Genomic DNA, 72,089 nt, shown 5'->3' with positions numbered 1-72,089 from the left:
TACATCAGGGAGACTCACACCAATGACTTGATAGAGCATTTCCTACACTTGACTCAGGGTGATCGCTCAGTGATGAAGTATGAGTGAGAGTTTATCAGGCTGAGCAAATATGTCGTGGAGTTAATTCTGATAGAGGAGCATCTCTGTCGCAGATTCAGAGATAGCCTTTATTGCGATATTTTGACTCACCTTGCAATCTATCCTCCCATGGTCTTCACTTGATTGACCCACGAGGCGAAGGCAATCGAGAGGGCTTTGGATAAGTAGGCTAGGCAGACCAGAGAGATTGTGGGACAAACTAGGAGAGCCCTTGAGCCAGCGAGGCCATCTCAGAATCTGAACAAGAGGGCCAAAGATAGTCAGGGTTCATTGAGGGCCCCAACAACATAGTCGAGGAGGACCGAGAAAAGTTCAAACTGAGGAGGTAGGTCTGACTCCAAGAGGAGACCACTGAACTTAACTTCTAGTGTTAGTGCTAGCAAGTCGACTTAGTTAAAGAAATAGAAAACCCAACAGAGGACCTAGAGGTGGGTGTTCGAGTCTCAACCTCTAGGTCTACACATGCTTGAGGATAAAATTTTCAGGTGATGCCCAGTGAGAATCTAGGATCAGACATTCCCCGCAGATTTGATGGAGTTACCCTTTAGAGAGTTCAACATGATATTGGGGATGGATTGGTTAATCGAGCACGAATGTTAGTTTGAGGTGCAAATCTAGGTGGTTTAAACTTAGAATAATTTATAAAACCAAATTAATAATGACCAGTGTGAGATACCAACAGACAAGGATAAAATCGACTTTGAAAACCCAAATGATGATTGACCATAAGTGTGAGGAGTTATTAGCTCACAAGGTCGACACCCAGATTTTAATCCCAACACTCAAGGATATCTGAGCAGTGCGAGAGTTTCCCAACATGTTTCGTAAAGAATTGTTGCTTTTGCCACCCAAGCTTGAGTTGGAGTTTGGAATTAACGTAATGCCAGGTTCAGCTTCGGTGTCCATTACTCCTTATTGTATAGAACCGACAGAACTAAAGGAGTTAAAGGCTCAAATTCAGGAGTTGGTAGAGAAGGGATTCATTCAACCGAGCATCTCTTCTTAGGTAGCGCTGGACTTTTTTGTTAAAAAGAAAGATGGGTCGCTAAGGCTGTGCATCAACTATAGGCAGTTAAACAAGTTAACCATCAAGAATTGTTATCTACTCCCTAGGATAATCGACCTCTTCGACCAGTTGAGAGGAGCATGCTTCTTCTCAAAAATTGATCTGTGGTCAGGTTACTATCATTTGAAAATAAAAAATGCGAACGTGGAAAAGATAACTTTTAGGATAAGTTCCAGTCATTATGAGTCCTTCGTGATGCCATTTGGACTCACCAACGCTTCAAAAATATTCATGGACCTAATGAACTAATCCTTCCACCCATATGTATATTAGTTTATGGTGGTATTTATAAATGACATTCTGGTGTACTCCTGATCAAAAGAGGAGCGTGATCAACATCTCCGTATCGTCTTACAGACCCTCAGAGACAGACAATTGTATGCCAAGTTTGGAAAGTCTGAATTTTTTCTATTAGAGGATTCTTTCTTGGATCATGTCGTGTAGCAGACGATATCATAATTGACCCCTAGAAAATTCAAACTATAGTAGAGTGAGAGCCACATAAGAATATGACAGAGGTGCGTAATTTCCTTGGTTTGGTTGGGTATTATCGTCGATTTATTTAGGGCTTCTCGATGATAGCTGCCCTGCTAACCAAAATGCTTCAGAAAGGAGTTCCCTTAATTTGTAATGAGAAGTGACAGGAGTGCTTCGAACAGTTGAAGGTCATCTTGACCCAAGCCCAGTGTTGACACAACTAGAGTCGGGTAAGGACTTCATAATTTTTAGGGATGCTTTATTGAATGGACTTGGATATGTTCTAATGCAAGAGGGTATTAATATAGCTTATACGTCCCATCAACTTAAGCCTCATGTGTGTAATTATCCTACCCATGACCTTGAGTTAGCAGTAGTGGTGTTCGCCTTAAAGATTTGGTGACACTACCCTTTTTATTAGAAATGCCACATCTTCACCAATCACAAAAGCTTAAGTATCTTCCCACTCAAAAGAAGTTAAACCTTGGACAGCGTAGCTGGGTTGAATTACTTAAGGATTACGACTACGTGATAGATTACCACCCATGAAAGGCTAATGTTGTGGCAGGCACCATGAGTCAAAAGTCGATGACAGAGTTGCGACCTCTTCTAGCACGGATGAGTTTATCTAGTGATAGTGGGTTGTTAGCTGAGTTACGAGTGGAGCCAAAGTTGGTAGGTGAAATCAAGAGGTTGAAGAGTTCAGATGACCGAAGGGCTCGAGTTAAGCAGGTTTGCAAAGACGAGGCCTCAAGCTTTGAGCTACGAGATGAAGATTCTCCATGAGGTGCATTACAATCCACTATCAATACACCCAGGTAGTAACAAGATGTACTAGGAGCTTTGTCAGTTGTTTTGGTGGTCGGGCATGAAAAGTGAAGTGTCAGATTTTGTCGCTAGATGTACAGTGTGTCAGTAGGTTAAAGCGAAACATCAGGTTCCCTCAGGTTTACTTTAGCCTATTCAGATTCCTCTGTGGAAATAGGATAGGGTAACCATAGACTTTTTGACGGGTTACCAATGACCAGGCAGAGACAATACATAGTTTGGGTCATAGTAGACCATCTAACCAAATCAACTCACTTCCTCCCAGTTAAATGGACTATACCTTGGAGAGGTTAGCTTAGTTGTATATCCGTGAGCTAGTGAGGTTGCACGATGTATCGACTTCTATCATTTTAGATAGAGACCCTCGATTTACATTCACTTTTGGAAAGCCCTTCACAAGTTCCTAGGTACCAGACTACACTTCAACACATCATTCCATCCTCATACCATTGGTCAGTCAAAGCGATTTATCCAGATTTTTTAGGACAAGCTTAGGTGTACTATTATTGATCTAGAGAGTAGTTGGAAGGACCACTTTACATTAGTGGATTTTATCTACAACAATAGTTTTCGATCGAGTATTCAAATGGCTCTATATGAGGCCTTATATGGGCATAATTGTAGAACTCCGCTATGTTGGACTAAGCTCTGTGAGGGTAAGATAGTATCCCAAATTTGATCAAAGAGATAGAGCAAAAGTTTGATTGATTCAAAGTCGGCTAAAGGGAGCTTCAAACAGGCAGAGGTTTTACATGAACTTTAAGCATAAGGACATCGAGTTTGTAGTTTGGGACAAAGTGTTCCTCAAGGTTTCCCCTTGAAAGAAAGTATTGCACTTTAGGTGCAAGGGAAAGTTGAATCCTTGCTTTATAGGACCTTACAAGGTACTTGAGAGAGTTGAACCAGTGGCTTACAAGTAGGGGTGTTCAAATTCAGGTACTCGGGTTTACATGTACCTAAAGTATCGGGTAGTAGATTGATCGATCCATGCCCCACTCAGTTGTTACGGGTACCCATAATTCGGGTAAATAAGAACCTAATTTTTTTATCATTTTTAAATTATTAATTTAAAATAAACATACACAAATTTAATTTAAATGTTCGAATTACATACTACAACATCCAAACCTAGAATTTAAAAGTTTGAAATACAAAATCCAATAGTCCATAATATACATAAAACATAAAAGTTCATGGTTACACTTCTTCATTTGCCATTCTTCTCGATCTGATCAGAAACTTGCCTTGCTTCTCGATCATTCAATATAACACTCAACCGAGATAAATTATCGAAAATGGTATACTAATCTAAAGATTCACACTACAAAATAATTATAAACCAAAAAAGGAAGCGTAAGTTTGATTCATGTTCATTAACTTTTATAGTAGACCATATCCATGGTTTGCGAACAAAATTCATCATAACAAATATCAAGTTAAATATTCCTCAATGAAAGTATAACTAAAATTAAATAGCTTACCAAAGTTTTGGACTTATGGCCTATGGGCATGGTTGTTCTGCTTGTTCATACGTGACATCCAGAATTTCATTTGTTTCATCAATGATAATTTTTAATTGCTCTGAAGTTAAATCTTGCATTTCTATATCAAGCATTTTAAGTATGCAATTGTTACAATGTATTAGATATGTTTTAAAATATAAACATTTAAATATCTAAATATGAAATTGAAAACTAACCTTATTCCATATCCTCCAATGCTTGCAAGCTCTCCTATATCATAATAGTATTATGAGAAGCATGAATCCAATCTTGAGTACAAATAAGAGCTTCCACCAACCTAAGAGTCAAAGAAGTGCAAAAAGAATCAAGCATATGTCCTCCCGTACTAAAAGAGAACTTTGAAGCAATAGTAGAATTAAGAATTGCAAGTACATTACATGTTATTCTCACAAGAATAAGATAGTTCATTGTTTGCATAGACCACTAAGACAAGATATCAAAATCATCAATCTCACGAACACATTTATCCCCCCAAATACTTATCTAGCTTAGTTGTTTCGGAAGTATCAAATAATTCTACCTTATTCACAAAATCCTTTCTCTAGTTTATTCCTTTCAACTTCCTTATTCCTTCATCACCATGGCCACTAGACTCCATAGAGCAAGATTTCACTTGTGTAGTTGCAGGTTGCGGAGAAGCATAAAAGCAAACAATGATGTCAAAGTGTCTTTAATTTGTTGACACAAGTAAAAAGAATTGCTAAGATCATAAGAATGATGAACAATCCACTCAACATAACTTAACTTATGCCTAGGATCAAGAACTAAAGAAATGGACATCAACACATTCACATTGTTAACATTTGCATAATATTTATCAAATTGCATCTTCATTTGGCGTGTCATGCGCTTAAGCCCAACATTCGAGTCTCATCAAGATAATGATTAATCTATACCCAATGTCAAATATTTATTCCACAAAATTATTATATGTCACATACCTTGGTCCAGAGAAGATCAATGTAGCCTCATAAAAGATCTCAAGAAAAGACAAAAAAATGGTAACTTTGTTCCAATCCTCATCATCAGGATGACCACCAACCTTCCTAAGCTCTTAAGTGTAAAGAATGCACTTCACATTCATATTTTTGAATGTTTTTCTAAACACCAAAGCACTATTGAGCATGCAATAGGTGGAACTCCACCTTTTTTCAATGTCCAAGCAAATAAGAGATTTGTTGTTTATATTTTATTTTTCAACACAAGATCGAAACTTTTGTAGCCTTGCAGGGGAAGACCTCACATATTTCACAGCAGCACGAACTTTCATAACTGAATCATCAACATCTTTCAACCCATCTTTAACAACCAAATTCAGAATATGTGCAACACATCTCATATGCAAGAATTGAACATTCAACATACTTCCATCCCACAAGTTGATAATTTTCTTCAAATACTTGATCGCTAGATCATTTAAACTAGAATTATCAATGGTTACCGTCAAGATTCTCTTAAGACCCCATTCTAGTAGACATTTTCAGCGGCTCTACCAATAAGTTTCCCAGAATGACCAGCAATTTGACAAAAGTTGATGGTCATCTTGTGCAATTTCCAAGTATCCTCTATGAAATGGGCAGTAAGACACATATAAGACAAATTCTGACCAGATCACCATGTATATGTAGAAAGACATACCCTAGAGGATAAATTCTTGAAAAAGTTCTTTAGCATGAAGGAGGAATAAAATCAGGAATGGTGATCTTGTAATATGAAATCAGGAATAAAACCAGGAATGGCGATCTTGCAGAAGATATGAAACCCTTCACGTTTAACAAAACTAAATGGTAACTCATTAACAATCACCATTTTAGTGAGTGCTTCTCTAATCTTCTCTTGATCAAAACACCATAGTTTAGGAACACTAACAGTTTCTATGGTCTCATCAGCGTTGCACTTTGTCTTGGACTTGAAATCTAAGATTGTTTGTGTTTTTTTTTCCAAGTTAAAAGGGGTTTTCTTGCACCGATCAATATGGTGATTCATTGCATTAGTTTCATTGGCACTTGCACAACTTATTTTTCGAGCACAATAAATGCATTCAGCATGTTCTTTATCACCATCAAGTGCTTTAAAATGATCCCAAGCATATATAGTTTTTTTCCTTTTGCCTCATTTAGCTTCAACAGTTTTAGCAATCTTTTTCCCCTTCCTTTTATTTTTCGTATTGCCTGTTAGAGTCTCAACTGCTTTAATCTTTTGGGGTTCCTTAGATGAATCAGTTGAGAAAGATAACATCTTTATATCATCAATATGTTTTCTTGTCATCGACATAATCTGAAAAAAAAGATTCGACGTAATAACATTAATACTAATAGTTAGCTAACTAGATATAAAGTTGAGAACAAGTACACATTTATTGTTTATGAAAATTCATGTATAAAATTTCACATTTAATTAAAATTAATGTGTAGTTGTCATATTTAACCTTACTTTAAAGTTTAAACATTCAACTCTATGCTCTAATGTAGAAAAATAAAAACAACACTTGATGCAGGAAACATGTGAGCATAATAGCAAAAGTGAAAAAGGATCAATCAGCTCAACATGTTTTATGAACCAAAAGGAAACACAGTAGAACCATGAAAAAAAAATTGAAATAAAAAAGGCATACTTAAGTGGGGAGGAGGCAACAACACTCCTTTCACTTATAATTCTTCAAAACTTGAAACAATTATCCACAAAACCTCCCAAATACACCAATCAGTCGTAAAAAGTGAAGGTATGGCTACCCCGGTAGACAACCATTCAGTAAACACAATCGAACTATTACTTTCTAATACATCTACTCCAGTTAGCTAAGTTTCACTTTCCAAGTCGATCAGAAAATACGTATTACAGCTTATAAATTCTGCCCTTGACAAAAGCTAGGAATCAATCGAAACTAGTTGAAGACTAAAAATCCAATCATATCAAACATGTAATTAAAGCTAAGAATCAAATGAAACTAGTTGAATTCTGTTTCTATCTCAATCTTAGCCAAATTTTTCAGCAAAGGGTGCATCTCCATATCATCACCAGCACATGTTAAAAGAGCAAGAAATTGATTAATGAAACGACCAACTTTTCTCACCTTTTATTTCAAGTTAGACAAAAGCTCCCTAGCATCAATAAAGCTCTCTTTTGTGGCTTTTATTTGGAGCAAAGGAAACCTGGAATTAGCTTAACGGACGAGGAAAATGGAGCCGAAGTGTTTTACTAGAAATGCAAAGAAGGAGGGGCAACAAGGCAGAACAGCGAGTGGCCGGTGGGTGCTTGCCTCCTTAGAAGAGCGACCGATGACTGCAGTGATGACCGACGACCGTTGACGAGACTGTTAGAGGTTGGAGCAGTGGAGTGTCGTGACTCGTGAGGAAGAAAAAAACTTTTTAGCTTTTATCATTTTTTTACTTTTATTAGTTTAATTTAATATATAAAACTAATAACAATTAAATATAATTATATAATTATATATTAAAAAATATAACCGAGTACTCAGGAAATCGGGTACCTGAAAAAATTAAATTTTATGACCTGGGCCCAACCCAGGAAATATCGGTCCGGGTACCCTACCCGATCGAGTATTCTTTTAGATAATTACTCTGTTTTTTAGTTCGGGTCAACCGGGTCGGGTATTTTTTAACACCCCTACTTACAGGTTAGCCTTACCACCAGAGCTGGAGCACATTCAAAATGTGTTTTATGTACCATGCTAAGGAGATATCGCTCCGATCCTTCGCATGTCATACCCTTAAAGTAGATTGAGGTCAGCCCAGATGTGACATATATAGAAGAACCAGTAAAAAAAATTCTAGCAAACGAAGTGAAGAAGTTAAAGAACAAGAGGATTCATTTGGTAAAGGTACTTTGGAGGAACCATGGGGTCGAAGAGATGACTTGGGAAACTGAGGAGGACATGTAGCTTCAGTATCCTCACATCTTCTATCCAAGTAAATTTTGAGGAAGAGATTTTAATTAGGATGAGAGAGTTGTAACGCCTCGGATCCTGGGTTAGGAGTTTTGGGCTAACCTAAGATGGGCCTTGGATTAATTTTTTAGCTTGTAGGAAGCCTTGACCAAAAAACAAGTGAAATTGAGCTTGGATTAAACCCAATAGAGAATAAAAATGGGTATTTTTAGTTTGCAACCAAAACCATGAGGAACAAGGAAGCAATTATACCATTGTTCAAAATAAAGGCTGAAAACCAATTATGATTTTTGTTCTCACGTCTGGAAACCTTGTTTTTTCTTCAACCTTATTTGTCTCTTCTTCTTCATTCTTCATCATTCATTCTTCATCATTCATTCTTCATTCCCTTGCAATCTTCAAAGGTGAAAACTTGGTGATCTTTTAAACCTCATTCAACAATTCAAAGGTAAGAAACAAAATTGACACCCTTTAAGCTTTCATTTGAGACCACAAGAGCAATGTTTGGTCATGGTTTTAGAAAATATGTTTGTGGGGGTTTATTGAGCTTGGAAGATTTAGCCCATTTTTAGTTATTTCTAGCCATAGGAAGTGTTTTTAAACCCTTCTTAACCTTTAAATTTACTTAGCAATCCTTTCCTTGTTTCATGCTTAGTGAGAGATATTGGAGAGAGATCCAAAGCTAAAAGGAATGAAAAACTTACCTTAGGTTGAGCCCTTGACACCTCTAGCAACATAAAAACTCAGGAAACTCACTCCTAACTCAATTACCATATGTAGCTCATTTAGATGAGATTTGGTAGGTTGCATAAGCTTGAAGCATATTCATGGTATATTCATTGTTTGGGAGTTTCAACATGTATTCGACCTCTTTATGACCCCTAATATAAGATAAAATAGTTAAACATCAATTGGGGACCTCAATAGGGATTTTAGGGTAAAAGATAGGATATTTCGTGCCAAATCAAGGCATTTCATAGTAGGGGGTATCAATTTTGTAAAACAATATTGATAGTGTTCATCAGTTAAGCTTAAAACTAGGTAATTTTTAAAAGGTAATATCGATGCTCATCCATATAGTATTAATACTGGAGTCTCAATTTTGATACTGATAAGGTTGGTATTGAAACTAACAATCTAGTGTACAATTTTGGTATCAATACTCACATAGAGTATTGATACCAAGGTAGGGGTACCGATACCCAAAGGGGGTGTCGCTATTATGGATATTTTTTTAGAAACATCGAACCTAAAATTGGTATCGATACTCATGTTAGAATCGATACCCTAGTGCCATTAATACTCAACCAGGAGTATCGATACTACTTTACCCAAATAGCCTATGGCAGTCAAAGGGTATCGATACCAACAGGTGGGTATCGATACCAAGGGTTCAATATCGATACTAAGGGTTCAATACCATTATTGATGGGTAGTTTTGGATAAAAAAACCAAAGAATATTATATCAGACCCAAGCTACCCCAAATACATTAGAACAACATCAAATAACACTTCAAGCGATAACAGTTTAATATCAGAACAGTAGAAACAGTAATAATTAGGTTTACATAAAACTAACCTTGTTTGACGCTCGAGAAATAACCAGGATGCCCAAGTTCCTCTTAGCGTAATACGACAGTCAATGGATATCTAAGTCAATGACAAGGTACTTCAATAGTTGACTAAGCGCAGATGCCCCAAGACTCGATGAAGTAAGTTAGCAGGGTGTATGTTTATAATGCAACTTCGAATCTCACCCCATATATCCAATTCGATGTACGTTTTCGATGTAGCTCTGGACCTCAATCAGGAACCCAAAGATATCCGAACATGCTAGAGGGGTGCGTGAGCTCCGAGATGTAGAACTCTTAATTGCATCATGATGCCAGCCACAACTCAGTAGATCATTATTTAGCATGTTTCAGACTTGTGCCATTTGTCATTTCATTAAATGAATGCATATAATGTAGAACAATTATTAGTAGGGCACTGAGCTCATAAGCTCAGTGTTTGGAATGTGTTTTCATGTGTAGGTTCTTAGGGGGAGAATTTGTAGGGAGTTATCATCGCCAGACATTCCAGTTCAATAGAACAAATTCTCAGAGACCTTCAGAGTATATCTTGAGTCATTCTTACAAGGCATGTATTATTATGGACCCTTATATGTATTCAGTCATACCTTTGTTTTGTACTCAGTATTTTTATTATTTGGAAATGTTTTGGGAGTTCCCCATATTTTGCAACTCAAATTATTATCATGTTTATTTTAATTGTTATGGATGAACTATTATATATATTGTTTTATAAAGTAGTTTTTAAAATTTTTTGGGTCATTATTTTGGTTCGTGTCGAACTAGATTAGGGTGTTACAAATATGATGCTAAAATCAAAGAGTCTTTCAAGGGTTGTTGTAACACCATACACCAGTACGACACACATTTGACCAATGAGTGTGCCACACAGAACCACCAAAGTGGCTAACCAATAAATTTCCTTTATCATACTCCCTTCTAATTAAAGTTTCATGTGTAAATACTTGTAATAAAATAGATAATAAAATGCATGTAAAAATTGTTTACAGTTGGAAGCTCCCACAATTACAAAATAAATCAAATTATACAAACCATGTATTTAAAACAATTCACGACTCAAAATTTACAAAATAGAAACTTTAAATATACATGCCCTCTAGAAATTTGAGACGTACTCTGCTTTGTTGTTTGGACTGTATTTCTTCTAGTCAAAAGGCTCCTCTACCAATCTTCACCTAATCTACGTAAGGAAACAAATTCCAAACGTTGAGTTAACTAGCCCAATATCACACTAACAACTAAAACGTACAAACAGGCGTACATTTAGAACATGCTTTAATAACTGAATATGAGATAAAATGAATATATCCAAACAATCAATCAAATCATTAGGATACTCACTCTCTACACTATGGTAGACATCATGGTGTGACAGAAGGGTTTATGCATCTAGGAGCTCACGCACCCCTCTAGTCTACCGAGGATATGGCCCCTATAATCTTTGCATCGGAACACCACACCCCCAACTAGCCCACCCCTTGCGAGTGTCAAAACTTGCACCCTAGCTAGTCTTTTTAAGGAACTTGCACCCTACCTAAGGATATCCAGACTGATTCTATACTTCGATATCCTGAACTAAAGGAACTCGAGTGTCCGAATCATTTTTCGAGCATCAAGTAAGGCTAGTTTTATTTTCCCTATTTTATCTTGTTTCTACGTTCGAATTAATCTTTATTGTTATTCCAATTGTAGTCTTATTTGATGTTATAATGAAGTGTTGGGGGTACCTCGACTCTAGTTCCCTTAAAATTGACTTTTTTGCCCAAAACAGACTGAAAGTATCAATATTAGCCCTTCAGTATTGATACTCCTAAAAAAGTTTCGATACTTTAAGTAAGTACCAATACTTTTAAGCGTTATGTGATGCCCAATTTCGATACTTCCTAGGAGTTTTGAAACTATGACCTAAAGTTTTGTTACTCTTGAAAGAGTATCGATACTCTTGCCCAGAAAACACGTTTTTAACCAGAAATGAAGAAGAAGTATCAATACTAACCCTATAGTATCGATACTCAACCTGCACGATACACAATTCACGTACAAAAATACTATATTTCACTTCCAAAGACCTTAGTGATGTCCCCAAACATTCTTTAAAGTCTTATGTGATTAAAAATGATCATAGATAAAGTTTTAGGCATACTTAAACTTTCAAAATATATAATCTACCATGGATATGCTAAATAAGCTTACTTTTTATCTTCATGTTATTCAATACATTAAAAATGACCCACTAAAAGTATGGAGAAGTTATAGGTGTGAATACATGTTATCCTTGGCTAAATACTAATCCTCAATCACTATTGATATGCTTTTTCCTTCCCTTTTGTATTTGAGGTTCCACCTACTTCTTTTTCTATACAAAAGTAAGAAAAAGGAAATTTCTAAGTTGTTTATGTATTGAAGATATTTTTTAACCCTTAAATCTAGCCAAACCACATTGGATCCTTAGATTTTACTATACTTCCCAAAAACCCATTTTTGGAAACCATGATAAAATCTTACAAAATGAGGCTTAATCTAAAGCTTGTATGATGAGAATTCATGCTCTAACCTTGGTTTAACAAAATGGAAAATGAAATGCTTGGAAAAACTTGAATTTGGGATGAAAGAGGAAAATAAATGAAAATTGCTAGAATGAAGAATGAGAAGAGTATTTGGTAAGACTGTTGGGTCTTTGATTCACGTGAAAAATATAAAAGCAATGGGGAAGATTTTCAGCTGAAATAAAAGGGTAAACTACACTTTAGGTCCCTATACTTTCAAGCCCATATGAATATCATCACCTTACATAAGTCTTTTGGGCCCAATACAACCCAAATCCACTTAGCCTTAGTCTAAGATATTTTTAATAATTATTTTGGGCTCTAAAATATGTATTGAGTTGACCCAAACTATTAACTCAGGTTTAAGGGAATTATAGTTGTAAAGGGGCATAGGTAAGGGTATGATAAAAGGTAAAAATGTAAGCTCAATAATCAAGTCAAGAGATGCTCATAAGATCAAATACACAAAATAACATCAAACAAAACTCAAAAAATCAAAAGAATTTCAACTTTCAACTAACAAACTTCAACCCCTTTTTGTATCCATTTTCTTCTTTTTTTGCATTGTTTTTATCACTTTTTTTTCTCTTTTCTTTCATGGAACATCTTATCCTCTTGTATCGATAAAGGTATTAAAAGAGGGATAAAATCAAAGGCTTTGAGTTTTAAGTATGGTAAAACAAAGAAAAATGGGAAATGGCTCAAAGTGACTAACTAAGGGAAAACAAATGGGTAGACATTTTTAAGATATGAAAAATGGGTAAATCCTAAGTTCCCCTATCATTTCAAAGAATCAAATCCAAAATGTAGTCTCAACATGTATTCACAAGCAAATTCTAGAATATATATACTAAGTTCTACACACTCAAGCCGAGGAAAATGAGAAAAAATATAAGAAATTGCTCTACATGGTCAAATTTACCAAAAGGTGTAGCTAGCATCAAGTCAAGTGCATTTTCAATCAACGAACTCATGAGATGTCATCATAATATTTCACTAACACTAATAACAATATCCACTTTCATGTATCTCAATCCAAACAAAAAAATGTGTTCAAAACTTTCATGGCATTATAGATGTTAAACAAAACTCAATATATTTAACAAAAAACTCATCATATTCAAACTAAAGCATACCAAATTCAAGCATATGAATAATAAGAGAAAAATTGATTCGATTCCACCCCTCAATTAAAGAGTATTGTCTCACTATGAAATAAATAAAGTAAATGAGAAGGGATAGAAAAATTCCCATGTCTAGCGTCGGTGGTTTGTTCGGAAGAGAAATCGTCGAAGGATGTACCAGCGTTAAAATTCTTTGTTTTGTGATAAAATTCTGAACAACCACCATGTCTTTAGTTCCGAACTCGATCAGAAAATACCCGGTGTACCTAAAAATATAAAGAAAAATAAATAACTAGAAATAAAATAAAATAGACAAAAAATAATAAAAATGGGTTGCCTCTTATTAAAGCGCTTTCGTTTAACATCATTAGCTAGATGAGTTGATTTAGACTACAGGTTTCATAAGAGATATCTCATACAGTTTTGACCAATCTAGAACTTCTTTATGCAAAAAAAAACTCTATGATCATTAAATTCTTCTTCTTCTTTTTTTAGATTCGAGCATTTTCATTAGCATTTCTTCGAATCTCTACCACCCATGAACGCTTGTCCAAAATAACAACTGACAATGAGCCTGATTCTCCCAAAACGCATACTTCAAGTGATCTGATAGCGTTTCAACTTAGTCTCATGTTCCTACAAAACAGAAGGTAAAATTTTAGTCTTTGAAAGTTCTAGGCCTAAATCTAAATCCAAATCAAATTTAGAAATATTTTTTTAACTTCATCGACACATTATCTTCATCATTCAAGTCCCTACATAATTCATCAGAAAAGTTATGCTCAATATATTCAACAACAAATCGTTCATAAATACCAACAAATCTAGCATTTTCCATAGAATTAGGATATTTCATGACTATATGAACATCAAACTTCACCTCTTTACCATCAGATTTCAATGTGAGTATTCCGCTTTGCACATCAATCTTCATTTACATCGTACTCAAGAATGGTCTTTTGAGTAGAACTTCGGAAGAAGTATTGGATCGATCAACCTCTATATTAATCACATAAAAGATTATTAGAAAAATTAATTCATTTACTTTTACAAAAACATTTTCCAAGTATGAACTTTGTATTTGATTTGGTTCCATTTGAAACATAAGTTTTCCTTGGGATTCTAAATGACTCGCAACTAATCTAAGTTAACGCATCTATTTTTCAATTTCTTAAAAATGTGTTTTCATCTTTTGTTGAAATTTTTCTTGGCTAATCGTCAGTCTCTCTACTACAACCTCCAAGGATGACTTCTAGGGTTGATATTGTTGAGGTATATGCGAACACGGTTGATAAAGGTTGATTATATATGAGATTCAATCCATAGCTAAGATTTGGATGGTCCCTCCAACCGACATTAAATGTATTTAAATGGGGATTATAATACCCTTAGGGAGGTCTTAGAAAATTCCTTATAGCATCTACAAATTTCACATAAGTTTGTTGAACTTGTTTTTCCTATAAGTAAATAGTGAACAACTTTAGTAAGTTCATCAATAGTATCTTCAATGTAATGAGTACTTATCTCGTGAACCCGTGGAGTGGGTTCATTATAGGGACAAAATTATTGAGCGTTAACGACCATAATCGAAATCAAATCCCTAATCGCATGGGGGTCATGTTTACAAGGGTTCCTCCACTTGTCGCATCAATTTTTTTCATCACCATTGGAAGTAACCCTTCGTAAAAATATCATATTATAGTTTTTTCTTACAAGTCATGTTTTAGACAGCTTGCATACAACTTTTTAAAACGTTCCAGTAATCGTATAATGATTTTCTATCCTTTAGTTGAATCCCTACAATACTCTTCGTTAGTTCACTTGCTTTATCTGCATGGAAAAACTTGTCAAGAAACAAGCGAGACATGTCATCCCAAGTATCAATAGAACCAGAAGGTAAATGAAATAATCAGACCTTTGCCGAATCGGCTAAGGAAAAAAGAAAAGCACATAGTTTTATTTGATCTTCAGAAGCTCCATGTGGCTTCATACTCAGGAAGACCATATGAAACTCTTTTAGATGTTTATGTGGGTTCCCATTTTGAAAACTGTAAAAGGTCGGCAAAAGATGTATTAAACCCGTCTTTAGCTCAAACAACGTTTCACCATTCGGTAACGTGATACAAAGTGGATGCTTTTCATCATTTGCCACATCTAGTTCTCAGACATTAGATCAATCATATGTATTGATTCTTTTCCATTGATTGTGAATAAAACTTTGTTATAAGAGATTTCTCCTGTGTTTGAATCAGATTTCAGACACAGAGTTGTTGTTGTTGTCTCCTTGGCATAAGAGTTTCTCTATATAATCTCCAAGCAAGGGCTTCAATTATAGGTTTGTAATTTATTAATTCTCCCAGAAGCAAATTGTTCATAGATCAAAACAATAAACAATATTAGTAACTTCGTCAAAACCTCCAGCAACAATGCCAATTTGACAAATGTCAAATTTGTTGTTTTTGTGCTAATTAATTTAATGAAGCTCCTGTCCAAAATAAACCCAAAAAAATAAATCAGTAATATTCAAGCGACAAATGAAGAATAAATAATATTAAAAATATACAATGTTCAACCATTATCCATTAGTTTTTAATAAATATTAAATATTATATACAATATAATTTTAAATGTCTAATACGATACACAATTATTATCCTGTCTATTATTAGAAATGGTTTTCATAGCTATTTTATATGTTTCTTAACAAGGCATCTAATGATGACCACGTTTAGCTATTGAAATATTTATTTAGAAATTATTAATTCGTCTTACTTCTATTATTATATTTTCTAATTATTTTTTTTTTTGGTTAACAGGATTCCTTCCTTTGTTTTATTCAATTACTCATTTCCTTGTCCATATAGACAACTGCTTTGGCAAAGTCCTACAAACCCATAAGCTTGCCTCATTAATTTAGGACTGCTTGTCTGCTGGTGAGAATCTTTTCTTTTTCTTTTTAATTAATAATAAACTTATTTTTATTTGTAATAATTTATTTAAATTATCTAATAATTATATTTCACGTAAAATTTATACATTATAATTGTATAGGTGAACTCTATCTCATATATATATATATATATATATATATATATATATATTACTTTGAATCAATCAACTTTAATTTGATCAAAAAAGTAAGCTTTATTTAACATATAGTGTAAAAAATATAAAATAAATGACAATAAATTTAAAGAGAAATTAAATAAGTTGTTGTGATATGCACAATCAATTAAGATAAAAGGAAATATCAATTTGTATAAGATATTCTCAAATTATTATTGGATTTTAAAATAAGATTTGTCTACTAATTTATTAAATTGAAAATTAAATTTTTATTAGTTTAATGTTTTAATTTATTTAATAAAAAATTCTAAAAGATATTTAGTCGATTTTTTTGTATAAAAATATTGTAAAAAAAGGCTTAAAAAACTCAAACTATGTCATTTTTTTTATTTTAAGTAACTAATCTATTTTTAGTCAAACTAAATCCTTAAACTATTATATGTGACCACTTTAATTATCTAAACTATTTTTTGATCAAAATAAGTCTCTAAATTACGACTCTTATTCTTTAAGCCCCTAAACTATTTTTTTGCCAAAATAAGTACCTAATTTAGTATGACATTTCAGCCTCTTATTGGTCGAAAAATATTTTTATAATTGAAAAATGATAAAACTTAAAATGATTAAATATAATAGTTTAAGGGTTTTTTTTGACAAAAAATAATTTAATTACTTAAAGTAAAAAAAATGCATAGTTTAAGTAGCTACTTTTTAAGCCTAAAAGAAGCAGAGTAGGGTTTTTCATCCATTAATAAGGAATAAATTCAACCACCCATTAATTTACTTCTGTTATCTTAACATTATATTAGTTTACATAGAATTAATTTTTAAAACTTAAAATTTATTTTTATCAAATAAATTTTTATATCCAACACTTAAACTTTAGTAAATACCAAACAAACTTTTGAAATTCAAATTCAGTATTTATTGAATTCAATATTGAAAATTCAGCGTTTAAAATTATAATTGATCAAACATCGCTCTAATTTCAAAGTTTAAAACGTTTTAATTTAGTTTAGGTGATGAATGCCGAATTGGATTTTATGTGAAACATATTTTAAACATGTGAATTAAATCTTAAACATCGTATAGTTATTACATGGACAACTTAAATTTAGGATATTAAAAATAAACAACCCTTGTGAATTTTAATGCCATTATCCTTTTTAGTAGGTTAAATTGAACTTATTCAGACAATAGGTACACACTTATTCAAAATTTGATCTATTTATTCTAAATATACTCCACATTTAACGGTTAAATTGTTGGTTAGGATAAAGGAAAGATCCGATAATATTAATGTTTTAAGAATTCAATTAACATATTTTAGAATTTAAGAATAGTTTTAAGATAGAGAAAGAATAAACCCTCCTACTTTTTTAGATGATGATAAAATGTAAATTAAACTTTTCATTTTTTTTTATAAATTTGGAGAGGAGAAGTACCATAACTTAAGGAAATACGAGGGAATAAAGATGAACAGTCTGATCAACCGATCAAATGTAATTGCTAGTAAACACAACAAAAATAACAATGGGGGCATAAAATTTCCATGCATCTATAAGTGACTTAAAAATATCTTTTCGGGAATGTGATGTGTATATATGCACCCTCAACCAATCCCATTACCTTCAAAAACTCTTTTTCTCATCTCTCTTATGTTCCTTTTAGATTTATTAACTTCCCTAGATCTTGACTTATTCCATGATCTTTTCCTTCTTCTTCCCCTTTTCTTGGCACTTCTTCTTGAACATTCTCTTTCCTCCCAAACTTTTCAAAAAATGTTCAAGCCTTCATTTATTTTTCAATTTCTTAACCATTTTTCCTTGATTTGTGCTTAGGGTTTCTCTTGGTTTGTGGAAGCCTTTTGTTTTCTACTTAATTTCCCTGCAAGTTTCAGATTTATCAGTCATTTTTTGCTGATGCAGCATCCTCAAGATTCACATGCAAAAACATACAGTACGGCCATGCCGTTTTTGTCATGAAACATGAGAATCTTGATGATGCTGCATCGGCCATTAATGACTTCACACAGCTCAAAACCTTGTGAAATCTTCATAGATCTTGATATTTTCACAGCTTTTCTGGCATCTATAAATGGTAAAAAAAAACTCTTCTCTTTATATATGTGTGTGTGTGTGTGTGGAAACATATGTATCTGGAAAAGCTGAATTAATATTCGAAGTGTTGTTCCATTTTGCAGTGACGTGAGATGTTTGCAATCATATCAAATAGAAGGGGGCTGTTTCGATTTGAAAAAGTTAAGATTAGATGAAATTTTAGGGATCTTTAAACCACTCCATTATTTTTATGTCCGTACAACACCAGTTCTAAAAAGCGTGTGCTTACCCAGAGACGACACAGATTTTAAGTTAGAGGGACTAACTTCAACTAATAAAATTTCAAGATACGAACTTGATTTTAGAAGAGGCGAAAACATATTTTCAATAGAAAGTACCTAGAAAAATTTAAAATAAATGATAATTTTATGTATTTAGGGAGACCGCCCCCACCTGCTCTCCTTGATCTATTCCTGTGCTTACTCCTTCTTAGGGTTTATGAATTTAGGGTTTTCTTTATCTGTTCATAATTTCTTTTTCAGGTTAGATTCTGAGATTTATTTATGGATTCTTTTATACATGTGTTTCAGATTAAGGGGTTTTCATGGAACAAGTTCCTCTCCAGCAGGTTAGGCTTTCTTCTAATCATTTAAAGGTTTTGCGATAAGAATTACTTTCTTGTACCTGTTCAAAATTTTTCTTAATCTATTAAAAATTATATATGTCTTGCAGACGGAATTAAACAAATTAGTATCTTTTAAAAGTAACTTAGGACATAAAAAAAAGATATTAATAAAATAACATAGTACTCATGTTTCTGAATCTGTCCCACATGCAAAACAAGAAGAAAAAAAACAAATTACTCATACAAGAATTAGCTGTAAGTCAGCGAATCTGCGGTTGCATTATCTTTCAATATAGCACATGATAATTCGACGGACTTTGGTGTTGTTGTTTGGTATATGAGAAAGTTTAACTTGAAAATTTTCCTTTTCGTTTTTCCTTGCCATGGGAAGAATCTTAAAGCTCCATGATGAAAAGTGGGGGTGGGCATTTAGAGACAAAAGCTATAATGCGGGTTTTGACGGTATGGAAAAAGGAAGTGTGATTTGAATCATTCCTTTCTTCAAAGAGCTCCACTCAATCTGGGGGAAAAAACAACCTCAGAGTGTACGATGATATCATAGCGTATCAACCTTAATCTTAACAGTACTCTATAAACTTTTGTTTTTGTCCATGTTCATTTTATGGCTTACGTTCGAGATTAATATCTTATTCTCTTCATTATATTTTTCCGATATTCAAATTTAAATTTTCCTCTTAAGAATATGATATACCTTACTATTACACTCATCGGTAGTTTTTTTAAATTTATATCTATACATTTGATTCTTTTTTGTATTATTTGTTTTGGTTTATTTCATACTTAACGTATACCAATTTGTATATTAATATCTCAAATATTTATACTTCAAATTATCCTTTCTTATGTAAGTTTTTTTTTATCTAGATTCTTCTTCGTATTATTTATTTTGATTTAATTCAGATCAAGTTATTTAATCCATCCTTCCATATACATAATACGTATATGTACAGTATCTTATGAGGTTTTTCGTTTCTTTGGAACTAAAAGTGATGATGGTTTACTTGTTATCACTGTTATAAAATTTCTAATATGATATTTATATTTTAAAAATATTTGATGTGATATTATTATTTTGATAAATATTTATATATTTTAATAAAATATTTAATTTAATACATGAACCTATCAAAACATAATACTTTTTTTTTGAAGAATCAAAAAAATAATACATGAATAAGCATTTCGTAGATTATTATGGTATTTAAGATTATCACCGCTAGTAAATATTAAACCGGTTGGTGAAAATTTAGTATGTAAAAATTTTTATTCCAAATCATTAAACATACGTAAATATTATAATATTATGTCAAAATATAAACAAAACAAAAGAGAAATATTTAAAAAATAATAAATTAATTTATTTGCGTATAATTAGAGTATTGAATGTGATTTTTCTTCAATGAGCTGAAGTGATAGATAACAAAGAGATTGAACATGTAAATAAATATGAAGAAATCAAGAATGAGATACTGATTTGATAAAAAAAATCATGTGTCGAATTAGAATAATCTGATTCGACACTTAGTAACATTGTTAATTTAATATTATATAATATATATATATATATATATATATATCATATTAAATATTAAATATTATGTCAAAATACACATATTATACTAACCATCTTAAAAGTACATATAGTATATTAAATATACATACATATATATATATATATATATATATCATATTAGATATTTTAACAATATGTATGTACCACATTAAACGTTTTAGATAATACGAATATCAAACACGGTGTTATTTCAAATTAAAACGAAAAATGTTTGGTATAGCTTGAATTGTATCTGTCACTATTCATTGAATATATTAGGCAGGCAGCTTAATTTCATGCCATGGATCCCTTCAAGGCTTATGCTATTCACACATCAAATTTAAGAAATACAGTACGAACCAGACGAATTCATGGTCCCCTTCTCATACATGACAATGGGTTTTGATCGAAAACGGAGTAAGATCAAATATCGAGAGAAGTTAAAATGATATTCAATATGTTTAAAGTTCGAAACCAAATATCTACGACTCTTCTTTTCTTTCGATTATAGAATACATGTAGGGCTGCAGTGGTCCCCCATTGCAGACTATGATGATAACAGGAGTACCACCACAACTTTTGAAAGAAAAATACAGTCGGAAATTGAAAGGAGATGATGATAAGAATTGAATGATCATAACCATTTTCATTGTACAACCCATAAAAAGTTTAAACTGATGACAAACAGCTTGATTTGTGGGGTTCATGACAACCATTAAGGTTTCATGTACTATACACATATACGACAAACACTAAGGTTTGATTAATTTAGGGTATCAGATTTACTTGGGTAGATATCCTGGTAAACCCTAAATCTCTGAAGGATGCCGGATCATGTGGGGACGTTCTCATAGATGGATCGAAGTGGGGTGGGTGGAGGCAATCGCTCTCCTTAAAATTTTTAAATTCTTTTATATTTTAGATTTTTTTTATAATTTTATTGATAATTTATTTTCGTCTTTCCTAAAATTTTATAAGTTTGTCTCGCAACATAAAATTTTATGTCCGTCCCTAGACGTTGTGTTTGAACTAAAATGAAAATGTTGTTAGTCACCCTAACGATGATAGCGTGTCACCTCCAATGAGAATGTATGAGAGAATAGTAAGAGTTAGAGACTACCCTACATTGTGATTGAAAATATTTCATTGAGATTCTATTATAATTTTAGTTATTAGAGAACACTTGATAACGAAATGTATATTCATTAATAAGTAGGAAATTTCAGAGAATAAAATTTCTCAACGATCAAGTAATAGATCCTATGAATAGAGATTAAGGTTTAACCTTCATAATAAAGAAGTTGATAGGTGATAATTAATGTGGGATAGATGTTGATGTGTGATGAGTAAAATAGGAATCGTGTAAAAACATGACATCAATACAAGATCTAAATTTTGTGTTGTTACCTCGAAAAATGAAAAAAAGATAAACAATGTTTTATTCATTAAAAACGGATTGGAGGGTTTGAAATCATCGAGTTGAGTTGTTAGTTTAAGAGGTTGATGGTTGAAGAACAAATAAAAACAAAAAGATGAGAGCACTAGATTTTCTTTTCAGATTCATCAAGAATGACGTTTTATGAGTGTTACGGGTTGCTAAACTCTTAATTTTTGTATTTTGGAAAGTATTCCTAAGATTATGAAGATCTTTAATATGTCTTGACATTAAGATCTATTAAAAATGTCACGAATCAAGTGTCCTCAGTGTTTAATGTCAAATGTTTAGAGTGATTTTTAAACATATATTATCTTATATTTATTCCCGGTTAATAAAAAATTATCAAAAATGAGATTTACAACCTAAAACATAAGTTTTCGACATTAAATCTGACTTAAGTATTGATACTTCAAATCGAATGGATCACATCTATATCTTAGCCTTGATGAATAATTGAAGCAAAACTCTAGAGGTCTTAAATCTAAAATAGAACATTGACCACATTAACAAGCATCAATCCACACATTAATTATTATTTATATCACATCATATTATTAAATAATATATTAATATTGATATGATAATTAATCATTTTTAGCCCTTTTATTTTGGTCACCATTGACCCTTGGGATTAAGTTGGTCGAATACCTAAAAATACATTTTAAAACAATTTTGAGAAAAATGATTTTAAAAGATAACATAATTTACGATTAATTAGAAATTCATTTCGAAAAGAGTTCGGGAGTCGATTACGTGTGGGGAAAGATTAGCACTCTCACTACGCCCGGAATCGATACCTAAGCAGTTATACATCATCTGGATGTCGAAATTGGCAAACTTGAATATAAATTTAAATTGTGATCCATTTAGAAAAATTAAAAGGATGTTATTTTGTACGAATAATTCTCGAAAATACCTTCCTTGTTAGTTAAAGGGGTATTTCATGGACTCTCAATACGAAATAAGATTGCCCTAATTTTAATAAATCATATATACATAATAATTTTTAAAACAGCTCGCATACAAAAAAGTATTCCTTAGTATGAAAAATCATTGAGAACATGATCATTGTCAGTTAAGGCATATTTCTATAGATTCCCCGTATAAAATAATATTGTCTTAGCTCATAGATAAGATACACATGTTAAAATTTAAAAGTTCATTCGAAAATAAAAGGTATTATTTATTCGAACAATCAACAAAAAACATTCGTTGTAAGTTTAGGTGTGTTTTCAGTGATAATCCTTACAAAAAATAAAATTATTTCAATAAATATTATATAAGCATGCATAAAATTAATGCGAAAAAAAGATTAAAATGTAAATAGCGTAAAAATAAGACAATAACATCGGAAACTTTTAAAACCCCAAAAACAGGAATCAAAATAAAAGCAATGTAAATTAACGACTAGGATCATAATAGGTAGATTATAAATAATTCAGTGACCAAAACATAACCAAACAAGAACAATATACCCATATTAGAAACAAAAATAAAATACAAAAACCACAAGAATATAAACAAATGAAAACAACATATGCCAATTAGAATAAAATAAACTGTAAAAGTGACCAAAATAAAATAAAACAAAACCAGCATATTAAAATCAAAATATAAAAAAGGATAAATGGTGACTAAAGTGGAAAAACACGGTAAACTATTGGGGACCAACAGGTGATTTACTCAGTTCTAAACTTAAGCGAATTCTAAATGAAATAAAAAGGAGAAACTTGTATACATAAGCCAATCATATTGAAATAAAACCAAATAGACTAAATCAGTGATCTAAATGTAAATACACGCTAAAATTAAGAGGATCGAAATATAATATTCCATTTTTGAAATATATCAGTACGCCAATGGTTAAATCACTAAATCAGGTCATCGAATTTGAATAATAAAGCAAACAGCCGTCCACAGTGGATTAAAATGTAAAACATGTCAATATTAGAGAGATCTAATAGCGAAATTCCCTGTTTGCTTTAAACTACTCAAAATATGGAATATCACGTAGCTAGGGTATACACATTTCAAGCAGTCTGTGGAATTAAAGGAAACATGGATCATTTTGTAAAAACACAATAAATCTGTAGGGGCATGAGCGAGAATAACCCCTAAAACCACGATATTTAAGCATCTTTTTTACCATTTCAGGTAACAACTCAAAACCCTGGCCTTATTTCTCTCATCTTTTCTCTTTTTGCTCACCCTCGACGCCTTTCCTCTTTTTCTCAACCGGGTAACCTCCCAAGGGTCTAAAAATGTTCGACTGGAGAAAAAACATTTTTACTCCAACCTAACAAGACAATAAGTTACTTTTAATCGGGTATATAACCCAAAGAAAATATGTATATAATCGGGTCTAAAAATGTAATTGAGTATATAACCCAAAGAAAATATGTATATAACCCAAAAAAATATGTATATAATTGTTCAAAAATATGTTTTACAAATTAGGATATTTTTCTCCGATTACATGGATGATAAAAAAAATGTTTTTTGATAGCACTCTTACCTTTGAACATTTTTTGCTCCAACCTAAGAGGACAATCAGTTACCAAACTAGGTTGACCTTTCATCTCGAACTCCAAGATTCCATGATCCAAAAGATGTTGGACTCGATGTTTAAAGGTGGTACAATTCTCAATGGGATTTCCTTGAGCTTCGATACGATATTCACAATGAATATTGACGTCGTACCAATTTGTATACGGAGGTTGCCAAGGTTTCTCATAATGTGGGGCCATCTCCCGAGCTTTTTATCATACAACTCCTTATATGATAAAGGGATAGGATCAAAATGAGAGCCACCTCAGCTTGGATTGAACTGGAGTATTCAGATTTGCTTCTCCTGATGCTGGAATAAACTCTCAAATGCCCACGAGTTCTGATTGCATGGCTTCTTTTCATCTTTCTAAACTTCTACATTTGTCATCATTTCCTTGGGGTCTCTAGACAACTTGTTGATGCGAATAATGATTGTGCGTGACTTTTCAGATTGATTAGGATCAGTAGTCCCTTGACATCACTGGATTGTTTTCACCGAGCTTTTTCTTTACTTTTGCATAAGTCTTTTTTCCTTTGGGAAATCAGTTATTCTATCCATCATCTTGGACATTGTCTCTCTTGTCTCTCTTATATTCTTTTGCTCTTCGTCGGACATTCGATCTTTGGGTGCATAGCTCTCCACTATTCTCGGAGTCTCCTCAAGGTGTCATTCCCTAGCTGTGTTATAATTTACTTGATCATAAAACCCTTGATTCATTATGAAAACCTTTTACTCTGATGACCACTCACAAATCAACACCTTGATTGTGTCATGATCATGCGATGCAACCAAAAAGAAAAGCAAATAGCAAAATTAATAAGCTAATGTAAAATGAGAATGCAAATGTAGATGCAAATGTAAAAGGTGTTAATTCCAAAAGCGGTCACCATAGAACAACCTTTATTAGACCATAAGTGCTTCTTACAGTAGATAAATAGGCTTCATTTTCTTCATTTACTCGATCTAGGCCTTTCTCATGATTTGATGTTGTCTTTTTAGTCGTTATTGGACTCCTCAAAGTGTTAACCTATTTTTTTTCGTTTTAACTCATCCATTGTGATTATGAGATCTCTAGACTTCCATTTTCATGGGATTCTCCAAGAGGAAAGCGACCTTGATATCTCACAAAGGATCTTCTCACTCTTGACTCAACTATCATCTAGTTATTTGATACCATCCCGATCTTAGTTCGTTTAATAGGAGTCTTCAATCAACTTTGTTTGTAAGTCATCGCTGTTACGAATTTGACTACCTAGTTATGGAACTCCTATGTCAATATGAAGACCTTCTAATTTAGTTCTTCACTTGAGAATTAACACCTTATTTGGCTATGATGTGAAAATGCAAATAAAAACATAAGACATATAAAAATAAGATAAAACAAAAGAAATTGTTAGTACCACTTAACCAAAAAACATAAGAATTATTTACGAAAGGAAAAGATCCTACCCAACATAGTATCTAACCTAACATGCTTTTATAGCAGTTTTACTCAAACATGTTTTCTACCCCCCATGCGTTGTTCAACATATAAATCCTAACCTCATGCCATCTAGTTCACAGGCTTGTTTGAAAAAATGACCTAAGCGCATACTCTTCTAATTCTCATGCTTTTTGCAAAATAAATAAATAAACTCGAGTAAAAGGTTTGAGTGGTTTTACCTTTTGTGACTTTTGAAGAACAACAGACAGAAAGTTAGTATGAAACGGGCAGAGTTTTGTTATTACTAACAGGGTCCTCAAATTGTCATTTACTAATGCCCCCTTGGGCCTTCCAGACCCTCGATTCTCACCCATTATATGCTTAAACTGGTCTATTCAATTCGTGAGGATGCATTTCTTCATGTCCATGCGAGGAAACTCAACGTTTCGCTTGTAAACACGAGACATATACACCCCAGAGGTTACTTGCTAAAGCTCATGCGGAGAAAAATAATTCTTCTCACCTAAGCGTAGCATTCACCCCTACCTAACGGGACAGAGCACAGTTAGAAGGCTCTAAATACTCGAACGATTATAGCGTGAGTGGGAGGAAACTCACAATCATTTGCCTCAATCCAAAAACCAACATACTAAAAAGTCAGAAATCTAAAACTTGTAAACCATAAATTAATACAACTAATAAATAAAAGATGTACGATGTGATGCACACAAAACATGAGGATCAAAATTTAAATATCATTCAAATTTACCATTTTCAACTAAAAAGATGACGTATAATTGATTATAACGTGACTCTCTGGATCACTGTATTGACATTTTAGAGGGTATCGTAAAACCAACTCAAAGCTCGGGTTTGAACTATAAAGAGCTTTCGGTTAGGTGGATGCTTCACAATGGCTACCCAGTGCCTCCTATCTGCAGCAAACTGCTGCACGGATAGCTACTCCCTCGGCAAGTCCAGCTCCTACAAATGGAACAAGTCCTCCTCATTCTGAAACAGAGGAAACATCTTTTTCTGGAGAGTTATGGCAAGATGTCATGAGTAAATTCGAGATACATCGGGATAGCATAAGTCTCAATTTATTAAAGTATAAGGACTTATCGAGGTGGAGGGCTCCAGGTGTAATCTGGCAATACAAATACTTTATGGGGAGGTAAGTACTATGATATCTTGAGTTAACCATCCCTGGTGAAAACTGCTCGATTTCTTCGTATTATTTATTTTTTACTCGACAATATAATCAACTTCTTAATTCTGCACCATCTCAGGCTTTGTAAGCAGCAAATGAGGGAAGCCAAAGTACAAGCAACCAGTTATCTTATCTTACTACTTGCTGGAGCGTGCTTAGGAACAATAACTAAAACGGGCGAAGAAAACTTTGAGGTCGTCGGTTATACTTATACCATAACTGTAGTCTGTGAGTCCGAGAACTGTTACTTATGATACAAGGATTTTGTTGAACATAAATAAATTGCTATATCGAATTGCTTACCATAAAATGTCTCAATGTTTTCAGCCCTTCTATGCAAAATAGCCACTTTGAGATTATTTTAGCACAATAAGTAACAATACTGGAGAGAGAGAGCATCATGAGCAGCTTGGCTTACTTTTTGGCCAAAGACACAATCGACCATTTCAATACCGTGATCAAGCCCGTGGTGTATCTTTCTATGTTATTTTTCTTCACAAATCCGAGAGATCTTCGTTCATGGAAAATTATAGATGTGCTTAGTTTACTGTGTGACCGGTATAGGTTATGCGCTTGTAAGCAAGATTTGACCATACTGAGTTGGAAATTGCTTTTACCGATTAATGATGTCGTATATCTTCTTTGTTGGAAGTCAAAATTGAGGGGCTTTGGAAGTCAAAAATTGAAGCTGAAAATTGTTGAAAAATTGGCAACATATGGGGCGGCTGCAAATGTTCAAAATTAGGCAACCATTTTAGTTGAAAAATTATATAGGGTTAATTATATTTTAGTCCCTATATACTTTAGGGTATTTACAAGATTAGTCCTTAGGCTTCAACTATAAATACCCTAACTAATTTAGCTTTAAAATCATCTCAAATTATTTCTTTCTCCCAATACTAGAGAGTTTTCTTGTGAGTTGTGAGTGTTTTGTAAACACCTGTAAATTTTCTCCCTTTAATAAAAGATCTGCAGCAGTCCGGAGACGTAGTAATAATTGGTTGAACTCCGTTATCAATTTTGGGTATTATTTTTCCGTTTTTATTTCGCATCCTCACTAATCTGGTTATAGGGAAATTATTCGTTTATTTCCCAACAACTGGTATCAATAGCTTTTGGTGGTTAATTTTGTCAATTTTTTCTGCGAGGTTACTATTCAAATGAATAGTGAATTTTATGAATAGTAAAATTTGGTCGGCGATACGAATTTGTCGACGGAGGTGTTCTAATACACGGTGGTTTGCAAGAATTGTAAAAAACGATCCAAAAGAATCCAGATTCGAGTGGGAGCGATGGCTTTGAGAAACAAAGTGGATGAGCTCAAAAGAGAGCTGCTCATATGCAAGGGAGAAATGAGTGAATGGGGTGCGCACAAGACCTTCTTGGAAGGACTTAGACTAGGGGCGATGCTCGGGGGAGAGCAAGGTGATGCCCAGCTGGAAAGCTGACTGAGCTTGCAAGTGACAAGCCAAGTAGCGATGTGTCATCTAGGCTCATGCCCAGAGATAGTGGCAATAGTAAGGGAGACCAGGAAAGGGTACAGCGGAGAGATGGTAGAGAAAGCTCTTCGAGTGGCCAAGGTGAGCCATCGACTGTTCGTAGCCAATGAATACCATCGGGAAAGAATGACAAGGCTAAGTCCGGTGTAAAGAAAAAGGGGAACAAGGAAAAATAGAAGTAGCGGTCACAAGTGTTAAAGCTACCAAGCCAAGAAAAAGAGTTGGCCCGATTGATAGGATCAATGCGACCAAGAAAGGATTGAGACGAGGCAAGGCTGTTGATGTTGAAGTAGCCGAACCCGGAAGAAAGCCCAAGATTGCAAGTATCCAAGCAATCAAGACAGGGGAAAGACTTGGTGAGGCTAAATGTTCTAAAGTAGCCGAATCAAAGAGAAAGAGTGGTGCGACTACAAGTTCTCAAGTAGTCAACCCATGATCGAAACGTGACGAGACTGCGAGTGTCAAAGCAGTCGAGCATAAGAAGGGACCTGGTGCGATAGCAAGAGATAAAGCCATCAAGTCGAGGGTGCAAAGTGAGCAAGTTCGTTCACAATATGCCAGGATGGAGGTGTGGTCCAAGTTGAGGTGTCTCAGGCATAAAGGGACACTTAAGGAGTATGTGAGCCGATTCAGAAGAATCATGCTCAAAGTACCAAGTTTGACAGAAGAAGATGGGTTTTTCACCTTCATGTTCGAATTAAAGCCGTGGGCGAAGAAAGTGTTGGAACAAACGGAAGTCAATGAGTTGCCTAAAGCCTTGACAACCACCGAGTCAATCAAAGAATTTGGAGTCAAGAAAAACAAGACTTTCAAAACAAATCCGAAAGCTTAGGGTAATGGCAAGCGAATCCATGATGATAGAAAGTCAAAAGATGATGAATGTTGTTCCTCGAGTGGCAGAGAAAGTCCACTCAATGATAAACCATATGGTGAGTCTGGAGAAGAGGTGTGCAATCTTGACACAAGTTCGAGTGTCAAATATGCTAAGCCGAGGGTAAGAGTCGAGCAAACAATGGGGCGCAAGCTTAAGATGCCAGAAGTGTTGCAAAATTACCCGAGGGGAGCCGAGTCATCCAATATGATGGATGAGCCCAGGATCGAGTTGTCCAGAGAAGAGGACGAACCCAGGATCGAGGGGGCGTTGAGAGTTGGCTCAATACAGTTCATTTCTGCCAAGGCAAGTAGAAGCCAAGTGCAAGAGGAGTTAGTCATGTCCAAGGAGTTTGCCGAGCATGTTCGAGTAGAGAACATGACTTTAGAGACCATCATAAGAGAAGGGTTGAAGCAAGGGCTTGCCGAGGATGTTCAAGTAAGGAACAATCCTTCAAAGACTAGTAGACAAGATTCGAAGGGAGCCAAGACGTTGAGGGACAAGGCAACCACGGAGAAAGCACTCCATAACAAGTGGGTTTACAAGACGGTGACTACGGACAAACTGAAGTTGTGTTTAGCTTCAGTTGGCATGCTAGAATAACATGACCAGAAATGTTGTTGCATCGATCGAGGTGTGAAGACAGATTAAAATCAGTCTTCAAGTGGGAGATTGTTGGAATTCAAAATTGAGGGGCTTTGGAAGTCAAAAATTGAAGCTGAAAATTGTTGAAAAATTGGCAACACATGGGGCGACTGCAAATGTTCAAAATTAGACAGCCATTTTAGTTGAAAAATTATATAGGGTTAATTACATTTTAGTCCCTATATACTTTAGGATATTTACAAGATTAGTCATTAAGCTTCAACTATAAATATCCTAACTCATTTAGCTTCAAAATCATCCCAAATCATTTCTTTCTCCCAATACTAGAGAGTTTTCTTGTGAGTTGTGAGTGTTTTGTAAACACCTGTAATTTTTCTCCCTTTAGTAAAAGATCTGCAGCAGTCCGGAGACGTAGGCATAATTGGCCGAACTCCGTTATCAATTTTGGGTATTATTTTTCCGCTTTTATTTCGCATCCTCACTAATCTGGTTATAGGGAAATTATTCGTTTATTTCTCAACATTCTTGTTTCCTTGCACTGATCGGTTCTTGTTCCTGTTGTCTTGACTCTCGTGGCCACTCGGACCCAAGATAATGAAGTTTTGAAAAGGATATCTAATCTGTGCTATCCCAAGTGGGCTTTGGAAGCTTTCGTGATATCAAACGCCGAAAGGTATTCCATTTGTTGTATCGAGTATCGACCCTTTCATCTATTAAGGCGATCACAGATAAATTTGTGTATGCATTACTCCTTGGTTTCAGATAAATGTGTATGCATTACTATCCCAAGTGAACTTGGGCAGCTTTTCAGTTTTCTTTGCTATGAAAGTCTCTTTTACAGACATAGTCGTGTTACGTTTTAGGTACTATGTGAGTGTGGTTAATTACTCAATGCGGAGCTCTTCTTAAAAGCGATTATAGTCTAGATGAATGAAATCTTTGAATAGTCATTCTCATTCTCACCGGTGTAATCAGCCGTTCAATCGCATATCTTGGTATGATCACATTTCAAAAGAAGTGAAAATCCAAACATTTCGTCGCGTTCTACTGCCATCCGAAGAAGTTCAGTCGCAAAGGCCAGTGGCACAATCGAACCTACAGCAATGCAAAAATCATGGGAACGATGACTGCAATATGTCGATAAATGGCGCCACATCTTTTCTTGTACATCTCGGAATCGATCGATTAAACTTAGGTTATAGTTATACTACCTTATCTCCCATTTTATTTTGTACATTAGTGAGTGTGGTTTCTTTGGTTTGTTTCGTTTCATAATCCATTTCTAGGCATATCATAACTGTAAAGAATAAAAATATTGTTTGTTATTGTATTTAATCATTCTTCTTTCGTGTGGTTGGATATCTCGTTCGTACGCATCTTCTCTCTGTTTTTCGAGTTTCTAAAATATATGCTAATTATAAAAAGGGAAAATAGGCTTAATATACTTTTAGGTGGTTAAATTATACCTCAAATTGATTTTTGATGCCTAAATAATTTTTTGTTAAAAATAGATGTCTAATGTTTCCAAAGTTACACTTTTAGGTACTTAGACCATAATGACCGTTAAATTTGACGGTTATCTAGCATATGTTAGCAGATAAAATTTCAAAAAATATATATTTTAAAAAAATTAATATTATAATTATAAAAACAAAACAAGGCTGAAATTTCACTACCGATCGATCATTATCGGTCCGTTGCCGACACTATTAACACCATCAGAATCGTCTTACTGTCGTAATCAAAACTCAATCTCCCATCCATCGTGAAATTATGTCGATCGTCGTCAAAAGCGCCGCGAAAAGTTGCCAGCTTTTTAAGTTTTATTCGTTGTTTTCTGACGATTCCCACGGTTGCAGCTGGTTGTACGTTACACGACCACCACCATTGAGTTCTATGCCTGCTCTGAAAAACCCAGCCGGTGGTGATCCTTCATCGTCATTGAAGGTGGGAGAATGGGAGGGAGAGGGACGATGAGGAGGTTTGATTTTTTTAAAATCATATTTTTATTATTAAAAAATAAAAGATATAAAGGTATACACACAAAAAATATAACAGGTAAAACATTAAACAATTATTTTTAAAGAAAATTTTTTTAAGCATAAAAAATCAATCTAAGGTATAATTTAAGCATCTAAAAGTGTATAAAGTCAAAAAATAACATTTGGTATCTTCTACATTTGTAAGTTTTATAAAAAAGACCTTAAAAACTATATTCTTCAACAAATGATAATTTTTATATACTTTTAAAGATCAAAAGTCAAATTGATAAAAGATTTAAATATAAGGGAATTAAAAAAAAGACTTAATATTAAACTGGAATTAAAAACTATCAGGTCAAAAGTTAACAAAACGGGAAAAGAACACGAGAATTTAATATTAAAAATTTAAGTACGAAGACTAGATTTTAAAAAGGATAAATCACATCATTCTTCGTTAAATTATACTCTCTCTTATTTTACTCGCTTTTATTTTTTTTAATTTACTCATTCAACTTTTGAATTGTTTCCGTTTTGATTACTCTAAATTATTTTATTATTATTTTAGTATGACATGATATTTTTATTATTATTTAATATAAAATAATTGAAAATATAAAACAAAAATATAATGTGGCCGTACACCACTGTCGGCCACCGTCGACCGCTATAGATGGTAGTCTTTCGGTCCCAAATCTCATGGGTCAATTTGTCTCGACCCCTTAAGTTCAAATCTAGTGATTATTTCACAAGAAAATGTCATAAAACCCATGAATCATGACGAAAACGTTTTGGCTTCCTCACTTTCAATCTCTAATGGCCACTGTCGACCGCTGTAGATGGTGGTCTTTCGGTCCCAAATCTCATTGGTCAATTTGTCTCGACCCCTTAAGTTCAAATCTAGTGATTGTTTCACAAGAAAATGTCATAAAACCCATGAATCATGACGAAAACATTTTGGCTTCCTCACTTTCAATCTCTAATTCGTGAACTTCGAAGCAAGTTCCCAAAAAATGGAGGTCATATTGTGCCGAGGTGAAGCGACCCATGAAATTGAAGACCGAACGACCACCATTTACGATGGTTGATGGCGTCAGTAGTGTCCGGCCACCTTCTGTTTTTATTTTATATTTTAAATTATTTTATATTAAATAATAATAATGTCATATCATATGAAAATAATAATAAAAAAATAATTCAGAATGATCAAAACAATAACAATTAGAAAGTTCAGTAAGTAAATTAGAAAAATTGAAAGTACGGTAAATAAAATAGGATAATAGAGTATAGCTCAGTGATGAATGATATAATTTTAAAATTTGAAGTAGTATGAGTTCTCGGCATGTTTAAATCTATTTTTTTTCTTTAGGGATATATAAATATAACTTACTAATTCTGTTTAGGTTGATTAAGTGAGATCAGAAATTAGAATATTGATATCGTGAATGAAAAAAAAAGTTGTTTTTTGAAAAGTTATTTTATAATAAACATTTACGATATATGATATAAAGTAATTAATTAATAAACTGAATACAGGTTATTATAAAGAAAACAGAATTTGTACGTTGATTGCAGTTCGTTTGATGAAGTTGATGATACAAAATACATTTGAATAATAAAAGTAAAAATATAAATAAACAATAACTTTAAACGTCAATCGGTTCTTGTTTTTTCACAAACTTTCCATAGGGAAATAACACAAACTATGAGCACAAATTAAATCACTTATAAAACGGTGAAATTTGTCACGGTTTATCAAACTTTGAGAAGGGGGGGGGGGGGACACATTCCCTTGTTTAGCATATATGCAAAGGTGCACCGTTCCAGTCTTTCAAGCAATCCAGCAATGTATCTATCAACTTCCCTTCACACATCGCCGTGAAAACCTTGTCACATTCTTCTCCTGGCGAGATCTTCTCGCCGGTCAACAAACTAGTCCCCAGAACATCTCTCACGAGCTTGTACAATGGGTACGACCTGCATTCTTCGATCTTGTTCGGGATGGCGTGATTCCCGTTTTCGAATCCGGTCCTAGCGTTCTCTACTTCTTTAGGCAGATGTGTCTTCAGCTCTTCTTCGAATGAGCCGATCTTTTGGAAGATCGAAGTGATCGAGTCCAGTTCTTTCTCGCCGTTCATCAATGCATGGTCTACTAGTATTTGTCTCAGCTTTTGAATTAATGTGTAATTCGGACTGCAGGGGTAATCGACGTAGGCGTAGAGATACTCACGATCCACGACTCGTAGAAGATCCTTTTCCCATAATCTGGACGGGTGAAGTTCGCTGTTGGATCCCATTGTTAGGACTCGTTTAGCCACTTGGCTAACTGTGTTCTTCACAGTGTTCTTCAAATTCTCTTCCAAGTGCCTCAAGTCTATGGCTTGGCGGAGGGCGACCAAGAAAGTTGATGACATGAGCTTCAATATGTCAATAGCTTCGGCTGTTTTTCTTGCTGAGATTAACCCTAAAGAGTTCACATCTTGGTTATGTTGCTCGGCACTTTGCACATGGTTGGTAACAGGGTTGCTGAGGAATTGAAGCTCAGAACAGTATGAAGCCATCGCGATTTCGGCTCCCTTGAAACCGTAGTCCAGGCTGGGGTTCCGACCTCCCGATAAGTTTGAAGGCAACACGTTGTTGTAGTAATCGTTAACAAGCTCCGAGAATTGAGCGAACATGAGTTTGCCTATAGCAGCAATGGCCAAACGAGTGTTGTCCATCGATACACCGATCGGGGTACCCTGGAAGTTCCCTCCATGTAATGCCTTATCTCTAGAGACATCGATCAAGGGATTGTCGTTCACAGAGTTGATCTCCCGTTCGAACATTTTGGTGGCGAACCTGATTGTTTCAATCTGAGGACTGAGCCATTGAGGTGACGTTTGAAGAGCGTATCGGTCTTTTTTTGGCTTCTGAAGAGGATCCATTTCATGCAATTTCTGAGCTGGTTTAATGTAAGAGCTGCCATCCAGAATGTGTTCTATAATGGCAGCAGCCTCAATTTGTCCCGGATGGTGCTTGAGTTTATGTGTCAAATGGTCTGTAAACTCAGGTTTCCCTTGCATAACTTCAGCAAAAACGGCTGACATAACTTGAGTTTATGTGTCATAGAGGACCAAGGAAGCTAACCCGGACCCGACAGTGGTTCCGTTAACCATAGCCAGACGCTCTTTAGGCTGCAACTCAAAGAACCCACCATTGATTCCAGCTTTGGAAAAGGCCTCAGTTGGAATCAAGGTCTCATCATTGGGTCCCAAAGCTTTAGAGTTTGGCCTGCCGGTCAAAAGGCCAGCTATGTGCCAGCTATGTAGGAGAGTGGAACCAGGTCACCTGATGCACTTATTGAGCCCCTCAGTGGCACACATGGTGTGATGTTGACGTTGAGGAGCTTAGTAACGGCTTCTAGGATCTCGAATCGGATGCCGGAATACCTTGCAACAGCGTGTTGATCCGTACAAGCATGGCGGCCCTCGTCGTAGTGTGGGGCAAAGTGTGGCATGACTCGGTCCCTTGGCCGAAAACTCCAGCATTCAAGAACCTGTTTGAAATTATGTTTAGTCACGTAAATTTAAATAATATTAAACGTTTAAACATATCCGATAATAATCGATACTAAAATGTAGCAGATAAAATCTATGACTTAGTCAAGTTAATAAAAATTTTCAACAAGAATTTTACCATTTCTTGACCCGGCTAGTGAGAAATTGCCGGCTTTGTTCATCTTTTCTAAGGTTTCTTGAATTTTACTTCAACACCAAACAAATGAAAGAAAACAAGATTGGTTTTCCCTGTTTTCATTAGTAAAAACATTTGGCAGTCTTTCAATTTGTCCCTGCGTGAAGATTTATGTAACCCTCAGACCGATACAGGTAACCCGATCCGATCTGGAGTGTTACATTAGGGCCACCGGAGCGATCCACTATAAAAATAGCGGAAAATTTAAAACTTTTTATCAAAATGTAAACTTATAAAATCATTTATCAGTATTCAGAAATAAGATAGATTTTCAGACTCGTATATAAAACAAAATACAATTACATGCCCCCTAATTACATGTATCATACTATGCAAGAAACGCCGGAAAAATTCCTTTACTGATGCTGATAGATGCACTGATTTAATCCTTTTAACCTACAATGGTGAGTAATAGAGTGAGCTTCGGGATTGTCTCAGGAAAGACAGGTTAATATACGGCTAATATACGGCGGTACCGGATACATTAAAATGTATTTAATAAATTCGATTTAGCAGTACGTATTATGTTGACAACTAATAATGTTTTAGGTAGAAAATATGAAAAACTATTAAAAAATTTTGTAACATGTAAACTTTGGTTATCGGTAAGTATCTATCATTTTTATAAAAGTGTCCATACTTTTAACATATCAAGTAAATTTTACCGGTTTTGTCATAATGAATCTGGTTTTGTCATATTTTTACCTGTTATATTGTAAAGTATCTATCCTTTTTATAAAAGTGTCCATACTTATTTCACTGTGAAAATATATTTATTATTATCTTTGGTTAATATTGTTAAATTTAAATTCTAAATAATATTTTATAAAATATCAATACAATCAAATAATTTTTTGTGTAAATGAAATTATTAAATTAATATTGTAGGTGGAAAACATGAAACACTATTAAAAGAAATTGAAACATAAATTACATAACTTTAAAAAAAGTATATATCATTTTTATAAAAGTGTCCATACTTATAAAAGTATGTCTAAGTCATGAAGAAATATTAAAAAATTGTGCTACCGGTTCGTGTCTATCCAAATTAAAAATGTATCGATCCAAAACGATATAACAGGTAAAACTATGACAAAACCGGTATAGAAATGATAAAACCGGTAAAGCGTTACCGGATACATTTAAAGTGTCGGTACTTTAATATAAGGATCGACACTTCGTGAATTTAAAAGAGAAGCAGTTTTAAATCCTATAAAGTGTCGATACTTTTAAAAAATGTATCGATCCAAAACTATATACCATGTAAAAATATGATAAAATCGGTATCAAAATGATAAAACCGGTAAAACGTTACCGGATATATTAAAAGTGTCGATACTTTATATAAGGATCGACACTTTGTGAATTTAAAAGAGAAACAGTTTTAGCGCCTATAATGTGTCGATACTTTTAAAAAATATATCGATCCACAACGATATAACAGGTAAAAATATGATAAAATCGGTATCAAAATGATAAAACCGGTAAAATGATACCAGATATATTGAAAGTGTCGATACTTTCGTAAGTACGTGTAATAAATTATCGACACTTTCAAAGAAATAGGTAATTATCCTTTCGAAAGTATCGACACCTGACATAAAAGTATCGACACTTTTGTATTTGTATCGATTAAATATAAATAACATATCCGATGAAAATATAAGCTAAATATCCTCTGAAAATAGATAGAACGGACGAGTTTTTGAAATCGAAGCGTAATTGTTGCTGCATTTCAGAAGGCGTTTCTAAAGCGAAGTTTGTTTGTTTGTTGCTGCAGTCGAATTGAAAGTATGTTGTCGAAACCCTAATTTTTTATTATTACAGTAATCGCGATGGGGTTTTTATGTGTTGTTTGGGGTTTTGGAGTAAAGAAGCATTTGGGACCGATTGCAGGTAGAAAGTGATATTCAAGGAAAAATATAAATGTCGATACTTTTATTAAATATTATAGGTAGAAAATGATATTATAGGTTGTATAAATGTGCCGACACATTTTGGTGTGGCCATTCAAATTCTTTTGAAGAAAACCATTTTACCACAAGAGTAGTTATCTATATTTGTATATTGAATAAAGTGTATGTAACAAAATAATTTGATTTGCGTAAACTGATATATGAAGGAAAAATGGAGTTAATGGGTTGGAAAATTATTGGTGGAGCAGATGACTTTTAAATTGAGGCCGAGACTCGAAAGCAACCAAAGGGTGGATATATGTACTTCTAGTAAGTATCAATGTCTTTTTGTTATTATTTGTTGAAATGGTAATTGAATTAAAGTATCGATAAACTTTAAATTGATTACAAATTTTAAATGTTGACAGTATGGCCGAATGCAAAAGGATGAAGGAAGATGGCACACAGAGCGGTTCGGTATGTAAAATGAAATTGACATTGAGTAGTATTTAGTGTTAATGTATTGATTAAGAAACGTTTATGTTTTATATTAGGTGACAAAAGATGTGAGGTCCAAATGGAATTCAATGAGTAATGCTGAAAAGGAACCTTACATCACACAGTCAAGGAATGATAGTAAAGAATACAAAGAACGGAGGAAAACACATGAAAATAAGGTATTCATTAAACTTGTAAATACGTTGATACAAAATATATAAGAACTATAACATTATATATTGTTAAAAAATGTAGGAAGTGTCGACAAGATGCAGCATTAAAAGGGTGAATTTATTAATTAAACACCTTAAGGAGAAGGGTCAGTTGAATGTGCTGGGAGAAATAGGTTTTGGATCGTTGGTAGGAGTAAGGGATCGACCTATTCGGAGGGAATTGTGTCGATCCTTGATGGCGCAATTTGATGTCAGACAATGTATTGCTAAATATGGTGATTTTTCATTTCCTCTCGGGATCCCATGTGCTGCAGCCGTATTGGGGGTAGAAAATGAAGGCAAAAGTATTGTAGAAGTCTGTAAGAGTAAGGACTGGAAAGCACTTGCCTCCAAATATGGTTTGAAGCATAAGATGACATATGCTGAAATTGAAGAGGAAATAAAAAGTGGATCTTACGTTGGGGATGAGCTGAAGGCCAGAGTTCTATTATACCTTGTCGGTATCTTTCTTTGTCCAACGGGTAATACGTCAACAAACAAAGAACATATGAAGCTCATTTGTGATGAAGGCTTGAAGGGTGAATTCAATTGGGCTGAATATATCCATTCGAGATTGATTGAATCAATAATCACCTTTAAAAAGGGCAACCAGAGATACCTCAAAGGGTGCACAGCAATCTTAGAGGTAAATGAGTTGAAGAACTTTTTTGTGTTTTTATATAAAAATATAAATTTTATTATAAATGCAGGTTGCACTGTTCGATTTTTGGTCGGGATGTGAGGCAGTGCCGGCTTATGAAAGAACCGGAGTGGCACGCATCCGTGCATGGGGGAAGGAAGAGGTGGTTAGAGTGATGGTGAAGTTGAAGTTAGATAGAGTGATGAAGCAAGAAAGGGTAATAAATGTAATTAAATAATATTAAGAATATAATCAATGTCTTAATATTGTAATTTAATTTTGAAGGTTATTGGCAAGGATGTAGAGGAGGCAGTGGAGGTAGAGGAGAAGAAAGGAGGGATGGTTGTATTGGGGGATGACGGTGAGTGGGACGACGGTGAGGGAAAACAGAGTAACTTCGACATTTTGATGTCTGAATTGGCTGATATCAAAAAAATCCAATTTGAAATCATGCAAAGACAATCAAGAGTCGAAGAGAAACTTGAGAGAGTCGAAGATACACTTGAGAGGCATAAGGGGGTAGTGGAAGGAAAAATAGATGGAGTGGTGAAAGAAGTAGATGTGTTGAGGGGTGAAGTGGTGAAAGAAGTTGGGGTGTTAAGGGGTGATATTAAGATGGTGACGGGTGAAAAATTTGAGGGAGTGGTGAAGGAGGTTGTGGAATTGAGGAGTGAACTTACGGGGGTGAAGGGGGTGGTTGATAAATACTTGGATGAAGGAGATCAATTGAAGGGTGAAATAAAATAGATGAAGAGCTATGTAGAAAAAAAATATGATGAACTGAAAAAATATGAAGAAGAAAAGAGGGAGGAGGAAGAAGAAGAGATGGAAGAAATGAGGAGGAAGGAAGTCGATGTCATTTATACACCGGAGAGTGTTATAGCAGCAGATTTGGATTCGGAATGTCCTGCACCCCAGAAGAAGAAGCAGAAGGTAAGTTGAATAAAAGAAAACTTAACTTGATTTTTATTATATTGTTGTGACAAAAATTTGTATGCAAAATTGTAGGTTGAAAAAGCGGAATTGATGACATCGAAGTTGCAATTTGTGATTATTTATGGAATAGCGAGTTAGAATCGGAGTAAGTGAAATATATTGCTTTGTGAGTTATATTTAAATATTTCATGACAACATATTAATCCTAATGATTCATACAGATATTCTGTAATATCAATGGGAAATCAATTCGCTAGTGTATACGACGTTGCAACGTTGAAGCCTACGGAATGGGTTGGCGGTGTGGTAAGTAGAAAGTAGAAAATGTTTAAACTTATTGAATATGTTCTGATTGTGTAATTAATTTTGTTAGGTTATTGATGTGCTCGCCTGGACAGTATGCTACGATTCTTTGAAGTCACTCCGGAGGATTGGCTACCTTCCATACCACTTAGCGGTGAGTTAAATTAATAAATGGAGATAAGTAGTGTTATAGACAGTAAATTAATAATGTTTGTTGCGTAATTACAGCAGTAGGCGTTGGATGCCAACAGCAAAGAAAGTGTTGAGGGTATTGCTAGCTTCTGGGGTCCCATACTGAATAACTATGTGAAATTCACCGACTGTGAGAAGGTAAGACACCATACAAATTGCAAATGATGTTTTCGGATATAGAATGTTGAATTTTGTCAAATTGGGTGTGAAATTTGTTGCAGATCATGATCACAATAAACTACCATAATTCACATTGGTATCTGTTGGTGTTGGATATGGTAGATCGTGTTCCAACAATATATGATAGTATGTTTACAACTGAAGCAGCTAAACAGAGAGTGAAGGATGCTAAGAGATTGGTATGTATGTATGTATGAAAGGACATTATGTAAATTATAATGCATAATTTTTTTGGTGCATAACTTCTTCTATTTTAATGCAGATTAAAATATTAGATTCTTATAATAAGAAACGCATTTGGGTTGAATCCTGTGGATCTCTATGAAAGTATCCCTTGAAAAATTTCAAATTTGTGGAGCATAAGAAGAATAAGCAATTGAATGGGTATGAGATGTTATCACAAATAGAAAGCTTAATTTATGCAATATTCATCATAATTGACATGTGTGGTTTTCAAATTTTGTAACAGACATGATTGCGGCATGTATGTGATGATGTAGATGGAATCGATCGGTTCTACAGGGGCAACTGGTGATTTTGTAAGTGGATAGAAAAATTCGTTTGTGGTAAAATTGTTAAAAGTCGTAGATTGAATGTTGTAGTTGACAATACTTAACGTTCTGACAATTTGAATATAGGTTGTTGGAGACTGGGATCGATCGCGAATATTAAACGATCTCGTAAGCCACAATCAAAATGAACGAAGATAGGAGATAACAAAAGCTGCCATATTACATAAGAATAACAAAAGGATGCAATGATGTAAATGTAGGGTTAATTTTGTATAAGATTTATAATTTTGTATACGATTTATATTTTTGTATGTGAATATAATTATGAATGAGATGAGAAAAGTTAGCAGTATGTTGTTGTACATGTTTCTTATACACATTAAGGGTCATGTTGATACTTTGAAGTAAAAGGCAAATTTACAATATGACCAACAAGGTGCAACTATAAAGTGTCGAACCATATATAAAAAGTGTCGATCCCAAAAACATCGAAACCCAAAAGTATAATGTAATATGTAATTTTTCAATCTAACCGGTACAAGTATACCAGTTTTATGAGAGAATATGTCTAAATAATGTGTCGACACTTTTTTAGTTTGTATCGATATTTTTGGTCCAGAATGAATGGAAAACAGGGTGCAACCATAAAGTGTCGATCCATATATAAAGAGTGTCGATCCCAAAAACATCGAAACCCAAAAGTATAATGTAATATGTAATTTTTCAATCTAACCGGTACAAGTATACCGGTTTTATGAGAGAATATGTCTAAATAATGTGTCGACACTTTTTTAGTTTGTGTCGATATTTTTGGTCCAGAATGAATGGAAAGCAGGGTGCAACCATAAAGTGTCGATCCATATATAAAAAGTGGCGATCCCAAAAACATCGAACCCAAAAGTATAATGTAATATGTAATTTTTCAATCTAACCGGTACAAGTATACCGGTTTTATGAGAGAATATGTCTAAATAATATGTCGACACTTTTTTAGTTTGTGTCGATATTTTTGGTCCAGAATGAATGGAAAACAGGGTGCAACCATAAAGTGTCGATCCATATATAAAAAGTGTCGATCCCAAAAAGATCGAACCCAAAAGTATAATGTAATATGTAATTTTTCAATCTAACCGGTACAAGTATACCGGTTTTATGAGAGAATATGTCTAAATAATGTGTCGACACCATTTAAAAAAGTGTCGATATTTTTGGTCCAGAATAAATGGAAAACAGGGTGCAACCATAAAGTGTCGATCCATATATAAAAAGTGTCGATCCCAAAAAGATCGAACCCAAAAGTATAATGTAATATGTAATTTTTCAATCTAACCGGTACAAGTATACTGGTTTTATGAGAGAATATGTCTAAATAATGTGTCGACACCATTTAAAAAAGTGTCGATATTTTTGGTCCAGAATGAATGGAAAACAGTGTGCAACCATAAGGTGTCGATCCATATATAAAAAGTGTCGATCCCAAAAACATCGAACCCAAAAGTATAATGTAATATGTAATTTTTCAATCTAACCGGTACAAGTATACCGGTTTTATGAGAGAATATGTCTAAATAATGTGTCGACACTTTTTATTTTGTGTCAATACTAATTTAAATATCAAGTGTTTTTCCACCGTTCACTATATATAGTACTCTTAATCGAGAAACCCTAAACATAAAGGCAAGCAGGCAGAAAATAACTCTTCCTCTTTCTTCTAGCGTTATCATAAGTGACGATCAGATATTCAGGTAAATTTATCGATATTTTATGGGTTTGATTGATTTCTATATTGGAGTTTTTTTTCTGAATGTGTTTGTGTTCCATTGTAATAGCATCCAACCAAAATGGCTCCAAAACGTCAGCGTCATAAGCGAGGTCTTTCTCAAAGCTCTTCTCAACCAAGTTCTTCTCAACCACAACCTCCTTCTGTAACAAACGATTCTTCTGAGGAAATCAGATCCTTCGAAACTCTGAACTTTAGATCCGATATAGAGAAACAAAGATGGCATACGAGTTTTAAAGTAAGGAAGATTCATCCCAAACGTGTCATTGACCTGGGTTTCTTGTTTGATGATAAATATGCATTTAGTTTTAAATCCACATTTACATCTTGGGGTTGGCTTGAATTCCTTGGTGTAGAACCAAGATATTATCCCAACCTAGTTAGAGTCTTCTACAACAATGCTTCCTTACAGCACGAGCCTAATAAGACTAATATAATAGGAATTAATACACATGTCATGGGGAAGGATATATATATATCTCCAGAAACTATTGCGGAGGGTTTAGGTGTAGCGAATACAGGGGATTCAGATGTAAATGGTGTAGATTGGTCTACAATTAAACGGGTTGCTAGAAATAGCCCAATTCACCTCGATGTAGAGTCAAGAGTGTTTCACAAAATGCTCACATGGTATATCCGGCCTAGTGAGGGAAAACATTCAACGCTTCGAGACAGCGATTATTGGTGGATAGCAAAGTATAAATCCAAAACGGCTCCAAACATTGCAAGACTCATATTTAATATAATTGTATATATGGTCACAAAGGGAGCAACAATTTCAACTACACTACCATATAGATGTGTCATCACCCATCTGTTGAAGAAGAAGGAAGTTGATTTTTCGCATAACGCCCCTGTTCGATTAACCAGCAAGATTGACATGGTATTTATTAAAAAAGCGGGATATGATTTTGTTGAAAAACTCGGTTAGAAGCGTGTCAAGGAGGTCGGATTAGATCAAGAGAGGGAGGAAATGGACCCCGTTGGCCATAAAGAAGAGCAACCAAGTGGAGACGCAATGATGGAAGAAGCTCCAGTTGCAGAGGATGTCACAATTAAGACCGTGATGGAATACATGGTCAATTTTCGGGAGTATATTGATTCCCTTGTGAGTGGAATGTGATCCGATATTTCATCATTGCAACATGAAGTCTCCATGTTGCGTAACGAATTACATCAATGACATCAAACGAGTTAGGTAATTCATTATCTATGTTTCTTAACATTTACACGTTCTGAACTTTATTTTCTTTTCTTTTAACAGATGTGGACAACCAAGCGGTCAATGAAGATGAAGCTGACGATGAAGATGACGATGATGATGACGATGAAGCTGACGATGAAGATGATGATGATGATGACGATGAAGCTGACGATGAAGATGATGACGATGATGAAGATGATGATGATGATCCAAACAAGTATATCGTGTCTGCAACGCCGCCTTCAAGAAAACTTTTAATTTTTGATCTCAATGGTGTCCTTGCCTACATCCCAAGACTGCCTGCAGGTTTTAATTCTATTCTTTTGTATCCATTATTTTAACATATAAGCGTAGAACTTTAATCTCATTTTCTTCATGTTGTAGATGTTGTCCTCAGAAGAGGATTATTTGAATTTATGCAATTTTGTGTCGACAATTTTGTTGTTGCCCTTTGGTCTTCAAAGATGAGGTTAGAACATGTTTGAAGCAATTGAATTACTGTAGTCAAAATCGTTAATATACATTTGAATGTTAACATTCAAACTTGATTACAATCTCAGGCATAACGTCGACCGTGTACTTGAGAAACTACCTGTATTTTCCGAGCATTTTCTATTCGTGTGGGTAATATGAATGTCATTACAGTTTGCTGACTTTTCGTTGTCTATGATTCCTACATATTTATGTTCGACTGTTTGTGAACAGGATCAAAAAAAATGCAAAACATACGATTCTGTTACCTACTATAAAGATCTCAATGATGTTTGGAACGCGTGTCCAGATTTTAACGAGCTAAATACACTTTTGGTCGATGATTCAACGGAAAAAATGATTTATAATCCGGTAAGTTGCATTTATGCAATATGTTTTTCCAGTTGAACAGGTGTTCGGACATTGATTATTTTAACAACTTATGTGTTTATATAGAAATACAATTACATATGTCCACATACCTTTGACGCTGCTTCCCATTCGAACGACAATGCTCTAGGTATGACACAAATTTATTCATGCTTATGCGAATTTAGTTTATTGTTAGTAAAATTGCACCTCATTAGTTTGATAATTGAAATTATTTATGTATGTCCTCAAAAAAAGGAGGAAACATACGAGAGTATTTGGAAAATTTGCTGAAGGCCTCTAATGTTCCGGACTTCGTTAGAAATAACCCTTTTTCATCGGATTAATTTTGTTTGTCGGTACATTATTTGAACATTCTTGTGTATTTATATTTTGGTGTGATTATATTGTGTGTATATTTTCATTAATTATTCCATATTTGCTTCTATGTGTACATATACATTTGAGGATTGTTGAAATATCAATACTAATGTATTTTATATCTGCTTGCAAATGTATCGAAACACATGACTATAGCATTGTTTTCGATGATATCCACAACAAAGTGTCGATTTAAAAAGTTTCGATTGAAAAATGTAATAGATAATTTTGTAATATAACCGGTATAAATATACCGGTTTACTTATAAAATAGGTAAATATAAGCGCTACCTATTACATAACTTACATATTATTAAATTAAAAACAATAAACATATATATTACATATTTATTATTATCTTTGGTTAATATTGTTAAATTTAAATTCTAAATATTATTTCATAAAATATCAAAACAATCAAATAATTTTTTGTGTAAATGAAATTATTAAATTAATATTGTAGGTGGAAACATGAAACACTATTAAAAAAATTGAAACATAAATTACATAACTTTAAAAGAAGTATCGATCATTTTTATAAAAAGTATGGACACTTTCAATATAATAGGTAAAAATATGATGTAATAGGTAGCGCTTATATAATGTAATAGGTATCGTTTATAAAATGTAATAGGTAGTGGTTATATTGTAAAGTATCTATCCTTTTTATAAAAGTGTCTATACTTTTTTCACTGTGAAAAACATTAATTTAAGGTTATTTTTTGAGTGAGTTTTAAGATATTAATTTAGTAATTATAGGCGTCTAATGATTTATTTTTTACGTTACGATATATATTATTATTAAATTAAAAATTCTAAATATTATTTTATAAAATATCAAAACAATCAAATAATTTTTTGTGCAAATGAAATTATTAAATTAATATTGTAGGTGGAAAACATGAAACATACTTAAAACAAATTGAAACATAAATTACATAACTTTAAAAGAAGTATCGATCCTTTTTATAAAAAGTATGGACACTTTCAATATAATAGGTAAAAATATGATGTAATAGGTAGCGCTTATATAATGTAATAGGTATCGTTTATATAATGTAATAGGTAGTAGTTATATTGTAAAGTATCTATCCTTTTTATAAAAGTGTCTACTTTTTTCACTGTGGAAAACATTAATTTAAGGTTATCTTTTGAGTGAGTTTTAAGATATTAATTTAGTAATTATAGGCGTCTAATGATTTTTTTTTACGTTACGATATATATTATTATTAAATTAAAAATTCTAAATATTATTTTATAAAATATCAAAATAATCAAATAATTTTTTGTGCAAATGAAATTATTAAATTAATATTGTAGGTGGAAAACATGAAACACTATTAAAAAAATTAAAACATAAATTACATAACTTTAAAAGAAGTATCGATCCTTTTTATAAAAAGTATGGACACTTTCAATATAATAGGTAAAAATATGATGTAATAGGTAGCGCTTATATAATGTAATAGGTATGGTTTATATAATGTAATAGGTAGTGGTTATATTGTAAAGTATCTATCCTTTTTATAAAAGTGTCTATACTTTTTTCACTGTGGAAAACATTAATTTAAGGTTATCTTTTGAGTGAGTTTTAAGATATTAATTTAGTAATTATAGGCGTCTAATGATTTATTTTTTACGTTACGATATATATTATTATTAAATTAAAAATTCTAAATATTATTTTATAAAATATCAAAACAATCAAATAATTTTTTGTGCAAATGAAATTATTAAATTAATATTGTAGGTGGAAAACATGAAACATACTTAAAAAAAATTGAAACATAACTTTAAAAGAAGTATCGATCCTTTTTATAAAAAGTATGGACACTTTCAACATATTATAATGTAATAGATAATTTTGTAATATAACCGGTATAAATATTCCGGTTTTATGAGTGAATAGGTCTACAACCTATATCGATACTTTCTAATATTGTGTCGGTACTTTATGTCCAGATTGGAAGAAAAATGTGTCGATACCATTTAAAAAAGTGTCGGTAATTTTAAGTAACGCGGTTTTTCTTCCTTCATTCAAAATATTTATATGTACATACAATAGGAGTCATATTGATACTTATGATATATGGAGATCGTTGTCATTCCATTCCGTCTTCGAAAAAATCAGTTGATGTAGGCTGTGTGCTTGTACTCAAACTAAGCTTGACTTGAGGACATGTTAGTTTGTTATGTCCCTCACCGTTGCAGTACCACATCGCCTAATTTTCTTCTCGACCTTGTTCTTCGGCACTTCTTTTCGCTTGCGTTGTTTTCGTTGAGGGTCACGAACATTGTTTACTACAATGCTCTGGTTGACTGAATGATTCAAACCAAACGAGTTTTCTAATTCTTCTATTAGTATTTTCATCTCATCTCTTGCGGTTTTGAAAGACTCGTCTGTCTTTGATGCAATGTAGCATAACCTACTTGACGTTGAACGTAGAGCAGCGAACTTTGCCATTTGCATCACTTCTGGAGACACATTCAAATCAACATAGCTGGGTGCAGAAGCCTTCGCATCATTAGTCCACCTACGTTGAATCAAAGTCCCGGGCAAATATGTGTAGTCCAATTGCTTCAAAATGTGAAGTTGATGGCGACACGGAAGTCCAACGGTCTCGAATTTTTTGCAGGAGCAAATTAGAGTTTTCGTACGAGAATCAAAACTAATTTCAAATTTCCTATTTTTTTCTGCGTACTTTGACAAAATATAATGTTGACATTCATCTGATAAGGACTTAATCTCTGCCTCAATCCGGTACAATGTCTCCCGTATAAGTTTATCTTGGAATACACGAAAAGATTCGCATGTAAAAATCGCAACGGCATGGCTTTCATGGTCGACCAGTTTTGTGATCTGGAAGGGCTTCGTATGGGAACTTAAGTAATCCGCTTTCAACTCGTTCATACGCATTCTACTAATTCCATCTTCAATTGCACGAACAACATCTAAATATGTCTTCTTGTGTTTCAGTGCAATAGCTAGTGAAGCATTCATAGACTCGCACCTTTGTGTTGAGCGAATATTGGCAAAGAAATGACCGGTTAGATATGCTTGTGCCCATAAGTGTCATGTATTTCCCTTCTCAATCACCCATGGATGCTTTTGGACGTTGAATTCTGAAACAACCGAACGCCATTGAATATCAAATTCCTTGGTTATCCACCAGGAAGCCATGCATTTTGAGAATGCTACTGTAAACTTTGGGTCACCAATGTTAGCTTGTGCATTGCAAGAAAGATGCCAAGAACATAATCTGTGCTTAGCATAAGGGATAACAGATTTGATAGCCCTCTACATTGCCCTATCCCCATCGGTTACAACGGAAATAGGTGATTTATTCATCATGGCTTCTAAAAAATTTTGTAGCACCCACTCGAAAGATTGAGACGTCTCGTCAGCGATTATGGCAGTGGCAAACACAATTGTGTTATGGTGATGATTGACACCAACAATAGGCATAATTGGTCGACCATACAAATTATCTTTGAACGTTGTATCGAACGCAATTACATCACCGAAGCATGTGTAATCCGATCTCGATGTAGAATCCGACCAAATAAGATTATACAATGCCCCCGATTCGTCTACCGAGTATGTCATAAAAAACCCGGGATCATCATGTTTCTTATAATCAAAGTAGCAATAAGCGCATTCACATCCCCATCGATGATTTCCTTTGCTTTACCTCTTTGAAGTGCATTGTAGAGGTCTTTATATGTAAATCCAACATTATGATAGCCCCCTGCCTGCTGCGTTAAATAGTTCATTACTTGTGACGTGCCAACACCGACCTCTTTCAATGTTGTTGCCTCATCGATATCAGCCTTACTTACAGCTCTATTAGAACACATAAATGGTGTCATAGAAGGAGTGCACAATGCATGATTATGTTTCTGATCAGACTTACTTATAACCCACTGATCGTTTGTATTTGTTGCTGTAACTACGACTCTAGCCTTACATCTTGTTCTTGTGACTGGCGTATGAGCACGTTGACGATCAACAGTATTGACTTTTGATACTCGAAACCCTTCTTTGGAACAACAAAATTCTTGTGTCTTCACATTCCCTTCCACGTCAAGCCGTGTTGTTCCCTTACGTGCACTAAACCCATGTTCCCGTGCGAATCCCTTGTAAAAGTACCAAGCTTGATCACGTGAACAGAAAAGCTGACCAACCAATCTGTCAGATTCATCAACATTATGTACTTCATGGCATTCCTCGGTTGTCTTAACATTGTCTACATCAGTATTATCCATGGCAAAAATTTTGTTGTGCAAGTTCAGTGCTCCAGGAGTTGATGGAGATGTAAGCAAAGGTTCATTTTGAACATGTTTCAGTCGTGCTGCTTTCAATAGGATGTGGCATTGGTAGTGATAGTTAAAGGGTGGGTACAACATTAAATTCGCAGTACATATTTAGGTATGTACAATAACTACAAGTATATATTATCATTAAATTTAGGTATGTACAATAACTACATATTTAGGTATGTACAATAACTACATATTTAGGTATATACATCTTTTGAGTGAGTTTTAAGATATTAATTTAGTAATTATAGGCGTCTAATGATTTCTTTTTTACGTTACGATATATATTATTATTAAATTAAAAATTCTAAATATTATTTTATAAAATATCAAAACAATCAAATAATTTTTTTGTGTAAATGAAATTATTAAATTAATATTGTAGGTGGAAAACATGAAACACTATTAAAAAAAATTGAAACATAAATTACATAACTTTAAACAAAGTATCGATCTTTTTTATAAAAAGTATGGACACTTTCAATATAATAGGTAAAAATATGATGTAATAGGTAGCGCTTATATAATGTAATAGGTATGGTTTATATAATGTAATAGGTAGTGGTTATATTGTAAAGTATCTATCCTTTTTATAAAAGTGTCTATACTTTTTTCACTGTGATTTAAGGTTATCTTTTGAGTGAGTTTTAAGATATTAATTTAGTAATTATAGGCGTCTAATGATTTCTTTTTTACGTTACGATATATATTATTATTAAATTAAAAATTCTAAATATTATTTTATAAAATATCAAAACAATCAAATAATTTTTTGTGTAAATAAAATTATTAAATTAATATTGTAGGTGGAAAACATGAAACACTATTAAAAAAAATTGAAACATAAATTACATAACTTTAAAAGAAGTATCGATCCTTTTTATAAAAGTATGGACACCTTCAATATAATAGGTAAAAATATGATGTAATAGGTAGCGCTTATATAATGTAATAGGTATCGTTTATATAATGTAATAGGTAGTGGTTATATTGTAAAGTATCTATCATTTTTATAAAAGTGTCTATACTTTTTTTCCTGTGGAAAACATTAATTTAAGGTTATCTTTTGAGTGAGTTTTAAGATATTAATTTAGTAATTATAGGCGTCTAATGATTTATTTTTTACGTTACGATATATATTATTATTAAATTAAAAATTCTAAATATTATTTTATAAAATATCAAACAATCAAATAATTTTTGTGCAAATGAAATTATTAAATTAATATTGTAGGTGGAAAACATGAAACATACTTAAAACAAATTGAAACATAAATTACATAACTTTAAAAGAAGTATCGATCCTTTTTATAAAAAGTATGGACACTTTCAATATAATAGGTAAAAATATGATGTAATAGGTAGCGCTTATATAATGTAATAGGTATCGTTTATATAATGTAATAGGTAGTTGTTATATTGTAAAGTATCTATCCTTTTTATAAAAGTGTCTATACTTTTTTCACTGTGATTTAAGGTTATCTTTTGAGTGAGTTTTAAGATATTAATTTAGTAATTATAGGCGTCTAATGATTTATTTTTTACGTTACGATATATATTATTATTAAATTAAAAATTCTAAATATTATTTTATAAAATATCAAAATAATAAAATAATTTTTTGTGCAAATGAAATTATTAAATTAATATTGTAGGTGGAAAACATGAAACACTATTAAAAAAAATTAAAACATAAATTACATAACTTTAAAAGAAGTATCGATCCTTTTTATAAAAGTATGGACACTTTCAATATAATAGGTAAAAATATGATGTAATAGGTAGCGCTTATATAATGTAATAGGTATGGTTTATAATGTAATAGGTAGTGGTTATATTGTAAAGTATCTATCCTTTTTATAAAAGTGTCTATACTTTTTTCACTGTGGAAAACATTAATTTAAGGTTATCTTTTGAGTGAGTTTTAAGATATTAATTTAGTAATTATAGGCGTCTAATGATTTATTTTTTACGTTACGATATATATTATATTAAATTAAAATTCTAAATATTATTTTATAAAATATCAAAACAATCAAATAATTTTTTGTGCAAATGAAATTATTAAATTAATATTGTAGGTGGAAAACATGAAACATACTTAAAAAAAATTGAAACATAACTTTAAAAGAAGTATCAATCCTTTTTATAAAAAGTATGGACACTTTCAACATATTATAATATAATAGATAATTTTGTAATATAACCGGTATAAATATACCGGTTTTATGAGTGAATAGGTCTACAACCTATATCGATACTTTCTAATATTGTGTCGGTACTTTATGTCCAGATTGGAAGAAAAATGTGTCGATACCATTTAAAAAAGTGTCGGTAATTTTAAGTAACGCGGTTTTTTCTTCCTTCATTCAAAATATTTATATGTACATACAATAGGAGTCATGTTGATACTTATGATATATGGAGATCGTTGTCATTCCATTCCGTCTTCGAAAAAATCAGTTGATGTAGGCTGTGTGCTTGTACTCAAACTAAGCTTGACTTGAGGACATGTTAGTTTGTTATGTCCCTCACCGTTGCAGTACCCACATCGCCTAATTTTCTTCTCGACCTTGTTCTTCGGCACTTCTTTTCGCTTGCGTTGTTTTCGTTGAGGGTCACGAACATTGTTTACTACAATGCTCTGGTTGACTGAATGATTCAAACCAAACGAGTTTTCTAATTCTTCTATTAGTATTTTCATCTCATCTCTTGCGGTTTTGAAAGACTCGTCTGTCTTTGATGCAATGTAGCATAACCTACTTGACGTTGAACGTAGAGCAGCGAACCTTGCCATTTGCATCACTTCTGGAGACACATTCAAATCAACATAGCTGGGTGCAGAAGCCTTCGCATCATTAGTCCACCTACGTTGAATCAAAGTCCCGGGCAAATATGTGTAGTCCAATTGCTTCAAAATGTGAAGTTGATGGCGACACGGAAGTCCAACGGTCTCGAATTTTTTGCAGGAGCAAATTAGAGTTTTCGTACGAGAATCAAAACTAATTTCAAATTTCCTATTTTTTTCTGCGTACTTTGACAAAATATAATGTTGACATTCATCTGATAAGGACTTAATCTCTGCCTCAATCCGGTACAATGTCTCCCGTATAAGTTTATCTTGGAATACACGAAAAGATTCGCATGTAAAAATCGCAGCGGCATGGCTTTCAAGGTCAACCAGTTTTGTGATCTGGAAGGGCTTCGTATGGGAACTTAAGTAATCCGCTTTCAACTCGTTCATACGCATTCTACTAATTCCATCTTCAATTGCACGAACAACATCTAAATATGTCTTCTTGTGTTTCAGTGCAATAGCTAGTGAAGCATTCATAGACTCGCACCTTTGTGTTGAGCGAATATTGGCAAAGAAATGACCGGTTAGATATGCTTGTGCCCATAAGTGTCATGTATTTCCCTTCTCAATCACCCATGGATGCTTTTGGACGTTGAATTCTGAAACAACCGAACGCCATTGAATATCAAATTCCTTGGTTATCCACCAGGAAGCCATGCATTTTGAGAATGCTGCTGTAACTTTGGGTCACCAATGTTAGCTTGTGCATTGCGAGAAAGATGCCAAGAACATAATCTGTGCTTAGCATAAGGGATAACAGATTTGATAGCCCTCTACATTGCCCTATCCCCATCGGTTACAACGGAAATAGGTGATTTATTCATCATGGCTTCTAAAAAATTCTGTAGCACCCACTCGAAAGATTGAGACGTCTCGTCAGCGATTATGGCAGTGGCAAACACAATTGTGTTATGGTGATGATTGACACCAACAATAGGCATAATTGGTCGACCATACAAATTATCTTTGAACGTTGTATCGAACGCAATTACATCACCGAAGCATGTGTAATTCGATCTCGATGTAGAATCCGACCAAATAAGATTATACAATGCCCCCGATTCGTCTACCGAGTATGTCATAAAAAACCCGGGATCATCATGTTTCTTATAATCAAAGTAGGCAATAAGCGCATTCACATCCCCATCGACGATTTCCTTTGCTTTACCTCTTTGAAGTGCATTGTAGAGGTCTTTATATGTAAATCCAACATTATGATAGCCCCCTGCCTGCTGCGTTAAATAGTTCATTACTTGTGACGTGCCAACACCGACCTCTTTCAATGTTGTTGCCTCATCGATATCAGCCTTACTTACAGCTCTATTAGAACGCATAAATGGTGTCATAGAAGGAGTGCACAATGCATGATTATGTTTCTGATCAGACTTACTTATAACCCACTGATCGTTTGTATTTGTTGCTGTAACTACGACTCTAGCCTTACATCTTGTTCTTGTGACTGGCGTATGAGCACATTGACGATCAACAGTATTGACTTTTGATACTCGAAACCCTTCTTTGGAACAACAAAATTCTTGTGTCTTCACATTCCCTTCCACGTCAAGCCGTGTTGTTCCCTTACGTGCACTAAACCCATGTTCCCGTGCGAATCCCTTGTAAAAGTACCAAGCTTGATCACGTGAACAGAAAAGCTGACCAACCAATCTGTCAGATTCATCAACATTATGTACTTCATGGCATTCCTCGGTTGTCTTAACATTGTCTACATCAGTATTATCCATGGCAAAAATTTTGTTGTGCAAGTTCAGTGCTCCAGGAGTTGATGGAAATGTAAGCAAATGTTCATTTTGAACATGTTTCAGTCGTGCTGCTTTCAATAGGATGTGGCATTGGTAGTGATAGTTAAAGGTGGGTACAACATTAAATTCGCAGTACATATTTAGGTATGTACAATAACTACAAGTATATTATCATTAAATTTAGGTATGTACATAACTACATATTTAGTATGTACAATAACTACATATTTAGGTATATACATCTTTGAGTGAGTTTTAAGATATTAATTTAGTAATTATAGGCGTCTAATGATTTCTTTTTTACGTTACGATATATTATTATTAAATTAAAATTCTAAATATTATTTTATAAAATATCAAAACATCAAATAATTTTTTTGTGTAAATGAAATTATTAAATTAATAGTGTAGGTGGAAAACATGAAACACTATTAAAAAAAATTGAAACATAAATTACATACTTTAAACAAAGTATCGATCTTTTTTATAAAAAGTATGGACACTTTCAATATAATAGGTAAAAATATGATGTAATAGGTAGCGCTTATATAATGTAATAGGTATGGTTTATAATGTAATAGGTAGTGGTTATTGTAAAGTATCTATCCTTTTTATAAAGTGTCTATACTTTTTTCACTGTGATTTAAGGTTATCTTTTGAGTGAGTTTTTAAGATATTAATTTAGTAATTATAGGCGTCTAATGATTTCTTTTTTACGTTACGATATATATTATTATAAAAAAATTCTAATATTATTTTATAAATATCAAAACAATCAATAATTTTTGTGTAAATAAAATTATTAAATTAATATTGTAGGTGGAAAACATGAAACACTATTAAAAAAAATTGAAACATAAATTACATAACTTTAAAAGAAGTATCGATCCTTTTTATAAAAGTATGGACACCTTCAATATAATAGGTAAAATATGATGTAATAGGTAGCCTTATATAATGTAATAGGTATCGTTTATATAATGTAATAGTAGTGGTTATATTGTAAAGTATCTATCATTTTTATAAAAGTGTCTATACTTTTTTTCCTGTGGAAAACATTAATTTAAGGTTATCTTTTGAGTGAGTTTTAAGATATAATTTAGTAATTATAGGCGTCTAATGATTTATTTTTTACGTTACGTATATATTATTATTAAATTAAAAATTCTAAATATTATTTATAAAATATCAAAACAATCAAATATTTTTTGTGCAAATGAAATTATTAAATTAATATTGTAGGTGGAAAACATGAAACATACTTAAAACAATTGAAACATAAATTACATAACTTTAAAAGAAGTATCGATCCTTTTTATAAAAAGTATGGACACTTTCAATATAATAGGTAAAAATATGATGTAATAGGTAGCGCTTATATAATGTAATAGGTATCGTTTATATAATGTAATAGGTAGTTGTTATAGTAAAGTATCTATCCTTTTATAAAAGTGTCTATACTTTTTTTCACTGTGGAAAACATTAATTTAAGGTTATCTTTTGAGTGAGTTTTAAGATATTAATTTAGTAATTATAGGCGTCTAATGATTTATTTTTTACGTTACGATATATATTATTATTAATTAAAATTCTAAATATTATTTTATAAAATATCAAAATAATAAAATAATTTTTTGTGCAAATGAATTATTAAATTATATTGTAGGTGGAAAACATGAAACACTATTAAAAAAAATTAAAACATAAATTACATAACTTTAAAAGAAGTATCGATCCTTTTTATAAAAAGTATGGACACTTTCAATATAATAGGTAAAATATGATGTAATAGGTAGCGCTTATATAATGTAATAGGTATCGTTTATATAATGTAATAGTAGTGTTATATTGTAAAGTATCTATCCTTTTTATAAAAGTGTCTATACTTTTTTCAGTGTGGAAAACATTAATTTAAGGTTATCTTTTGAGTGAGTTTTTAAGATATTAATTTAGTAATTATAGGCGTCTAATGATTCTTTTTTACGTTACGATATATATTATTATTAAATTAAAAATTCTAATATTATTTTTATAAATATCAAAACAATCAAATAATTTTTTGTGTAAATAAAATTATTAAATTAATATTGTAGGTGGAAAACATGAAACACTATTAAAAAAAATTGAAACATAAATTACATAACTTTAAAAGAAGTATCGATCCTTTTTATAAAAGTATGGACACCTTCAATATAATAGGTAAAAATATGATGTAATAGGTAGCGCTTATATAATGTAATAGTATCGTTTATATAATGTAATAGTAGTGGTTATATGTAAAGTATCTATCATTTTTATAAAAGTGTCTATACTTTTTTTCCTGTGGAAACATTAATTTAAGGTTATCTTTGAGTGAGTTTTAAGATATTAATAGTAATTATAGGCGTCTAATGATTTATTTTTACGTTACGATATATATTTTTATTAAATTAAAAATTCTAAATATTATTTTATAAAATATCAAACAATCAATAATTTTTTGTGCAAATGAAATTATTAAATTAATATTGTAGGTGGAAAACATGAAACATACTTAAAAAAAATTGAAACATAAATTACATAACTTTAAAAGAAGTATCGATCCTTTTTATAAAAAGTATGGACACTTTCAATATAATAGGTAAAAATGATGTAATAGGTAGCGCTTATATAATGTAATAGGTTTCGTTTATATAATGTAATAGGTAGTGTTATATTGTAAAGTATCTATCCTTTTTATAAAAGTGTCTATACTTTTTTCAGTGTGGAAAACATTAATTTAAGGTTATCTTTTGAGTGAGTTTTAAGATATTATTTAGTAATTATAGGCGTCTAATGATTTATTTTTTACGTTACGATATATTATTATTAAATTAAAAACAATAAACATATATATTACATATTTATTATTATCTTTGGTTAATATTGTTAAATTTAAATTCTAAATAATATTTTATAAAATATCAAAATAATCAAATAATTTTTTGTGCAAATGAAATTATTAAATTAATATTGTAGGTGGAAAACATGAAACACTATTAAAAAAAAATTGAAACATAAATTACATAACTTTAAAAAAAGTTCGATCATTTTTATAAAAAGTATAGACACTTTCAACATATTATAATGTAATAGGTAAATTTGTAATGCTATCGGTATAAATATACCGATTTACTTATAAAATAGGTAAATATAAGCGCTACCTATTACATTATATAAGCGTTACCTAGTATGTTATTGTACTTTATAATATTTTTGGTTAAATAATATAACATAACCGGTCTAAATTTTAACCGGTCACTTGTTTAACCGGTCACGCTGTATATTAGCCGTTTTTTAGGTGCCGCACCGCAGAACTACCCGTGAGCTTCGAAAAGCTAGGTAATACAGAACTACCAAATGATGCTGAAAACATGCAGATACAAATAAACATATATTTGCTTGTCTGTTCAGACATCTACAGATCTTTATGCTGAGCGAAGATCCTACAGATATTTTAGGATAACGGACAATGAGCTTTCATTTCAGAGAAATATTTCAGATGACTGAGTTCAGGAGATCAGAATAGGTTATCTAGTGTGTTCCCTCAAAACCAGTGAAAAGATATCGATCTTTTAAAACATATTTTTTTTATTCAAAACCCATAGTAATTTTCCCATCCGTCACGAACAAAATGTGTAGGTTCTCCATAACCATACAACCCCGTCATGAATAGTAAGGCCCTGAGCACAAAGCTAAGGAATCTGCAAGTAATCAACCCCGTCACAAACAGTAAGGCTCTCAGCACAAAGCCGAGGAACCTGTAAGTAATCAACCCCGTCACGAACAGTAAGGCTCTCAGCACAAAGCCGAGGAACCTGAAAGTATTCAACCCCGTCACGAACAGTAAGGCTCTCAGCACAAAGCCGAGGAACCTGCAAGTATTCAACCCCGTCACGAACAGTAAGGCTCTCAGCACAAAGCTGAGGAACATGCAAGTATTCTTCCCCGTCACGAACAGTAAGGCTCTCAGCACAAAGCCGAGGACCTGCAAGTATTCTCCTCCAACTATAATCCAATAAAACATGTTTCTCCGTAAACGGATATATCAAAAATCAAATCATAGTTCAAGTCAAGTATCATATCAGAATCCATGTCAGTTATCATAACAAATTCAATCATAATCATATAATATTCATGTGATTAGGGAACACACCAGAGTTTACAGATATTATTCAGAGGTACTGGATAATCTTAGCAGGCAGAGAAATACAGATCTTTAGTATACCGATAGAATATCGAAATTTAGAGTCATTATTGGAAGAGTTCAATAACTGACGGAATTATCAATTATTCAGAATGAGACTTGAGTTGATAAGAAAGAAATAAAGATTCAAGACATTTACAGTCTATGTCGATTGATTTCATTATCAACAACTTCAGATGATATCTCCCAGAATTAATGCTTATCGACTGGTCAATTCATTGTCCTTACAGTGTATTTACACTTTAATACCACAAATTCTAATCCATATATAATCTTCGGAATCATCGCTGAATAAATATTCCAATGTCTTTATTTCATGTTCACACTTCCACTATATCATGAAATACTGACGTGCTTGATTTGTAGTTCAAGATCCATAAGAACATTACATCATGTATGTTTACTTACGTTTTCAGACTCATCCAAATTACTTACTTAATCCTTAGTCCTGGAGGTTACTTAGTTCATTTAGCATTCAAGTCCATTCCAGTTACTTCAAGATTTTCTAGAGTAATTCAAACGTTCCTGAATTTTAGATACCTGTTGTACTTCCATTCCATTCAATTTGGTCTTCGTGGTTGATTTGTCGAACAAACGTCCAATTCTTAGTATTGAATGCCATCTAGAGTTGAGTTGAGCTGAGTACTTTCAAATTATCATCGACCACACTTGAGAAGACGAACATACATTCAACTGATACCTATGTCGTTCAGGTACTGACATATATCATTACGGTTGATCGGCTCACTTAAGTTATTTCATACTTCTAAAGGTAGTCCAACACCTATGCTTATTTGGATTTCTTAATTAATCCAAACATTTACTTAGTATAGACCATAAGGCTATTTTTGGTCATTTGGTGTTCAGTTTTATTCCATTCATTACAGAGCTCGAGGATATCTAATCATTCCTGAGCTTGGTGATATTCTTGGGTTATTTCTATTACAGTGGTATTTTGGTCATTTTACAGATTCAATGTATTTTAATCCTTTTCTTCCGTCCGATCTACTATTAAATTCATCTTATCATTTATTTCAGTCCTTTCGAACAATTCTGACAACAGAATACCCCCAATAATTATTCTTCAGTATTACTCATTACTCGAATATTTCTGGGTCAAGTGCATTCTCAGATTTTACAAACGAAATATCATGAATTTTTCTGTACAAGACAGGATCTTAACAATTAAATTCGTACTTAATCGAGTTAAGTACAAATCTTCAAAGTACTTTCTCCATTCAGGGTCAACTCAGACTATTTTACCTCTTAAGGGCATTTTTGTAATTTCTTAACCAGATAATTTCGATATTAGCTCTTAACGAAATAATTATAATTTAAAGATCCTATGGTTAATTACTTTCTCGAATATTCTCTGATCTTGAAATGATTCCTTAACAGACTTCTATCTTACAATATAAGGGTATTTTTCGTAATTTTACCCACCAGAGTATTCTCATAATTTCTCATCCAAGTATCTTTAATATTAAACCTTTGTTGATATAACATATAGTTATAGATCCAGGGCATTCCTTTATCACTAATCACAAAACTTGTAATTTAATTCTAACAATCTCTCAATCTCCTATATTAATCATCTGAACCATAATCAATTACTGAACCTTTTTACGTATTCAGATTGAGTGTAAGAATTAATTAACCACCAATGAGACTAACATATCTACATGCATTACCAATATTCACATGTTCCATAAAGCATAAAAAGTAGTAAAGTATTACCTCGATTTCGTGCAATACTGATCGACCATAAAATTCCATTCAAACGCCTTTGATCTTCAATTCAACTTCCAATAATTCCTCAGATGCATCAACATAAAATTCAAACGCCTTTGATCTTCAATTCAACTTCCAATAATTCCTCAGATGCATATCAACATAAATTATATAAAAAAATGAAGCTTAATTGCGATAAACATATCGAATCGGGTGATAAATCAGTGAAAAACAGCTTATCGGGTTCGAATTTGGCGAAACGGACTTCGGATTCAGGATGTCGAAAGCATAAAATATGAGTTTTCGAAAATTTGAAATTTTCGATCAAAATCAAAGTCAACGAGTTTGACTGGCAATTTCGAGGCCTTCGGGTCTGAATTTCGAAAAACATACTGCGGAATCGGATTTGAAACGTCGAAAAACGTCAGGATGGGTATACTTGATCGAAGTCAAAGGTTGTTTAATGCCCGGTCAAAGCCCGTCAAAGTTTTGGTCAACGCCGGTCAATGGTCAACGCATGAACAGTCAACATTTGACCATTTTACACAAATATCACCCTAACAGAAATTAATTACCAAATTAGCCACATTCTGCAAATATTTACCAATATAACACCCGAATTTTACACAAATAGCACTCAAACATAAATTAATTACTAAATTATCACCCAGATGATGGCCAGTCTCGGGGGGTGGCGCGTGCGGTGCGTGAACAGTAACCCGGTGTTGATAAATTCCCGAACAAATTCTTAAAAAATATTTTAAACGATTTTAAGGCACTTACAAAGCTCGATTCACAATTTTGAATGGCGGAGAGCTCAATTCCAAAACGTCGAAAACTTTGACCGTCTCACCTCCTCACGCGTCGCCATCCACGGAGACCAAGGATGACACCGGCGGACTCGAAACGATGCAAGGAACACGATGGTGCGGGAGGTGTCGTAAACGGATGACCGGATCGTCGTGAATCGACGAAAAACCAACTGAAATCGAGTTATTACCGACGATACTTTCGACTGAAATTAACGGCGACGATTCACGACGAAAGGTTTAATGGGTTTTTTCATCGATTGACAACGAACACGATGGTAGTTTCGGTTCGTCGATCGGAGGTCGGACGGCGAGTAGATCGGAGTTGAAATGAGGGTTGTTGGAGAAGAGAAAACTGAAAAAATATGCTACATGCGCACGGGGAAGAGATTTATATTTCACATATAAATAAATGGTTAAATCATGGGTTTAACCCCTGAATTTCCTGTACTTTTTTAAAACGGTCTGCCAACTTTGAAATTTTTTAATTTAATCCTCAATTTCCTTCCAAAATTCTAATTAAATTCATCACTTTATAATTTCTTAAATTTAGCCCCTAAATTAGAATGTTACAATTTAAATGAAAAAAAAACTAAAAAACACTTAATATGAAAACTCAAACTTATTCAAATTTAATTTCAATTAGAATTAAAGTGATCAGTGTACCACATATTTGATGGATATATTTTAAATCTATAAAATAAAAATATCATATTTTTTATGTTCTTTGAAATTATTCTTTTTAAATGAGAAATTCAGAAACAGATTCGGGCAGGTGACAAAAAACAAGGGTTAAGTGCATGGGTCTTTCACATAACTAATTATGAGGCGGATATATAGCTGAAAAAAATACAACTACCAAACACGGCTGTAAGTGTGTTGTGCTAATTATGGCCAATTTAATGGCTCTTTAGCTTTTAGTTACGTAAGTTTATGGAATATACTACACGATATATATATATATATATATAATTGATATTCACTTACATAATGTAAATTTTTTTAGTTTTACACAGATTTAGGACTGTTGGATTACTAAAAATAGATTGCCTAAATTGACTCTTTATTTTTTTTTCCAGTAAATATATTCATATTTCATACTTTTAATCTCAATTATCTGTTTTTACTCATGCAACAGTCTTAAATTTGTGTAAAACCAAAATAGTTTTCATTATGTAAGAGGATATATATATATATATAAAAGATCCATTTCATATCGTCTAAAATATTTAGTTTTATATCCTTTTAAAATCATTAAACAAACAAAAGTAGATGAATGAAATTACTAAAAGATATTCATAATAGAAAAATAAATATCTAAAATTTTATTATTTTTACTAATCTAATAATCTAAAAAAGTATAAAATTAAAATTTAATACTAGATGGAAGTGTTTTTTCATAAAAATAATATTAATTAATATATTGAAATTTATTAATTTTTAAATACTACTATGATACGTAAAAATAGTCACTTACAATAATTTAAGATTAAATTTCTTATTTGCTGTAAACATTTTGTTAGTTCAGATAGTATAGATGATATGAATTTGATACCATTAATAACTAAATACTACCTTATATGATTATGACGTAGAAGTTGGGAAATTCAAAGTTACCTTATAAGCTCCTTTTGGAGAGCAGCGCCCTGCTTGGTTCTGCGATGAGAGGTTGCACCAAAGCCAGTGGTGACGCCGTACTGTCCGTACCTTTTCATTCCTTCCATCACCCAATCGCTGCTCGCCTTGACCGCAGGCCGAGCCGCCTCCGAGAGCTCCACCTGGACGGCGGCGTCGCGGTTTGCAAAGGCCGTCACCTGAGCTATCCTTAGCGTCTCGCCACCTAGGCGAACCACCGGGTTCTTGTACTCCTCCACCATTCTCTTCACTTCCTCGAGATGGCTACCTTTCATCGACTGAGCCGACGCGGCCCAGTTCAACGGATCAGCAGAAGCAGCAGTAACTGTGCCGAAACCGTTACCGCCATGCAGTTACCCGTAACGATCTCCATTGGTTCCATCGATGAGAAGCTCTAAAGCCGGATTCAATGGCTAATTATTGAAAAAAAAACAAAGTGTTTTTCAAAAAAAAAAAAAAAAAAAGGAAATTTTCCTGAGTTCGTTGAACGATAATCCGAATATTTAAATAGGGGGAAAATATTATTATTTTCTTTAAAAAAAATGAAAATGGCTGGGTGGGTGGGTTGGCCTATGGGTTAGTTGAGAACATTGTGTGGCCGTTGGATCTTTATGGCTTCCATTGTTTTGATGTTGACACGTGGTTTTCTTTGATTGGTGGCCGTTCAAATAAACCTTTAGGGACGAAAATAAAAGAATTTTTTTTTGAAAGAAAAATAGGGTTTGGTGTAGGGATGGCAATGGGTCGGGTTTTTTGGTCACCCGACCCAACCCGAGAAGAAAGGATCCTTCACCCGTGATCCGACCCGACCAGACGAAATTAAGGTTTCACCCGACCCGACCCGACTCGAATATATGACTTAAAGATTCGACCGGACCTGAAATAATAAAAAAATATTTTTATTCAATAAAAACAGTGATTTAATTAAAAAATATTATATATAGAGGGTAATATTATAATTATTTCTAAATATATAGGGTAAAATTAGATATATTTTCGGGTCGGGTCAAATTTTTTTCACCCTAAACTGACCTGACCCGACCCAAACAGTACATTTAAAAAAACCCTGACCCGACCCAAACCCAAATATTTTTAAAAAAATCCAACCCGATCGAATCGAAATCCGTCAGATTCGAGTTGAATTGTCATCCCTAATTTGGTGAGCACATGGGGAAACACGATATCAAAGGCGTCATCCTCAATCCTTTTAGTGCAAAATTACCATTTTACCATTTACGGGTGGAAAAATACTATTAATAATATATGCTGCCTGTAAAAAAAATATAAAAGTATATAATATCATAATAGGATTATGATATAAAATAAATAAATGCAACATATTAAAAATAATCATTTAAAGTCATCTCTTAATAGTTTAACGAGTTTCAGTTTAATTAACTCAGTTAATATTGTAATGTTTTTTAGATTATAAGATTAAATACAATTAAAAATGTAATTGTTATGCTTTTTCAAAAATACTTCATAAAATTAATCTTTGCATATAAAGGCTTTAGAAGAACTATTTCTCTGGGGATAAGGACATATCTAGATCTTCAGAGAATTTTTCATCTTCGACGAATAAATACTTAAGATTCAAGAATTATGCTTTGCCCAAAAAGGTATAATCTTTTGACATGATTTTTAATAAGAAACCACTTCATACATCATAATTAAAATTGTTATCGATCAATTATATCTATTAAACTTGTCAACCTATGAATAAAGTAATAAATTTATGCTTGGTGCAAGCATTAATAGTCATATAAAACATATTGACCAAGACCGAAATAAAGATATAAAATCTCTTTCATAGCTCATCCTTTTTTATTTTTTTATAGAGACAAAAAAATCTAAACACCATCATTGATTAATGATCGTATCTCCATCAACTATCACTCTTAGTGAAATTAAAAGTGATGAATCTAATTCATTTATTTTAATCAATAGTTATAAATTTTATTTATTAATTTAAATAATATGAATTATGAATACGTATAAGATATCATGGTGTACTTTTTGTGTCGCGTTTCAATGTTAAAAGTATTTAGTGTGAATTGATAGAAAGTTACAGAGGTGTAAAGTTAAAATAAGTTTATACACGAGGCAAAAGGGTCGTATAAAGTGCTAGGCAGTGGACTTTGAAATGGTAAATTATCTTCAATTTTTTTTAATAATTAATGTGAGGGTAAATTACATTGGTGTTCAAACTGCTTTCGTCTATTTTATTTTGACACCGGTTTTGAAAAGCTTACGTTCAGTTGACTAAGTATTAGGAGTTTATTTTTATTAATGTTTCATGTCATCCAACTAGCTAAAGCTAACGACTTAGTGACCATAATCAAACAGATCAAAAACAAAAGCGATTAAAACGTTTTTTTAATTTGGTGACCAAGATAAAAAAATCAAAAATAAAGGACCAAAGTTACATTTACAAATACAAATTATATTTTTTAGAAAATTATAATTTGATTTTGTATTTTAAATTTTAATTTTTTTTAGATAAATATAAAAATAATCATTTGTTTAATTTCGTTAGTTCTTACATTTAAAAAAAAAATTAATCATTTTACATTATTAATTTATTACATATTGATCATTATTTCATAAAATTTCTCTTTCTAATAAAATTTAACTCTTTTCTCTTGTTATGTTCATCGCCGCCTAACTAATCCTCGCTCCGACGACCTAAAACTACCACAAAAAGCTCCTTCGAATCTATCTTTTCATCAGATTATTTGAATGATGGAACAATTTTTTTTTGAAGCATGAATGATGAAACCTAGATTGAGTGGGTTAGTTCTATAATAGATTTTATAGTATTTTTATATGAACTAATTGACAAAAATCAGATATTTATAAATAAAAAGAAATTTAAACAAAGTCACAATTATGCTAAACTTTAGACGTTTATACCGAAAAATCACCCTTATACTTAATAATTACCTTCAACACCCTCTCTAATATTATCGATCTAGTACCCTTTTTGACACGGTGACATAAAGCATGGATCGTCACCGCGTCTTCACGGGATTCTGTCCAAGCTGGTGCCACGTAAGGAAAGGCGCAATGGTCATCTGCACCTTCGCTAAACGTCTGACACACGGAAGACACGGATCATGATTCACACTGTTTCTTTAATTCAGGCAAACAGTCCATCTCCCAGATTGATTACCACCCGTCCCCCTCCCTATAAATATCACACTCAACACAACCCTCAAATCACACTCAAAACTCAAATTCTCTCATTCTTCCTATTATAAATCTTTCTATTAAGAAGGTAAAATATTTTTATTATATTATATTATTTAATAATTTATTATTTTATTAAATTTTATTATACTAATTTTTTATTACTTTTTGCAGTTATAAAATGGAAGGCGAGTTGTTACGTTTAGATGAGAATCATATCTCGAGGCATTTTACCGATACAATAATAATTTTAAATTGTATTGTTATTTTAATTGTTGTGAATGTTTTATTTATTTAATTTTTAGTATTAGATTATATTTTAATTTGTATACTATTTATTAAATTAGGAGACAGATTGTATCCATTCATTCATAACGTTAAGTTAGAGATACCTAATTGTGTCTGGTCGTACTTAGCCGAGGCTAGATTCGGTTACGTAGTGAAATATGAAGGGCATTGCAACCTTGAACCCAACCTTATTTTTTCACTGTTGAAAGGTGGAGACCAGAGACACACACATTACATCTTCCGTGTAGGGAGTGCACTATTACGCTAGAGGATGTTTTCATATATTTAGGGCTTTTGGTAAATGGGGATGTGATTTATGGGGTGGTGGATGGTGATTAGCATTCCTTGTGCAAGTAGTATCTTGGAGGTGTCCTACCTAATTTCAACGGTGGTCGAATACTGTTAAATTGGTTAGATACAACTTTCAACAATTAAGTCGCGACGCCTCCGAAGAACAGGTTAGTATGTATGCACGATCTTGCATATTACAACTCATAGGAGGAATCATGATGCCCGAAATATCGTGCAACCAAATTCATTATATGTGGTTACGTCACCTCGCAGATTTTCACGTGCCGGGGCACTTAGTTGGGGCTCCGTAATTTTGATATTTCTATATAGGAAAATGTGTCAAACAATTAATTATCAGAAAAATAGTATCGGCGGATGGCTTTTTCTTCTTCAGTCTTGGGTGTTGTATCACATGCCCTTTTTATGTCCGGTCATGAAAAACCTGTTGGTCTTCCCGATATTGTTGAGGTAATTTCAATATTGAATTCGTATATAAATAATTTTGTTGAGTATATAACGAGTATATAATTTCAAGTGCAAGAAAAGATCATCGGGATTTACAGAATGAATTGGAAGAAATTCGGTTACTCACTAATCAGAAGGCTGGTACAGAGGTATGTATTTTAATTTTATTATTTACTTTTAATTACCGTTATATAATTAGAATGTTATTTTGATAAGAATTATATTTATTTGTTTTAGTTTCAATGGGCTCCTTATTCTACTGAAGAATAAGAAATCATCGACGATATGTATATCATCGATAGACGGGGAAAAAAGAAGTCAATTGACTGTTGAAGCATATCGAGTGGGTAATGATATTGGAGGATCGACGTGGATGTATTCCTTGTATGGAACCTATTTATGTGGATCATTATTCGGTTGTGGGTGATTATTATAAGTGGTTCAACACGAATGAGAAATCATTCCTATTTTTTGAAGAATCACGAGGGGAGAGCATTCATTGACACTGATAAAGACATCTACCGTCACAGCATCATCGTCCCCTAACTAGTAGAGAAAGCATGTGATTTCGGCTCGTCCTCAGCTACAACACTAGAACCATCACAGCAGCCACCGTCTACACCAGTGTACATTCCACATCCGTTTCAGATGGCATCGCAGTCATATCAGATAGAACTGCATCAATTTCAGATGCCAATGTAGTCGGGTTAGACGTCACCGCTTCCATATTAGATTCCACCGTATTCGAGTTATATGCCACCGCCGTAGGGTTTTATGACCCCTCATGGCGGATATTATATTTTCATACTTGTAGATCCAGCGTGGGATTCATATGCTACTTATTTGGCGGGTGAAGGTTCACCACATACACAGACACCCCCGGTGTAGTTTTCACACTAATCGATGTCAGTGTTTTCGTAGTTTTCATAATTTTCTATGAGCGGTAGGATAGTCATCCATACACCTCTAGGGTTCTTATTCTATGGAGGTGTTACATTATCATTCATCCCTCGTTAACAAAATGTAGTTGCTCATGATGATGATGATGATGATAATGAGAGTGAGGAAGTAGAACAAGTTATACGAAGAAATCCTCATCGACGTAGACAACCACCGCCTTGTGAAACACATTCAAGACGCATACATCGATATAGTTTTTTAGTTTGTAATGTATATTATTTTTCCTTTTTCTCTTTGATACACGAACCATTCAGTTGCATTCGTTATCATGTTGAACACATTGGTACACATACTTTTCGGTAGCAGAACGGTCGATTGTAAACTAAATAGAATTACAAATGTTGTAATTCTTAATTGCCATCAGCGCTTCTTCTTTGGATGGAAACTTCATTCCTTTATATAACTCATCATCATTGACTGATGAGTTAAATCCGTAGTCATAACATTAAGCACCGTAAATTCTGACCCGTACATTGCACCATAGTCAGCTTTATATATGTATGCTAGAGGTTCAGTGTGTATATTATTTGTGGGAACTTCATCTACATCATTATCATCGAAGTCCATATTGAACTACGATGATTTTGGCTGAACGAATAGTCCAGTCTCAACACCATCCACACATGTCTCACAAAAAAATTCTTTTTTTTAGATGAGGGTTCCTATATTTTACTGACATTTAAGTCGAACAAGCTGATAGTTGAATGCATTCCCTTAAACTTGAAGGCATATTTGACATTGAGGTTGAAGAAGCAGTTGATTGACTCCCCTAGAACTTGAAGGCATCGTGTCAAATGGGTACTGCACAGATTGCTGCGTCGAAGGCATCTCCATATTCAAGTCAAAGAAATTGACAAATGAATGTATTCCCTTTGAACTAGAAGCGATGTTGCCATATGGATTGTTTATGGAGCCACCTCAGTACAGATTGTAATAATTTGCCGATGAATGTCTCCCCATTGAACTTGATGAGATGGCACCATGATGTGGATTTCCCATTAATGAGTTAAAAGCTTTACACATTACTTGAGTTGGGCTGTCAACTTGATCAGCTTGCTGAGTCAACCCATATTGGGAGCATAATGACATACCACAAATCGCGGACACTTCAACAAATGTCGAATACATCTGTGTATCAACGTCTGAATATTGATTCTAAGAATCAACCATCATAACAACATCATCATTGGAGAGTTCGAACGTTGTATAAGTTAACGAAAATATTGCAGTCATAAATCTATATTGAAATAATGACAATCTTCTAGTACTTCCAACATGAACCTTCCTTGAAATTTTAGTGATTAGCTCCTTAAGAGTGATGTTTCTCTTGAAGGATATTCTGACAGAATGATTTGATGCGAAGGCGACACTTTCCCTATCATAGTAAACAATAACTGAAATACACTTCATTTTGAGAGTTTGAAAGATTAAGAGTCTTATATCTGCAAAAACAATAGCTGAAATACGCCTAATTAAATAAATAATATTTGAATTAAAATATAAACTAATCCAATTTTTTTTAAAAAATTTCACAATAATTTAAATAGCACAATTTCATATTGTTAATGTATCGGCAAAATGTCTCGAGGTATGATCTCGCCTTCCAATTTTACAACCACAAAAATAATACAAAATAATTATTACAATAAAATTTATTCAAATAATTAAATCTAAAATAAATATAATATAATAAAAAATAGTTTTACCTTATAAAAACAATAACAAAATCTACTTAGCTTGATAGAAGGGAATTGATAGAAGTGAGAATAAGCAGGTAATTTTATTGTGGGGATGTTTGTATTTAGAGGGGTTGTTTATAAGGGAGATGATTGTTAAAACATCAAGTTTTCAGGCTCGGGTAATAATGGAGTACCCAATAATTCAACATGCATAATTATTCGCACCCTACGTACGTGTCAAATGTTTAGTGAAGGCGCGGATGTCTATCTGCGCCTTTCCTTACATGGCACTTGTTCGGACAGAACCCCGCGAAGGCACGACTGGCGATCCGCACTTTACTGCCACCGTGTCAGAAAGGGTGCTAGATTGGTAATATTATCGGAGAGGGTGTCTGACAAGTAATTATTAGGTCTAAGGGTAATTTTTTGGTAGAAACGCCTAAACTTAGCTTTGGACCTCAACTTTAATATATACATAGAGCGAAGAAAATGAAAATAGTAGGTTTTAGAATAGTTATATCTAAATTTGTGAACACTAGTAATATAATGTTAATTAAATAATTAACCTTTAGAGAAAAACATGAACCAAACGACCTAGTGATTAAAGGAATTATTGTTATTTTTAGAGGTTTTGAGGTTCGAGCATGATGTCTACTAAGATTTTTTAGCATTTATTGTCAATTAATTAAGAGTCTTTCAAACATATAATATCTTGTAATAACCTCATATTAATAAAAAAAATATTTAGAGAAAAGTTAATTATAATAATTTTCCACTCTTAAACAATTACTCGCTTTTTAAATAAATGTTTATTTCTAAACTACCATTTTTTTACTTATTGTTATCTTCATTCATTTATCTTCTGAAAAACTAAAAATAAGCTAACTTAAATTTCGCCAAAAAAATATTATTTTATTTGTTAATGCCCTTTTAGAAGATGGTTTGACTTGTTTTGGTAAGTTTCTCCACTAAGTTACTTCTCTATAATACTTTTTGCATGGAAATGAAAAAATCCCTCATTTGGAAATAAATAGATAAAACCATTTAAATGAAATTATATAGTTAGGTTTAGTTATTTTGCAAAATAATTTTTAAAATACAATTTATGTAAAAAAAATCAATTATTTGAAAAGGTCCTAAGTATTTCAAACAGGAATTTTTAAATTATTTTCACAAAATAAAATATTTTTTAAAAAAGAAAACGGTCTTATAAAATTTCCACCACTTGTATAAATAGTAGTGGAAAATCTACAAAACCTATTTCAATTGGTTAATTGCTTGAAGGTTGGTAGGGTGTTGTCAACGATATATATCTTCCTACATCCACTTCCCTTTGAAGGACTCTAGGTTTTCTTCTTATTCAATTTTTTTTGTTAAAATATATTATTCATTATTTTTCAACAATTTGTCTATTCTTTTCGAATGATTCACACTTGTAATTATTATCTCCCTATATCAAACTTTCATCACATTTTATACCAATTTTTTTTAAAATATCCAAATTAATTTTATTTATTTCCCAACTTTTATCTAATTATAAAAAAAATCAATAATATTTTAGATAATATGTTTATTTACATTGGGGTTTCTCTTATGAACCAAAATAGATTGTACTTATTTTCCATAAAATGAACCCTAAGTGGGAATTAAGTAAATCCAAAGATACATCAAGCTCCCTAGGGAGTAGACCTTTTCGTATTTTTTCCAAAAAAAAAAAATAAAATGGGTTGAAGTGTTTATTTCAGCTTAGAAAAGCAAGGTTTTGTGGTAAAAAAAAATTCATTATCCAAAGAAAATTAAACAAAATTAACATAAATAAAAGGTATCAATGAATAAGGATGATGATTGAACGAGGCATTAAAATTAGACAATAAATAGATAAAGATAATAACAAGGGGAGATCATCACCAACCACCACTTATTTTCTCCCCCATATTCAAGGGGTAGGTGAAACTAATGAGAATTTTCTTCTGATATCTTTGATCATGTGTCATATATACATTATAAGTATATGCATGTGAATTGGTCTAGTTTTAATTTCTTTTCTTGGAAGAAAAATATCCAAAGAAAACCTAAATGGATTAATTATAGAATGCAAAAACTATATATAGCTATTTTTGGTAAAATTTTCATACTGTATATATAGAATAAGAGCTTCAGTATTACTAGTTAAGGGCGAGAGGGAACCATCAATATTAAGGCAAATCCATCCCATGTCGGGGGAACTATTGAATCAGCTTCATATCCTGTGAGTTGGAGCAAATAAAAGGAGAGTTTGGCTTGACAAAAAGAGAGCTTCAGGCTATACCCGACTGAAATGCCGCGCTTGGAGCAAAATTCATCCCCTGGAAAATATAATTATTACGTCCATTCCACAGATGTCATAATACGGTGGAAAATAAATAGCCCCGTGAGCCCTTACTTTCTGAGCAAAAGGCTAGAGTTGCAAAATTCTTTGTCAGCCAATGGGAGATCAAATAAAGAGGGCAGACCGTGCATGGCGACTAGGGTT

General features: G+C 33.0%; 1 pseudogene; it reads right to left on the bottom strand.

Annotated features, from left to right (window-relative positions):
• Positions 1-33,718: 33,718 nt before the first annotated feature.
• Positions 33,719-63,087, bottom strand: LOC120172677 (annotated as a pseudogene).
• Between the last annotated feature and the right edge of the window lie 9,002 nt (positions 63,088-72,089).

The sequence above is a fragment of the Hibiscus syriacus genome, unplaced genomic scaffold (assembly GCF_006381635.1).
Source record: "Hibiscus syriacus cultivar Baekdansim isolate YM2019G1 unplaced genomic scaffold, ASM638163v2 tig00111877_pilon, whole genome shotgun sequence".
In the NCBI taxonomy this organism is placed as follows: Eukaryota; Viridiplantae; Streptophyta; class Magnoliopsida; order Malvales; family Malvaceae; genus Hibiscus; species Hibiscus syriacus.
This window is presented reverse-complemented; position numbering and strand designations above follow the sequence as displayed.